This window comes from Erinaceus europaeus, chromosome 2 (genome assembly GCF_950295315.1).
Source record: "Erinaceus europaeus chromosome 2, mEriEur2.1, whole genome shotgun sequence".
Taxonomy (NCBI): domain Eukaryota; kingdom Metazoa; phylum Chordata; class Mammalia; order Eulipotyphla; family Erinaceidae; genus Erinaceus; species Erinaceus europaeus.
In genome coordinates, this window is record NC_080163.1 from 148056482 (window position 1) to 148128570 (window position 72089).

Sequence of the window (72089 nt, forward strand, 5' to 3'; positions counted from 1 at the left end):
GGGAGAAGACTCAAATTCATAGAATTGTAAACGATAGAGGAGATATCACAACTGACACCACAGAAATCCAGAAAATCATGCGAGACTTCTATGAAGAACTATACGCCACCAGGCTAGAAAATCTGGAAGAAATGGAAGAATTCCTAGATGCATATGCCCTTCCAAAACTGAACCAAGAAGAACTACAAAATATAAATGCACCAATCACAGACAAAGAAATCGAAACTTTTATTAAGAATCTGCCCAACAACAAAAGTCCTGGACCAGATGGCTTCACAAATGAATTCTACAAAACCTTCAGGAAAACAGTTAATACCCATACTCCTAAAGCTTTTCCATAAGATCAAAGAAACAGGGACACTCCCTTCCACCTTCTATGAAGCCAACATCACTCTGATACCAAAAGCAGATAGAGACACAACACAAAAGGAAAACTACATAGCAATATCTCTGATGAACATAGATGCCAAAATACTAAAGAAGATCTTGGCCAACTGGATACAATAGCATATCAAAAAGATTGTTCATTACGACCAAGTGGGATTCATCCCAGTAATGCAAGGCTGGTTCAACATATGTAAGTCTATCAATGTCATTCACCAGATCAATAAAAGTAAAGCCAAAGAACCACATGATTATCTCAATAGATGAAGAGAAAGTCTTTGACAAAATCCAACACCCATTCATGCTCAAAACTCTACAAAAAATGGGAATAGACAGGAAATTCCTCAAGTTAGTGCAATCCATATATAGCAAACCAACAGCCAATATCATACTCAATGGACAGAAGTTGAAAGCATTTTCCCTCAGATCAGGGACTAGACAGGGCTGCCCACTATCACCATTACTCTTCAACATAGTATTGGAAGTTCTTGCCATAGCAATCAGGAAAGAGAAAGAAATCAAAGGAATACAGATTGGAAAGGAAGAAGTCAAACTCTCACTATTTGCAAATGATATGATAGTATACATAGAAAAACCTAAAGAATCTATTAGAAAAATAGTGGAAGTTATTAGGCAATATAGCAAGGTGTCAGGCTACAAAATCAATGTACAAAAATCAGTGGCATTTCTCTACGCAAACACTAAAAATGAAGAAGAAGACATCCAGAAATCACTCCCATTCACTGTTGCAACCAAATCAATAAAATACCTAGGAGTAAAGCTGAACAAAGAAGTGAAAGACTTGTGTACTGAAAACTATGAGTCATTCGTCAAGGAAATAGAAACTGATACCAAGAAATGGAAAGACATCACATGCTCATTGATCAGAAGAATAAATATCATCAAAATGAATATTCTCCCCAGAGCCATATACAAATTTAATGCAATACCCATCAAAGTTCCACCAAGCTTCTTTAAGAAAATAGAACAAAAACTACATTAATTTATATGGAACCAGAAAACACCTAAAATTGTCAAAACCATCTTGAGTTAAAGAAACAGAAACGGAGGCATCACACTCCCAGATATCAAACTATATTACAATGCCATCATTATCAAAATAGCCTGGTACTGGAACAAAAATAGAGACACAGACCAGTGGAACAGAGTTGAAAGCCCAGATCTAAACCCCCACAACTATGGACATCTAATCTTTGATAAGGGGGCCAAAGCATTAAATGGAAGAAGGAGGCTCTCTTCAATAAATGGTGCTGGGATAACTGGTTGTAACATGCAGAAGAATGAAATTGAACCACCTTATCTCACCAGACACAAAAATGAACTCCAAATGGATCAAAGACCTGGATGTCACACCAGAAACTATCAAATACTTAGAGGAAAACATTGGTGAAACACTTTCCTACCTAAACCTCAAGGACATTTTTGATGAAACAAGCCCAATTGCAAGGAAGACTAAAGCAGAAACAAACCAATGGGACTACATCAAATTGAAAAGCTTCTGCACAGCCAAAGAAACTATCACACAAACAAAGAGACCCCTCACAGAATGGGAGAAGATCTTCACATGCCAAACATCAGACAAGACACTAATCACCAAAATATACTGAGAACTCAGAAAACATAGCACCAAAAAAGCAAATGACCCCATCCAAAAATGGGCAGAGGATATGAACAAGACATTCACTTCAGAGGGGATCCAAAAGGCTAACAAACATATGAAAAACTGTTCCAGGTCACTGACTGTCAGAGAGATACAAATAAAGACAACATTGAGATACCACCTCACTCCTGTGAGAATGGCATACATCAAAAAGGACAGCAGCAACAAATGTTGGAGAGGCTGCGGGGACAGAGGAACCCTTCTACACTGCTGGTGGGAATGTAAATTGGTCCTGCCTCTCTGGAGAGCAGTCTGGAGAACTCTCACAAGGCTACACATAGACCTTCCATATGACCCAGTAATTCCTCTCCTGGGGATATACCCCAAGGAATCCATAATGCCCAACCAAAAAGATGTGTGTACATCTATATTCATAGCAGCATAATTCTTAATAGATAAACCCTGGAAGGAACCCAGGTGCCCAACAGCTGATGAGTGGCTGAGAAAGCTGTGGTACATATACACAATGGAATGCTATGCAGCTATTAAGAACAATAAGTCCACCTTATCTGACCCATCTTGGACAGAGCTAGAAGGAATTATGTTAAGTCAGCTAAGTCAAAAAGATAAAGATGAGTTTGGGATGATCCCACTCATCAACAGAAGTTGAGAAGGAAGAACAGAAAGGGAAACTGAAAGCAGGATCTGATTAAATCGAGAGCAGGGCACCAATGTAAAAACACTGTGGTTAAGGGGAGGGTGGCCATCGGGCTTCCCGGCATGGCAGGGGCGGGTGGAGGGGCGGGGGTGGGTGGTGGGGATGGGACACAGTCTTTTGGTGGTGGGAGTGGTGTTTATGTACAATCCTATTAAAGTGTAAACATATAAACCACTATTTAATTAATATGAGAAGCAAAAAATTGATCATATGTCTAGAACTTCTTGAAACACAGACTGAGTCATTTTAATGCATCAGCTGTCTTTGATATGTTGTCTCTCCCATAAGCCTAGACCATGGAGAACAGATGCAACCAGTAGCAAGCTATATACAAGATGCTGGGTATTATACCCCAAATCCTAACAAGGGGACTTTCCAAAGTTAACCCTATCACCAAATAATGACAATAACAATAACTATCCATTGTCTTCTTGAACCCTAAGATAACAGGAACCTCACATTTCCACTATAGAGCCTATATTTCACCCAGTCCTGGAACCTTAGGGTGGGTCCACTTTTCTGCATGCTGCTCTCAATTCAAATCAAATAATATTGCATCTGCGGATCACAACCTAATCAATGCAATGAGTGTCACCACAGTATGCTTCACTTCAGACTGTGACCAGAGACTTCAGGTGTGTAATGACAACCCTTCAGCTTCATCACTTGGGTGAGACCTTTCCTTTCATAGTATTCTCTAATTCCATTCCAGGTGTTCCACTCTCCAATAAAGTCCCTAAACCTAGATATAGTCCAGGTCCCCTGAGATAGAGCATAGGTTCACATGTGCCCATAAACTAGGGGAAAAATATATACCTGAAAGCAGAAGTACACAAGAGCATGCAGGGAATACCCCCCCAATACTTCATCTGCACTATTCCAGTCTTTAGGTCCATGACTGTTCAACACATTGTTTGGCTTTGTATGTTAACTCTCTTTTCAGCTACCAGGTTCCAGATGCCAGCAAGATGCTGACCAGTCTTCCCTGGACAGACGACCCCATCAATGTGTACTGGAGCTCCACTTCCTCAGAGCCCCACCCTACTAGGGAAAGAGAGAGGCAGACTATGAGTATGAATTGACCAGTCAACGCCCATGTTCAGCGGGGAAGCAATTACAGAAGCCAGACCTTCCACCCTCTGCAAACCACAAAGACCCTGGATCCATACTCCCAGAGAGAGAGAGAATGGGAAGGCTATCAGGGGAGGGGATGGGATATGGAGATCGGGTTATGGGAATTGTGCAGACTTGTATCCCTCTTATTCTATGGTTTTGTTAATGTCTCCTTTCTTTAAAAAAAAAAGAAAGAAAAGGTACCTTACTGATTATTAAAAAAAAAAAAAAAAAAAAAAAAAAGCTTTCCACAAAGCAAAGGACTATAGGGAAGGAGAGGAAGATAGGGGTGAAAAGGGTGATGGAGTCCTAGTGCAAGATGGTGAATAAGACCTGAGATAGTGGAGGGATAAGTGTGAGAGGGATGGGAATTAAAGAGTAGATACCTATAATGGGAAGATGAGAAACTATAGCCATGTATGAAACTATTAACCGTCCTACAGAGGTATAAAAATAAAATTAGTCTACAAGAGGGTTTATGATGTTCTTCCTAATGGACATTGCCCTCAGTGAAAACCACACAGTGGCAGAAATTGCCCCACTCTCTGATGTGGGGCTTGGCCAACATACTCTGCCACTTGAGGAAGACTAGTCCTGAAATGAGTGTAACCTAGATACTCCTAGCCATAGCCATAGAATAGGAGATCAGATTGACAGGGATGCAGAGGTTACACAGGCTCCTGTGCTAAATATGAATAGACATAGGCCCAAGGTCAGATTGATGGAGTTTACAGGAGCCTGTGTAACTTAGGTTCCTGATTATTAAACAAATTGTACTGCTCCCCACAAAGATCTGTGTCTCATATTCCTAGAGGGATAAAGAATAAGGAAACTTCCAGTGAAAACAAGTACTGTCATGTAATTAAACAAATATATAAAAAATGAAGCCTAGGGAGTCGGGCAGTAGCACAGTGGGTTAAGCACAGGTGGCGCAAAGCACAAGGACCGGCCTGGTTTGAGCCCCCAGCTCCCTACCTGCAAGGGAGTCGCTTCACAAGCAGTGAAGCAGGTTTGCAGGTGTCTATCTTTCTCTCCCCCTCTCTGTCTTCCCCTCCTCTCTCCATTTCTTTCAGTCCTATCCAACAACAATGACATCATCAACAACAACAACTACAACAATAAAAAACAACAAGGACAACAAAAAAAGTTAATGGTATTTATATACTTTCCCCATACTTGGGAGCTCCTCTCTGTGGTGATCCAACTTCCTAGTCCTATTCTCAAGTCTGATATCACCTTCCCAGACAACACTCTTAAGTCTACCTACAAGTTGGTTGTCAGGCTCAGGTAAAATTAGTGAGGTCATGGGCCCCTTGGAATATACCTAAAATAGACTTCCTAGCTACTTCCCACATGAAGACCCCAAATTTCTTCTGCTATATTCTTACCTTTAGGCTCCTAATTATTAAACAATTTGTTCTGCTTTATATCTTAAAGCTTATTTCAACAACCAAGTTGCAGATGCTACAATTACTTCAACTTGATTTCCCTGGGCAGATGACCTGACTAATGTGTCCTGGAACCTCACCTTCCCAGAATCATACCCCACTAGGGAAAGATAGAGATCTCCCACCTTCTGTAGTCCATTATGAATTTTGGTCCATATTCACAGAAGGATAAAATCAAATAGGAAAACTTCCAATGGAGGGGAGGGGATATGGAACTCTGGTAGTGTGAATTGCATAGAAGTGTACCACACTTATCCCATAATCTTGTCAATCATTAAAAAATAAAAAGCTAATAAATAAAATCAGCCTATGCTTACATTTTACTATAGTTAATATAGCACATATATATTTTTTTGCTCTTTTTGAAATGTGAAGAATCCTTATAATGCTTCTCCTGTCTTAACAGTGTCAACCTGTTTACAATTTTTCATTATTTTTTAATTTATAAAATGGAAACACTGATAAGACCATAGGATAAGAGGGGCACAATTCCACACATTTCACACCCCCAGAGCTCCATATCCAATCCCCTCCCTTGATAGCTTCCCTATTCTTTATGCCTTTGGGACTATAGACCCAGGATCATTGTGGGGTACAGAAAGTAGAAGGTCTGTTTTCTGTAAATGCTTCTCTGCTAAACATGGTCATTGGCAGGTCAATCCATATTCCCAGCTAGTCTCTCTCTTTCCCTACTGGGGCAGGGATCTGGGAGGTGGGGCCCCAAGACACATGATATGTTCCTCTGCACAGGGAAGTCAAGTTGGCATCATGGTATCATCTGGAACCTGGTGGCTGAGATTCCCAAATTGAAAGCAGCTTCTTTGCAGAGCTCACACCAGGTGTTATCTCCAAGCTACAGTCTTGGCTCCACCAAAACCCCTGTTTACACTTGTAAGCTGGGAAGTTTAGGTGTCAATTGCTTGAGGAAAGAGTAGCAGCAACTCTAATAATAATTCCCAAATTATTCCTTACTCAACACTGGTCAATAATAAATTATTTGACTAAATAAATAACAGTAGATTTGGCATATAAAAGATACACTAATTCACTATATGAACTCATGACTATGATATCTAGTAGTGTTAAAATCTGAAATTTACAAAAATTGCTTTGAATTATATACATATATATATGTAAAACTGAAAATCTGTGGTGGCGATAATATATGTAGGTGTGAATTATTACGTACTCACACATAAGACCTTGGAACAAGTAAAGCTAGATGTTGGATTAGTAACACATTATAAGATCACTGTGTTTACAAAAATATACATCCCTTCATTAAAAGTCTATCTTATTCATATTGTACTACTACACAAGTCTGCTAGAAGAGAAAGCTATCATTTTTAATATAAAACACTAACAGTGCTAGCATGACAGTAGGTTTAGTGCTATTTATGACTTTATATTCTGAAACAAGATTATTACTTACCTTTAGTTTCTTTGACTCACAAACATTAAGTTTGATTGAACCTCATATTGAAGGACTGACAAATGAATCAACAAATAAAACATGCTGATGTGAATCAAAATTACTGTCTATAAAACAATTGTCTTTATATTTAGTTGAGAATCCAAAAGGGACTTCTGGTTTTTTTAAAATAAATTTAAAACATACAAAGTGACCCTGACAATGATTCAGGAAGGTATTAAGTCACATGATAAGCATTATTGATTATAATTACATTGCATATACATAAAGTCTATCTGACAAGTTCCACAAGACAGTAATTACTTCATGCCCATATCTGTAACAAAAGAGTAATGTTTGGAACTACTTAGCTACATGAGCAAAGTAAATTTTATGAACATATTTGCATAGAGAGTTGAAATAATGATTAAAATCCATAATGCTCAACTGAATACTTTTAGAAGTAGTATGAGTTTAAGTTGGGATATGTTATATATTTCCTAGATTCCAATAAAAATCATATCTGGGAGAATAAGATAGATCTAAGATAAGCTATATTTGGAAAAAATCAATAATATATCTATTTTTTAAAAATATTAAGCATTCCTGTTATTTATGGAAAAAAAGGAGAAATGAAGAAACATTCCTAGTTCATGAATAAGAAAGTGCCATGTTGGGGCTGGGTGGTGGCACGCCTGGTTGAGTGCACATGTTATAATGCATAAGGACCCAGGATCGATCCCCTGGTCCCCACCTGCAGGGGGAAAGCTCTGTGAGTGGTAAAGCAGGGCTACAGGTGTCTCTCTCTCTCTCTCTCCCTATCTCCCCCTTATCTCTCGATTTCTGGCTGTCTCTATCCAATTAATAAAGTTAAAAAATTCTGTAAAAAATGTTTTAAAAAGAAAGAATAATAAAGAAAATACCATATTAAAATGGTAATTTTAAAAAGTAATTTCAATATTTTTATGCCTAATAAAAACGTTTGGGGTTCTTGGTACTAAGGCATACTATATTTATGAATATATACATATATATATGAGAATAGAAAAATCTGAATAAAAAGAATCTAAAGGCTTTGGTTCATTTAGATGCCAAATAAATATATGATAAAATAATTATAAATTATATAGTATTGCTTTAAATATGAAAAACTATATCAATGAAGAATATAAATTTGTTTTTAATTTATTATTAATATTTTTACCAGAATACTCTGCTCAACTCTGGCTTATGGTGGTGTGGGTTACTTAACATGGGACTTTGGAGCCTCAGGCATTAGAATCTCTTTGCGTAACCATTATGCCATCTATCCCCACACTAATTGTCTACTTATTATTATTGTTTCATAAGCAGAGGACTTCTTAGCCCTAGTTGAGGGTGATGATAGGGATTTATACTGGGTCCTCTACTATTTCAGACATGAAGTCTGCTATAAACACCACTGTGCTATCTCCCCAGCTCCAGCATATAAATTCTTTAAACAGATACACAGAGCAGGCAGATTTAGATCTATGCTCTCATGATTAGAATAATTCTGTAAATCAACACTTCTTTAAATAGTTTTAAATATATATCCTGTAATATCTGGAGACAGAAAAAATAGCACTGTAAATCAATGAGGAGAGGGTGAGTTATTCAGTAAGTTAGAAAGGTTTTATGTAACTAAACATTTTTGGTTATTACATATTAAAATATATTTTAGAAGGTTTTAAGAATTAAAGAATAGAAATATAACTACCTTGATAAATTCTGTGTAAATAATACAGTAATCATGATTTTAGTTATGAGTTTTCTAAGAAAATAGTTAAATAATTTAAATATAATTCATATGTCCACAGAAGGAATCTAAATTTAGTTCTAGAAATAGGATAAATTCAACTGGATAAATTAGGAAAAAAAGTTACATAAATGACTCATATATGAATAACTGCTAAAGAGTCAAATATATCTGATTCTTAAAATGTCTCCTAGTAAATAATTAAACAAATAACTAAACACCTCATATTAAGTAGCATCTATTTTTTCCTTCTCTCCTTTGTCCTTGTTTTTATGCAGTCAGGGTATGTTCTGTAGTTTTTGTTTGTCTTTACTTTATTGAGAGGTTAATGGATTATAGTACAAGTGTTGACATATTGGTACAATTTCTCACCTCCTTGTGACAGGTGTCTGCAAAACACTCTTGACCCCAGCTTAAGGCCCTTTACATTATTATGTACCAGAACATCAGTGTTCCCCCCCTTCTCAACATTCCCCAGGTTCCCTTGCATTGCTTCTCTACGTTTAAGGAACTATATGATTAAAATCTTCACCAATTATATTGATTTCCTACTGTTGTAATTATAACAAACACAAATTAGGGGCCAGGTGGTTGTACAGCTGGTTAAGTGCACGCGTTACAGAGTGCAAGGAGCCATGTCCAAGCCCCTTGTCCCCACCTGCAGGGCGAATGCTCCACTAGTGGTGAAGTAGAGTTGTAGGTGTCTCTCTGTCTCCCTCTCTGTCTCTTCTTGTCCTCTCTCAATTTCTCTTTGTCTCTATTCAATAACAAATAAATAAAAAATTTTAAAAACCATAAATTTGGTGGAATTATTAACTCAAAGTTCTAATGATCAGAGTTTGCAAGGGACTTAATTAGGTGTTAGCCGATTTTCACTCCTTTTAAGGGATATAGGAGAGCATCTGCTTCCTTGCATTTTTCAGTTTCTACAGTTCATCTGCATTCTTGGTTAAATAACAGATAAAAAAAACCTCAAAGTTAAAAGTTTATTATCTTCAAATCTCCCTCTGCTTCCTTTTCTATATTCTTCCACTTAAAAAAGTTATATTCAATCTATCCTGTTAATTCAGGATAATCTCTTTACTTTGAACACATCTGCAACATCTATTTTGAAGGGGCGATTAGTGGTGCACCTGGCTGAGTGCAGGTTACAGTGGCCAGGGACCTTGGTTTGAGTCCCAGGCTCCCAGACCTGCAGAGGGAAGTCTTTGTGAGTGATGAAGCAGGGTTGCAGGTGTCTCTGTATCTCTCCCTCTCTATCATCCTCTTCCTTCATGATTCTGGATATCTCTATTAAATAAATAAAGATACTAAAAATTTAAAAAGATTATTTTGTCATGTCAAATAACATAAGCAAAGAATTAGGGTGTGGACATCTTTTAGGGAGCATGATTCTTCCTCCCATAATTTAAGTTTTATTTATTTATTTATTTATTTATTTATTTATTTATTTATTTACTGTATATGCAGGTAATTTTTATGTTTATGTGTATATTTTCCTTCTCTTTTAATTTTCTGTAAAATTACATGATTTTAAATGTATTATATAAGTAAAATGGAAAAATTTAAAAGAGATGTAAATATCCAAATGGAAACAAAATAAACTAGATGTTGTATCCAGAAATTTGCAATGTAGTGTTTTTTACTCCAGTAACTCCATGAATTTCTGTAGACAAATTGCTGCAAGATTCTAATGTTTAATTTCTTAATGTGAAATCAGAGAGTTTAAACTTTAAAAACTTACAACTTCCAGCTGAGAGCTGAAAATTTGGATTAGGACTCTGTGTCTTTATGAGATTGTTGCGACTAGAATGGCAATGTAGGCAGAAAAGGAAGTTAATGTTCTCCAGCAGAACACTAAAGGCATTTTTAAAGTTGTTGCTAAGTCTGTTGGGTGTTATTTGGAATGCTTTCTCTGTGTTTTCTATGTTCACTTGTATTGTGGATAATTAAAATCCACGTATAATACAAAATTCATTTACTCGGATGACACTTACACAGCAACTAGTTTATGTTAGACATGTTGTTAGGGGATTGCTTCTATGCCATAAGTAATTAATAAAGGGAACATATACTATTGAAAGAGTAGAACAAAGATGAGACATATTTCTGTCCCACAAGAACAAAGATGAAACATATATATCTGTCCCACAAGAAACTTTAAACAACTCCCTGAAGATGGAGTGTGCGTGCGTGCGTGTGTGTGTGTGTGTGTGTGTGTGTGTGTGTGTGTGTGTGTGTGTGTTTTTCCTTATTCTATATCCCTGGGACACAATGCCTCCATTGTCTTTGAAGGACCCTTTCTGTGTAGCTCTTAGTTAAAATGAACTTATAGGCTACTTTGACCTTGCCTTATGCTTCAGTATTATATATTCAGTGAGTAATCTATTTACCATAGCCACTTGGATATGTAAAAGAAGTCATTACTTAACATGACTTAAGTGCATTCATTCACAACTTTTCAATACTACTTTTCTTTGTAGATTTCTAATTTCAGTGAGTGACACAATGATAAATTCTCTGATGTACCCAGAAGCCTGAGTCATTCTTGAAATTAATCTTTCTCAGCCACTCTATCCTATCAGTTAAGGGACCAGCAAGAAACAAAGCACTCATAAAAACAATTCTAAAATATTTACATTAGGAGAATCTTTCTGTAGGTGGGGTTAATATAGAGGACTTCCATAAAGAATAGTGTAATATCTTTGCTATTTGTTTGTTTTTAACCATTTTTACAATTCTATAAGTCATTCAAGAGATTCCCTGCTTTGAGAAATTTGGTAATTTTGGTTGAGAATGATATAGACATACAGTGTGGCTTTGTATGATGTTAGTCAGGGATGAAGCAGCTTCACTTCATTGTTTATACATTACATTTTTTAATTGATGCTGCTTATTAGTTGGACCCAGTTAATTACCAAAGAGATCTCTGAGGTCGTCTATACAGACCAGTTTCCTTGGATATGAGAAGACAGAAGTCTATCTTACAGAGCAAACTACTTTTAATTCTGATTACCTCTCTGCCATTAAATCTTATGAATACTTCTATATAATCTGTTAGCTTCTCTTCTTACCCAACCATCACCAACCAGGTATAGCTATTATACTGTATTTTTGATTTTTTTAAGTTAGTTCCTAATCACTTACCACTTACTATTTTAATTTTTCCAATAAACATATGTATGTATATATATACATATATATATACATATATATATACACATATATATATATGCCTCCATTATTTAAAAATATTTCATTAGATTCTAAGATCAGGATCCCAAGCATACTTCCTCCTTGGAAAGCATCTTTTTTTTAATTTCCTCATTAATTACCTAACCACCTCATTTTGCTTCAGTATCTAACTCTTACTTCCTCTTCCAGATTGTGCTGCTTTATTTGTCAATTTGCCTTGGTATTCATATTCAAAAGATAGTCTACTTATACCGTACCATATACTTGCAGTAGTCTTGGTTGCTTCCATTATACTGACTGTAACTATGTCCTATTCTGCCTTATAATCTATCCTTAGTACCTTGTTACACAGCCTGACTTGTAATACAGACATAAAGAATGCATCTTGGATGGATTAATGCATAAAGTAACATTTAGGTCCTTCTCCTCATTAGCTTCAAAATTCCCACAGCATTACCCCACCTGCATGGGGAAGCTTCATGAGCCGTGAGGCAGGTCTGCAGGTGTCTCTCTCTCCCTCTCTAGTTACCTCTCCCCTCGCAATTTCTCTCTGTCCTATCACATAAAGCAAAAGAAAAAAATTCCCACAGTATTTTACGGATGCAATACAGATGTAGTTACCTGTGTGAATGTCATGAGATTTTGAGACATTTTCACTCAGTTTATTCTATACCTTCTGCTTCACAAATAAATGAACTGGGTTATAATAAGGTGAATTCATAATATGAATAATTAATGGAAACTAGATATGATGGAAAGAAATAGCCTTACAAGTGAAAACTGAGCTTGGGGAATATTTTCATTATCTATTGCTGCTCTAACAAATAATTACAGTTTTAGTGGCTTAAGACAACAAGGATTCATTAGGTTACAGCTCCAAAGTTTAAAACAGGTCTCATTTAACCAACATCAAAATACAAACTGGGTTGCATTCATTTGTGGAGTCTCTTGGGGAAACCCCATTTTGCTACCATTTTCATCTTCTAGAGTCTAACGGTATTCCTTGACTCATGCCTCTCTTCCATTTTCAAAGCTAGGAATAGTGTCATTCTGGTCTTTAGTTCTATCTACATCTCTTTCATTCAATATGAATTACTTGCCTTACTTTTTCACTTACATGGAATTTTGTAATATATTGCTCTCATCAAGAAAATGTCTTCATGTCAAGAGTCTTAATAATTCTAAAAAGATCCGATTTACATGCAAATTAATGTATCACAGGATCCTAAGATTTGGAGGTAAAAACTGTTATTGAAGCATTGCTCTCCAATATGGAGACTTTGAGGTGGTTAGAGAGATGCTAGGAGAGCACCCGTCATTTGTAAGAAATATATAAAGATTAAGTAGAGTGGCATGAACGTTGTGGCAGACACATAGCTCCCCACTCTGGGAAGAAGAACTTATTCTCCCAGCTTCAGGCAATGCTGCTGGCAGGTAGTTCTCAGCTGTAAATCCTCTTCAATAATTGCTTTGCCCTAGATTCTGTCTCCTTCCCTGGATAGTTGGAATCCAATCACTGGCCCATGTGTGGCAGTTCCAGTTTGAGACATTTCTAAAGGATTCTACTACTTTCAGAACTTATATGGGGTGAGATGCTGCACTGATGCTTTTGTTCAGGAAAAATGCATCAGTGTTCCACTTTTATCTTTTATCTACCAGTTTTTTATCTTTTATCTACCAGTTTCCTTCCTTCTCTTCTGTTTCACAGGTTGTATCCCAAGAACAATTCTTCAAAAAGTTACTTTATGCTAATACTCAACCCAGAGTTACCCACTTCACGGTAATATCCAACCCAGAAACAAACTATACGAGTAAAAAACAGAAGCACTAATTGTGATCCAACAGACTTTCATACTTGAAGAATCAGAGCTCAGGTTCCACCCCTGGCACTACAGTAATCTAGAGGTGAACAGTGTTCTAAAAAAATTTTTAAAAATAGGGCAGGAGAAGACAGGACATGAGGAAAGGCATGAGGAGGGTTGAGTCATATTTATAGGTGATTTCAGACCTTATATCTGAATATTTTCTTCCTGTCATTAGTCTAAGATTGTAGCCTGGGAGGTGATAGAGAAACTAGACTGCTAGACTTGCAAACATGAGGTTTGGTATCTGGTATTACACATGTCATAGTAATGTTTTTGGCTTTCTCTAGTAAGTATATCTTTTAAAACACAGTTCAACTATCTTTACCACAATACCCCTGATGACATAATTTGTTGCTATCATACTGTATTGTTCTATTTTCTCTGTACTAATTATACTTATCTAAAATATATGCCACTACTATCTTGCTTATATGTATCTCCCAACTGCATTTAAAATATTTTTGCTCACAACTGTATAACCAGTTGGACATATTGTGGTAGCCTAATTCTTCCTTAAGGAAAGAGAAAACCATTTCTTCCTTTCAAGGTCAATGTTTACATTTTGAGGTCTGTAAAATCTTGCACAAGTACTTTGAAGAAATCCAATAAAAATACCTCACCATCTTTCTTTGTAATGATTTCTTTTTCTCCTTCACTTGTACAGTGACAAACAGAAGAAACTTTAGTTGTGACATTTCCCATGAGGTCTCTTCTGGTAACCTGCTTGCTAAGCCCCAGGGTACTCCCAGAACTAAAATTCTCCATGGACATTTATTAGGTCTAATTTACAAATGGGGATAGATATATATGAAATGATATTTAATCATTATTCATTCCCTTTGTTCATGGTTTAAAGGTAAATGATTTAAAAGACCATTGTAGAACTTTGTGCTGGACTTTAAAACAGCATTTGTGGCTTGGGCATGAATGTCAAAGGAGAGTATATCAGAAGGCAAGGAAAAAAAAAAAGAAAGAAAGAAAAGCTGAACAAGATGTACATCCAGCAAAGAGAAGACTGACTAGGGAAAGATCTAGGTCTACTTTGTAGTTTGCAGAGACAATAGATATAAGAAGTAAAATCTTTTTGAACATTGCTTAGACAATGAAGGATTCTGAGTATCAATAGAGTTGTAATAACAGCTGTAATCACATTTGTAAATGATTATAAATGTTAAGTTACTCATAAATAATGATATATTCAAGTTGGTATAGCATAGAGGAAGGCAAAAAATAAAGACGGGTAATTTGGTAACCAATTTCCCAAAACCCAAAGGTGAATAACAGATATCGTTTTCCTTCTCCCTCACCTCTCTATCCATTAGTTTTACTGACACATATGACCCCACATTTCTGTTTCTTCACACTGTCTTAAGTACATGTATATTATCAGTCCCTCACATTGTAAATAAAAGCTTTTTTTAAAGTTTTTATTTATAAAAAGGAAACACTGACAAAAAACGGAGGATAATAGAGGCACAATTCCACACAATTCCCACCACCAGAACTCTGTATCCCTCCCCTGGTAGCTTTCCTATTCTTTATCCCTCTGGGATCCTGGACCCAGGGTCATTATGGGGTGCAGAAGGTGGAAGGTCTGACTTCTGTAATTACTTCGCTGCTGAACATGGGCATTCACAGGTCAATCCATACTTCTCTCTTTCCCGAGAAGAGAGAAGTATGGGGCGGAGTATAATATCTAATTTAATTTTTATAATGAACTTGAGACAGACTTTTACAGATAGAAGAACTGAGAATAAAGCTCCTTAAACAACTTGCAAAATGACAAACAGATAATAACTCTACAGAGGGACTTGTATAAAGTTTTACAAGAAAACACACTTTCTTACAAGGTAGTATAAAACTCTCAGAAGTATCCTTTACTTATTAGATTTTTAAAATATCAGTTACATTGTCTGTTTTCTTTTTTATCCTAGATGTTAATTGTTTTCTGCTAAAACACCTATATAGTTTGGATAATGATTTACTCTCTAGTAAAGACATGGTAGCTATCCTAAAACAACACTGTCAATAAAGTTTGACCCAATGTTCCTTTATTGATTAATGATTTTAATTATTTCACCATCATTTATTCTTTTTCAATTTATTTTTATTCCATTTTTCTCAATTTATTTCTTTTAGTTGATAAGACAAAGATAAATTGAGAGGGGGAAGAGGAGGAGATAGAAAGAGAGAAAGAGAGGCATCTGCATCACAGCTTCTCCACTCATGAAGCTCCCTTCCTACCACCAGTACGACTGGGGGTTTGAACCCAGACCCTTGTGCACAGTAAAAGTGTGCTCAAATTAGTATGCCAGCACTCATTCCTACCACTGGCTTTTATATAAATACAACACTCTCTATATTGAATCTCTTTTCTCAAGTCTGGTATTCATTTTCATACAGATATTGATTAGCTCAGTAGGCACCAAAATTAGACACCAAAGTTGCTATCTCATACAAAATGAGGAATCATAACTTATTATTGTTGACATATTATTATTATTATTATTATTATTATTATACACTACCAGCCCCCCCAGATCCCTACTTGCCCATACCTCCACAAACATGACCATAAGAAAAGAAAAATTCTGGGGAGTCAGTGGTAATGCAGCAGGTTCAGCCATGTGGTGCAAAGCACAAGGACTGGTGTGAGGATCCCTGTTCGAGCACCCGGCTCCCCACATGCAGGGGAGTCGCTAGTCACTTCACAGGTGGTGAAGCAGTTCTGCAGGTGTCTATCTTTCTTCTCCCCTCTGTCTTCCCCTCCTCTCTCCATTTCTCTCTGTCCTATCCAACAATGACAACATCAACAGCAATAATAACAACAAGGGAAACAAAAAGGAAATAAATAAATATTTAAAAAATCTTTAAAAAATTCTAAGTTCTCTGCAGATAGCTTACTGTCTTTACAATTTATAAATGCTGTGGCAGTAAATCATAATAATAATAAAGAAGAACAAAAATTCCACACAGATAATATGGTAATCAACAATTGCTGAAAGATATATCACATCTCATACCTAACAAGGAATAAAGAAAATATACTTTTAAAATCAAACAGTTAACACAAAACAATCAAGCCTATAATATGTAGACTAAATAGTTCTCAAAAGACATTCAGATAACTCATAAACATAAAGAAATACTTGATATTACACATCATTAGAGAAATGCACATTATAACCACACGTAAGTACAGCCTACATCAACAAAACAGGAAATGACAAGTGTTGGGAAGGATATGGGAGAAAAGGAAATTTGGTACACTGCTGGTAAAAATGCAAACTGGAACAGTACCTATAGAAAATAGTAGAGAGGGAGGATGGACAACATACTCTATGCTATACCTGAGGAAGATGTGTCAATATTGGGGCAGCTTGGAATGTTCCTACCCATGACCACAGAATGTGAGCTCAGATCTACAGGGATTCAGTAGTTACAAAGGCTCCTAAGCTGAATATGGGCCTCAGATCACATCAAATTGATGGGGTTTAAAGTCAATAATATTTATGCCCCTTTCCCATATTAGGGAGCTACTCTCTTCCCTGCAGCTTTCTGGTCCTTTTCCCCTTTTCCCAGCCATGACATCATCTCCCCAGACAATAACTTGGATCTACCTGCATATTAGATTTCAGGCTCAGGGAAAAAAAAAAAAAAACTGGTATATCCACAGGCCCTTTGGAATATAACTAAAATATGCTTACTAGATATCTACAAAATGGTGAACCTCCCAACTCTTCATCTGCACTTTCCAACCTTTAGGTCCATGATTGGTCAACAATTTGTTTGGCTTTGTACATTAACTTTCTTTTCAACCACCAGGTTCCAGATGCTAGCATGATGCTGACCAGACTTCCCTAAACAGACAATCCCCCAATGTGTCCTGGAGCTCCACTTCCCTGGAGACCTTCCCCACTAGTGAAAGGAGAGAGACAGGCTGGGACTATGGATCGACCTATCAACGCCCATGTTCAGCAGGGAAGCAATTACAGAAGCCAGACCTTCAACCTTCTGCATCCAACAATGACCTTGGGTCTATACTCCCAGAGGGTTAAAAAATAGGAAAGCTATCAGGGAAGGGGATAGGATACAGAGTTCTGGTGGTTGGAACTGTGTGGAGTTGTACCCCTCTTATTCTATGGTTTAGCCAATGTTCCCTTTTTATAAATGAAAAATTAAAAAAAAAAGAAAATAGTAGAGAGACTCCTTAAATAAACAAAAACCCAAGTACTTTATGTTCTGCTAATACTATTCCTAGGCATATATCTAAGGGATATGAAACACTAATTCAGAAGGATATATGCAACCTTATCTTCAAAGCTACACTGTTTATAATAATCCAAATATGGTTTTTTATGGTACAAGGATTGAACCTCACACTGCAGAGCCTTAGGAATTAAAATATTTTGCATAACCGTTATGTTCTCTCCCCAACCCTAATGAGGATTTATAATGTTGTGGAGGTACTATCATTTTAACAGATATTCTTCATAATGGTAACTATTTACTTTGATGGAATTCTAAAGCCCATAGAGAATTTAAAAGGTTTTTGATAATGTTTATGGAGATGGGTATTTTAATATATAAAAATGTTAAACAGTTTATTATAAATTTTACTGTATATGTAATCTCATTTTTATTGACATTTCTTTTTTTAAAATTTTTTATTTAAGAAAGGATTAATGAACAAAAACATAAGGTAGGAGGGGTACAACTCCACACAATTCCCACCACCCAATCTCCATAACCCACCCCCTCCCATGATAGCTTTCCCATTCTCTAGCCTTCTGGGAGCATGGACCCAGGGTCATTGAGGGTTGCAGAAGGTAGAAGGTCTGGCTTCTGTAATTGCTTCCCCGCTGAACATGGGCGTTGACTGGTCGGTCCATACTCCCAGTCTGCCTCTCTCTTTCCCTAGTAAGGTGTGTCTCTGGGAAGCTGAGCTCCAGGACACATTGGTGGGGTCTTCAATCCAGGGAAGCTTGGCCAGCATCCTGGTGGCATCTGGAACCTGGTGATTGAAAAGAGAGTTAACATACGAAGCCAAAAAAATTTGTTGAGCAATCATGGATCCCAAGCTTGGAATAGTGGAGAGGAAGTGTTAGGGAGGTACTCACTGCAAACTCTAGTGTACTTCTGCTTTCAGGTATATATTTTGCAGTAGTTTATGGATACGTGTGAACATAAGCTCTCTCTCACAGAAACTGGTGTATATCTAGGTTATGGGACTGTTAGAAAGTGAACTACCTGAGATGAAATTAGAGTGTACTATAAAAGGAAAGGTCTCACCTGAGTAATGAAGCTGAAGGGTTGTCATTCCACACGTGAAGTCTCTGGACACAGTCTGAGGTGAAGCATGTTGAGGTGGCAATCGTTGCGTTGGTTAGGTTGTGATCGGCGGATGCAATATTATTTGGTTTGGATTGGGAGACGCATACGGGAAAGTGGGCCCTATCCAAGGGTTCGGGGACTGGGGGAAGTAGGGGCTCTATAGTGGAGATGTGAGGTTCCTGCTGTCTTAGGGTTCAAAAAGACAATCGATAGTTAATGTTATCATCAAATTATTTGTTAATTGGGTTAACTTTGAAAAGTCCTTTTGTTATGGTTTGCTGTACAGTATCCAGTATCTTGTATATAGCTGTGCTATTGGATGCTTCTAATCTACTTGGTCTAGGCTTCTGAGAGAGTCCGCATATCAAATACACAGCCTATATATTAAAATGATTCAGTTTTTATTGACATTTCTATCTTTAATTAAATTGTCCTTTTACTACACCATTATTTCCTCAGGTATACTGAAGCCAACAGGCCAATTTCATCCATTTTGTTTATGTGTTTAAAGCTACCACATATATTTTGGTAAGTCAGCTCAATCTTTGTACTTTTCAAATTCAATTAGGTTGAAAGCTTTGTCTATTTTGATAAGAGACAACTGTTGAGATCTTATGCCTTACAGAAAAATGTTACAAGGACAAAATACCATTTAATAGAGAAAAAAAAAAAACATATCTTTACCTAACAAGCAAGTGAAGTTTTTCATTTACTACACCAATTATATTGAAGATGTTATTTGAAATCACATGATTTGAAATGCCATTGTTTAATACATAGTACAAAAGTGCTCTTATTTTTTATTTGACTTTTAGTTCATTGTAGAATTATTCTGATCCCATACTTCCTGATATTAGAAATCCTACCTAAAGTTCCATTTAAATCTATATTTGCAAAATATCTTATTTTATTATAAGGTACATTCATTTGACTAATATACCAAGAGGCCTGTATTTCAGGCTGTCCCATTATCACAAAATCCTGCTCTAAGTTTAAGTCTGGATATTTCAGAGACTCCTACGAACAGGCAGTACAGGGGTTGGATTGCCACAGTGATCACCCATAAATCTGAATATCTGGCTGCTTCCCTAAGGGTCTGGAGATTGTGCATGGGATAAATGGAATAAACTCAGTATCTAATGGCATCAAAATAATGTACCTGACATTATGACATTTGGAATAGTAAGTTTTAAGCACCCTTACCCTGTTGCTTTCTCCCTTATAAATGTTGTTTTATCTGAATATCTACTTCTGTATAAGTTCTACAAATAAATATTCCTTGAAGCTAAGTATGTTATATGCATGTGTTCCCACCTGACCTCTTCTGACCAACTGTATAGCAACTTGGCTGTGGTTACTTTATCTCCACCCTGGAATTCATCTAATCTCAGTGCCCTGGCAACTGGATAAGGTTCTCTCTACCTGTGATTCCCCCATAAAAGATTAAAAAGGAACATTTTCTACATAAGTGTGTTAATGTTCACTAAATCTAAAAATACTTTAACTTTCTAACTATATATAATATAGTTAATTTGTCTTCACAGGGATGATATACTCAAGTATGATTTTTTACTGATTTATATTCAAAATTAGGCCAAGGTTTTTGGTACAACACTTTCTCAGAATGTTCTATTTTCCTTATCCCTACCATGCCCTAACCACCCCTATAATGGGTAGTCTGCTTAAAACATGCTAACCTAACATTTCAAGTCAAAATATATGTACCAAACCCAATTCTATGTCCACTATTCTGAAACATCCTGCATATAGGTTTATGACCACAGTCATGGTCCCTAAGGAACTCTTACCCTGAGAACAAGAGGTCCATGATTGCCTATTATATTAGGAAGATTTAGAAAGGATATTATAAAAGTGTTATAAAGATTACTAGATCTCTATCACAAGGAGTAGTACACGTGTAAGAAAAAGTTGCAGTTGAGTTGTAACTTAACAGTTAAATTGATAAAGGTAGAGAGATATCTGAAGTTGAGGAACTGGCATCAACAAAGCATAGAAAAATATTTTGTAAAATAGACCTGGAATAGAGATAGACACGTATGTGAAAGAAGGGGGTAAGCCTGAAACAATAAGTCAGGAAGAACTTGTGTGGAATTGTATCTCTGTTATCTTACAATATTGTTAATCATTATTAAATTACCGATTAAAAAATAAAAAGGAAAAAGCCTAGAGGTTCATAGGTGTCTTTTGCGTGGCAAAATATCCTTTATATTTCTGTGGACAGTAGAGACCTGAAATTATTCCTGTAAAGTATTTTCTCAATCACCTATTGTAGGTTGTATCTTCAAAGAGTTGCAAGATATTTTGGAGAGCAGTAGTGTGATTATAAGAGTGAGGTAAAGAAAGAGCATAGCTGAGTATAGATTGAGATGTTATGTGGACAATAGAATTGACTGGACTTAGAAGTCTAACTGAATTTTTTTCTTACCATAAGCTCTGATCATTACACAGAAGATTTCAGAAGTATAGAATCTAGGATAATTTTTGCCTCTTTCTTTGAAGTGCCAATAGTTGAGCTACTTCCATTTGATAAGTTACTTCAATTATCTCTTACAATGGCTTACTGTATATGTTAAAGTTCCAAGCTTATGGTGCCTTTATAATGCTTACCTTTCAATAGTTCATGTTTTCCTTACATCAATACTGCATTTTTAAGCCTGTATTTTTAACACAAGCTACTAGTTATTTGAAAACAATTAGCAACCATTTTCTTACATGTTGGTTGCTGATAGCAATCTCTTGTTGGAATGTATCATCCTTTATAAGAACACATACATGTATATATTAAAAGTGCTGTACTTTCTTCATAAGCCGTAAATCTTTGCTGAAAAATAAGTATTTCCCTATTTAGATAAGTTACATGATACTATGTATCACTGGAAAATAAAACCTGAATAGAATACCATCTTTGTAAATTTAATGCTATTTCTTTGATGTGGATGAATTGTATTTGAACAGAAACAAATGAATGACAGGGAATTATTGTGCCTCATAATAAAGAATACTCAAATATACCAAGTTAACATTCAATTCTCCCATCCTTTGTGAATTTCAAATTTAATTATTATCTATATATTAGTCAACAAGGTTCAATTTAAGAAAGTATTTATTTTTGAAAGATAATATCTTAACAATACTGAAGATAAACATTGTTTTATTTCTTCACTTGATTTAGTTTCTAGAACTCAAGTAAAATATCTAAGTAAGTGATTTGGTGCATGCTAGTTTTACATCCCTATCTCTTAATAACTGTCAGTATAAATTGAAAAATAAAGAAAAAACTTTGAAAATAGAATTTTAATGAACTATTTTATAGTCATTCTTTTTGATTTGATACTTTGGTGGGCAGCCATAGTTATCCTCTAAATTAGTTCTCAAAGCTCAAAATGCAGTTAATTATCAACTGCTTTCCTGTTTTACTTAGTTTGAGAAAATTAAACACCAATGTTTGCAGTCTCTAAAGTATGAAAAGTTCTGAAAGGAAAGGGAGATTTATTTTTAATATTTTATTTTATTTATTTATTCCCTTTTGTTACCCTTGATGTTTTATTGTTGTAGTTATTATTGTTGTTGTTGTCGTCATTGTTGGATAGGACAGAGAGAAATGGAGAGAGGAGGGGAAGACAGAGAGGGGGAGAGAAGAGGGAGGGAGAGAGTCGCCTGTGAAGCGACTCCTCTGCAGGTGGGGAGCCGGGGTTCGAACCGGGATCCTTATACCAGTCCTTGCGCTTTGCGCCATCTGCGCTTAACCCGCTGCGCTACAGCCCGACTCCCCGGGAGATTTTTTTTTTTTTGCAACATATAATGAATTGAATTTTTCTAATTGAATACCTATATTTGTCTTGGCATCATTAGTTTCCTCACAAAGTGTTTATCCTTTTGCATCAGAATATCTGAATATTCAAGTAGATTTTTTAAGAATACCTCCAAAGGCATACATTGGTGTTTTAAAATATGTAAATCATCACAAATTTAAAAATTGCAAGTAAATAAAAACAAAATTTTAAAAAATGTTCAAGGACATGGACATTAGGCCAAAAAGTGTCAAATATATAGAAGAAAACTATGGCAGGACACTTCATGACCTATGGTTCAAAAAAGCCTTCAAGGATTCAAATCTAACAGCAAAGAAAACAAAAGCAAAAATACACCAATGTAACTACATCAAACTGAAAAGCTTCTGCACAGCAAAGGGTACCACCACCCAAACAGAAAGAAACCCAGTGGCATGGGAGAAGACCTTTATACAACACACATCAAACAAGGGCCTAATAAACAAAATACATGAAGAGTGCACACACACACACACACACACACACACACACACACAGCAACTCCTTAGAAAATGGGGCTAGGACATGGACAGACATTATACTGAGGAAGAGATCCAGAGGGCCAACAGAAATATGAAAAGTGCTCAAGTCACTGAACAGCATAGAAATGCAAATAAATGCAAATAAAAGATACCACTTTATATCTGTGAAAATGTTATACATCAGAAATGACAAATGTTGGAGAGGATGTGGAGAAAAAAGAGACACTTCTGCACTGCTGGTGGGGGTAAAAAATTGCCCAATCATTGTGGGAAGCAACCTGGAGGCTTCTTGGGACACTAGGAATGGACCTAGCCTACAACCTAGCAATTCCTCTCCTGGGGATTTACCCAAAGGAGACAGAAATACCTATCAGAAGAGATCTGTGGGAGTCGGGCTGTAGTGCAGCGGGTTAAGCGCAGGACCGCAAAGCACAAGGACCGGCATAAGGATCCCCGTTCGAACCCCGGCTCCCCACCTGCAGGGGAGTCGCTTCACAGGTGGTGAAGCAGGTCTGCAGGTGTCTATCTTTCTCTCCTCCTCTCTGTCTTCCCCTCCTCTCTCCATTTCTCTCTGTCCTATCCAACAATGACAACAACAATAATAACTACAACAATAAAAAAAAAAACAAGGGCAACAAAAGGGAATAAATAAAATAAAATTAAAAAAAGAAGAGATCTGTGTAAAACTATGTTTATAGCAGAACAGTTTGTGATTGCCAGAACCTGCAAGCTACCCAAAAGTCTAATGTGAGCTAAAAAATTGTGATATATATATATATACACATATATACATACATACATATCATATATATATATATATATATATATATATATATGTCTGAATACTGCTCAGCTGTTAAAAATGATGAGGCTGTATCCTTTGCATCCTCTTGGATTAAACTTGTGGCCATCATGTTGAGTGAGATAAGTTAAAAAGAGGACAAATATCAAATGATCTCACTTATTAGTGAGACTTAATAAAGTAGGGATGGAGAGGGAGAGCACAAAGTGAAACATAGATTGTACATGATCTATTGCACCAAAGCAAAGGACTCTGGAAAGAGAGATAGGGAAGGATAGGAAGAAAACTTTGGGGGTCTATTACATAGTGAAACTGTATGCATATGTTAATGATTGTGTTGTAAAGCATTAACCCCCTCAGAAAAAGAAATAATAATAAAGAAATTTAAGGAAATATTAGACTGAAAAACATGATGTTCCTCATATTGTTCAATTTAGTTGATAGTCTAAGTCAGATAAAGAATAGAAATGATAATCATGTTATCCATTTTAAAAAGATAGATTTTAATGCTCACAACAAATCCATAAATTATAATTACATTGATAAGATTTTAAGAGTAAAATTACTTGACCTAAGATTCAAAGTATACAGGTAGAGAAGATTAGGAATTTAAATGTATTTCTATGTCCTGATTCCAGTGCAAATAACTAGCACCAGACTACTTTCTTTTCTTTTTCTCTCTTTCCTCCTTCCTCCCTTCCTTCCTCCCTTCCTTCCTTCCTTCCTTCATTTCCTCCCTCCCTCCCTCCTTTCTTTCTTTCTTTCTTTCTTTCTTTCTTTCTTTCTTTCTTTCTTTCTTCCCTCTTGTTGCCCTTGTTTTATTGTTATAGTTATTATTGTTGTTGTTAGTGATGTCATCATTGTTAGGACAGAGAGAAATGGAGAGAAGAGGGGAAGACAAAGAGGGGGAAAGATAGATACCTGCAGACCTGCTTCACTGGTTGTGAATCAACCCCCCTCCCCCGCTGGTGGTGAGCTGGAGGCATCATTAAGCTGTCTTTGCCCTTTGTGCCACCTGAGCTTAACCCCAGATTATTTTCTTACCCCTACCTCTTTTCATTACTTGACTGAACATTGGTTCACAGCTTTTCAATTTCTGTTTCTGGAATTCTGAATACTATATTACCTCTGACACTGCTTGATTTATTACAGTCCAGTAACCACTTGTCCTTTTTGCCCTGGGAATTTAATGCTTTTAGTGGTAAAAATCTTCTATGTCGATACCACCATAGCTGCTAGGAAATTAAGATTGGTTGCCTATAACTGTCTCCATATTAAAACCTTAACTTCTGTATCCAGAGAACACCAACAATTTCAGACAGACCAATATGGTCACTATTAAAGACTTTCAACTATCATTCTTTACAAACCTAACTCCATTGTTTGATAATCTCTCATTTGCATATAAAGGCATATGTTGCCTTAAATGCTACTCTAATGAAACTGGTCCTAGATACCTATTTATTTGTAGAGCCAGCCTTAATTCTAAGAAATTATGAATACTGATTCTCTCAAACACTTGAAGCATTGTGTAATATTAATAAGTTGAGTTCTGACATTTATAGATTTTACTTACTTTCTTACCTTTATTCATAATAGGCATTTGTTGATTCAGAGAATGCCAGATTTTAAGTGCTTAATGGAGAAACGTGGGAGAAAGTTATGTTCTTAAAAAACATCTGGAGAAACAAATATTTTCTCACTGTTTATTTTCAGTCCCCCTTTCAAGTTCAATAATATTTGCTTTCTTACAGTAATAAGATGAGCAGGGGATAATGAGAATGCAAGCTAGTTTTACCTTGAGAAATGCTTCAGGGAAAACAATTCTAACACTGAAGTCAAGAACTGTGAAGTTTATTAAATAATTCTGCTCTCGATGAAACCATCAGTAGTTGAGTGTTTAAAAAACATTGCTAACCATCACTCAGTACAGAAAACAGGTCTCACATAACTCAGAGAAACAAATTTCATTTTAATGGTAATTGAGCAAATTATTTGAATTAAAGCATTTTATAAAAACTTATACACCAGTTAATTAGAACCCTATGTGATATTTACATTATATCCAAATCAAGATAAGGAACAAAGTGTAAATAAATATATCCAAAGCTTAATTTAAATAACTTTCTCACTGATAAAATGATGTAAACTTTCTAGAAAAATCTGTTAATTCCTTAAACAGAGAGTGTACTAACTAAGAAAGATTACTTTGATATTTTGTGAAAATGTTTGCAGAAGGGGTTTAATAGTATTAATCAAATACAGACACATGCTGGAAAACCTGTATCAAAATGTCAGTGACTGCTTCTTCTTGGTAATCTTAGTCAATTTCCTTTATTCCATTATTTTTATAGATATCGTATTATAGGTGATTAAAATTCATCAGTGACTATAAAATAATTTAACATAAGAGACTGTATTCATTAGTAAGGAAAACAGCAATTTATAACAGGTAATAGTGATTTTTTTTCTTGCTTTACAGTTTTGACTTGAGTTAAAAAAAATTCTGAATGTAACTTGATCCAACCCCTGTGGAAAGCAGTCTGGAAAACTCTCAGAAGACTAGAAATGGACCTACTCTATGATGAAATATTTCCTGGGGATATATCCCAAAGAAATAAACAACCAACCATGAAATATAGACTAGACAAAGTATACTGGAACAAGGCAAATGATTCTGGAGAGCAAAGAAGAGGGGAAGGAGGAAGAAAACTTTGGGTGTTTGGAACATAATGAAATCAAGCATGTGTCAATAACTGTACTATGAAGCATTAACCCCCTTAATAAAAAAAAAAGAAAGAAAGAAGGAAGGAAGGATATGTCCATCTAAAGAGATGTGTGTATACTCAAGTTCACAGCAGCACAATTTGTACTACCCCAAATTTAGAAGCAACTAAGGTTTCTAACAACAGATGAATGGCTAAGAAAGTTGTGTTATATATACACAATGGAATACTACTCCGCTATTAAGAATGATAACTTTCTTCATCTCATCTTGGATGGAACTCGCTGGAATCATGTTAAGTGAAATATCCCAGAAAGAGAAGGATACATATGGGGTGATCTCACTCACAGGCAGAATTTTAAAAATAAGAAGAGAAAGTGGAAATGCAAAGTAAAACTTGGACTGGTTTGGTGTATTGCATCAAAGCAAAGGACTCCAAGGAAGGACAGAAAGAGGGGTGAAGGAGGGAAGAAGGAGGTTCTGGTCCTGGTATATGAAGATGGACCTAATTTGGGGGTGACAGTGTTTTGCAGACATCTATCTTGATGAAATGAGAAAATGTACCCATGTGCCAACAACTATACTGTAAATCCATTAATCTTTCAACAAAAAAAAGAAAAATCTGAATTATCTATAGTAATTATTTGCTAATGGTTTAGTGTTTTTTTTAAACATTCTTTTACTTATTTACTTATGTATTTAGTTTGATAGGCTTTCTACTGGGAATTTTATGTCTGCATGATTCTACCACTCCATAATTTTGCATAATGCCACTGGTGTACTTTTTTTTTTCTTGATATAGGATGAATGACAGAGCACACATTGCTCCATGGCTTGTGAAGCTTCTCCTTGCAACCTGTCATTTTGTAAAGGATAGGGGTTCAAATCCAGATCCTTTCACATAGTAAAGTGTGTGTTCCACTAGATAAGCCATTTCCAGATCCCTATAATATTTTGAAGTTCCTCTGTTTTTATTATATTTATCCATGTGATTAGTGGTACCTAATTTCTGTTGGGTCCTTGGTATCAAATGCAAAAAAGATAACTCAGACCTGTAAAGAAGACCCTGATTTTCTACTTTACAGATACATATTGATACAAGTTAAAAAAAAAAGACAGAAATAAGCAATGAGTCTCCTTTGCTAACCAGAGAAACATTATATTGTCACCCAGAATAAAACAACAGCTGCTTGATTACAAATAGCACAATTTGGTATATTTCTATGAACATTAAATAATCCCTTTGATTTCTTTATATTTCTCAATAAATTTTGAATTTCTGCCATAAGCTGTATTTTATGCCAATAAACTGAGGGTATCCTTTAATAAAAGACACTGCAATTTTATGATATCCTGAGTACCTCTCTTCAGTTTGACAAAAAATAATATGTTGTTTTAGTAAATTGTGATGTCCCCTGACATTTAATCTAGTGCATTCTCTAAAATTTCATGATACTTCTGGAATATTAATAGTTTTAAAATCAGTTTGAGAATCAAATGACAAAAAATAAGTCTTTCATAAACTTGAAATGTGGGTAATGATTACATTTGATTTTTTAACAAAGTATTTTCAATAAAAGTTCTAGGAATGCAAAATATCCTTCCCTGCACAAGTTCTCTCAGCATTATTGGGATTTACTCATGTGCATCGAGCAAAGACTGCACTGGAATGGAAGCCAAGTGACAGCTGGAGTGCAATTTTTATAGTTATTGTCAAATCTAAATCCCTCTAAATAAAATGTAAAATTCAATTACAATTAGACACATATATTCTCTCATAAGAACTCAGATATATTAACTCTGGAAGGGGGTAGAAGAGTGGCTATCCTACAGATATATCTTGCTTGAAATGTTTATATATTTCTTTATAAATTATTTTCTTATTTGGTAGCCACAACCTGACTTCTTTGGAAATATTTGTTTACTATCTTTTCTCATGATGGTTATTTCCTTTCATTGTGAGTTCTAAGTGAAGATAAAATAATTCATTCACATCTAAAGTAACTGCTGCTTTCAATCTTCTATATGTGCTGTAGCATAACTGTTCAATATTAAGCTTGGCATTTAAAGTATTTAGGATTGACTGAAAGTGTTCAGAAAGGATAAAAGCTTAGTGAACTAATTCAGGAAAAAATCATATTTATCAGAGCCAATTTCTGTAGCTTGACATTTTATGATTTACTTCTAAGCTGCTCAGATAGCTTTAAGAAACCTTTTCCTCTTGGTCTGCCTAATTTTTTTTTTGTATGTGTGTGTGTTCTGCCTAATCCAGTATAAAATTTGTGCAATTAATATCAAAGTAGACATCAAATCCATTGACAATGATCACCCAAGAGTTATACCTGATTAAGAAGAGTTTTACACTTAACATGTCTGTTAGCTTAATGATAACTGTACAAGCAAGATTATGGAAATTAGAGATACTAGTAAAAATTTTGGATACAATCTAACTTATATAGGAGATGACTTTTTCTCCACCAGATAGAATCAAGAGGGATTTCATTCCCAAAAATACTTGAACAATTAACTTAATCTTCACTGAAGTCTCATATAAGAAAGAATGAAGGTGGGTTTTCCAGAATAATGTCAGTAATGGTTGGAGTATTTAGGTAAAATTATAAAATTACTTCAAACATCATTTTATCACCAAAGAGCCACATGACAGGTTTTCACAGAAACAACAAATGTCAAATCATTTAATAAATTTGGCAGTTTCTGTTGACTCCTTTAAGAATAAACCTATTTCTGTGAAAATATTTATTTTAATATTTATTTTTATATTTATTTTATGATGAAGAATCTACTTTAAAGTGGATAAAGGATGCAGGCTTTTTAATCCTCTCAGAGCGATATTTATATCTAAATCTATTCTCTAAATGATTTATATATCTGTCTTACATATATTTATAGACATAGCTATGTCAGCTCAGATTTCATAACTTTTTATTTCATCTACCTACTGGGACAAACTAAGAAAGAAGGTTGTAGTTAATTTTTTACAAAATCTCAACAGAAGGTGACTATGCCGTCATTTTATGCCAATTATTTTTCAAAAATTATGAGTGCTTAAAATAATTCAATTTTTTGGAAGCTTCAAAATAGTTATTTTTCTGTTTATATAAAGGCAGAAAGTACATCTCAGAGATAGGGGAATTGGGTACTGTCACAAAACTAGTTAATGGCAGAGCAGGAATTCAAAGCAAATCTAGCAGATTTCAAATCTAATCTATTATGTCTCAGATATCTTCTTCATTTTAAACCAAATCCCAATAGATCTAAACCATCAGTGTTGTGTGAAACTGTACTGCATGTGTGTTTGAAGCTTGACTATGCAAGGCTTGCAAACTTCCTATTCATAGTAACTATGGAAAACAGGATAAACAATGCCTCATCACTTGCTGTGAACATTACAGGAAACAATGAATATGAATGTAACATGCTTAACACAGTGCCTGACATGAAAATCCCTCACTAAGTGCCAGATGATAGATACTGTTTTCTTCAGCTTTACTGAGGTCTAATTCACACATGGCTTTTAATATTTACAATTTACAAGTTGATGCTTTGATATCTGTATATACTGTGAAAATGAACCTTATAACTGGTATCATTAATAAATAAATGATATCATTCATAAAACCAATGTTAAATTTTTAATGGTGATGAAAATAGTATTTTGATTTCAAGGGCATTTTTTGTTCTTAATAGTTGCTTTCACAGGTTGTGATTTGTTGTTGTTGTTGTTACTGCTGTTGTTGTTGTTGGATAGGATATAGAGAAATGGAGAAAGGAGGGGAAGACAGAGAGGGACAGAAAGACACCTGCAGACCTACTTCACCACCTGTGAAGCGAACCCCCTGTAGGTGGGGAGCCAGGGGCTCAAACTGGGATCCTTATTCTGGTCCTTGTGCTTTGTGCCATGTGTGCTTAACCTGTTGTGCTATTGCCTGTCCCCCATTGTTATTTTTAATGTTGCCAATGCGATTGTTGCTGGATAGGACAGAGAGAAATCAAGAGAGAAGGGAAAGACAGAGAGGGGGTGGGAAAGACAGCTGCAGACCTGCTTCACAGCCTGGAACCAGGGGCTCAAACCGGGTTTCTAATGTAGGTCCTCACGTTTTCTGCCATGTGTGCTTAATCCTCTGCTCCACCACACAGCTCCCACTTTCACTGGTTGTACTTTAAAATAATTTCATATTAAAAAGAAGAAAAAAAAAGGCTTTTAAAAGGACAGATCAAAAATTAGTCCATGCCTTTCACCTATAATCAATATTTTAAAACATCCCTTATCTGTTGCTTTAAAAAATGTTGTATTCCTTTTCGTTGCTTTAAAAAATGTTGTATTCCTTTTCTTTCTTTAGTGTGTGTGTGTGTGTGTGTGTGTGTGTGTGTGTGTGTGTGTGTGTGTGTGCGCGCAGATGTAGAGGGAGAGAACAGAGATACCATAGTACTGCTCATCTCTATGATGATGCTGAGGATTAAATGTGGAAACTTTGGTGCCTCAGGCATGAAGGATTTTTTTATTTTAGTATTATTAAAACTTTTTAATTTAATAGGACAGGCAGAAGTAGAGAAGGAAAGGGGACAGAGAAAGAGAGAATGGGGCCAGGTGGTGGCATATCTGTTTGAGTGCATGTTACAATATGCAAGGACCTAGGTTCAAGCTCCAAGTCCCCACCTACATGGGGAATGATTTGTGAGTGGCAAAGAAGTGTTGTAGATGTTTCTTGATCTCTTTCCCTCTCTATCACCCCTTCACCTCTCAATTTATGGCTGTCTCTATTCAGTCCTCTCGCAGAAGAGTCAGGAACAAAGGAAATACATAGGATTGGGGGCGGGGAGAAGGAAGAAGCAGGAACTAGCAAGGACTAAACCAAAGTCTCCCGGAGGCAGGGGGAGTGAGACCAAACCAATGTAATAGAATGACCATGTAAATAGACCACAAAGTCAAGCAATGTAACAGAAGGGATCCCAGAAGCAGAACTAGAAGCATACCAACACGAGATAACAGTCCATGCATTTATTTTCAAAGCTGGAAAATACCAATTTTAAAGTTAAATAGTCTCTGGAAGTTAAAATCCAAACACTGTAATCTTTCTGATTCCTCTGTTCCCAGAAACTGGTTTAACTTGTAGCAAAGCTGCAAATGACCCATAGTACTTCACACTCACAGTAAATGAAAAGGATACTCTAGAGGCCTGGTGGCTGTGCACCTGGTTGAGTGCACATGTTGTACAATGAACAAGGACCAGGGTTCGAGCCTCTAGTCCCCACTTGCAGAGGGAAAGCTTTAGGAGTGATGAAGCAGTGTCGTAGGTGTCTATCTCTCTCCCTCTCTAACACCCCATTCCCGCTCAATTACTGGCTGTCTCTATCTAATAAATAAATACAGATCATTATCAATTTTTTTGTGTGTGTGGCTTGCAGGGTTATTGCTGGGGCTTGGTGCCTACATTATGAATCTACTGCTCCTGGAGGCTACTTTTTCCTTTTTATTTCCCTTGTTGTTTATTGTTGTTGTTATTGATGGAATTGTTGTTGGATAGGACAGAGAGAAATCAAGAGAGGACGAGAAGACAGAGAGGAATAAAGAAAAATAGACACTATCAGACCTGCTTTACCACTTGTGAAGCGACCCCCCTGAAGGTGGGTAACTGGGTCTCAAACCAGGATCCTTACGCTGTCCTTTTGCTTTGCACCCACTGCACTACCGCCCGGCTCCCTCAAATAACATTTTTAAAAAGTATATTATACCATTTCCTATGGAGTAACAATTCCTAATATCCTGAATACCCCAACTACTTTACGCCTATACCTTTATTATAGGAAGATAAAAGATTAACAAAAACTAAAGATCTAATCCAAATTCCATTACCTGACAATCCAAAAATATTAGAACATTCCCTCATGTTTCTGAAATACTTTAATAAATATTTCAATAGTGCATATAAACTTCCTGTCAAAAGTTTTTAGTCAAACAAAACACAGATGTTCATAACTAGTTATTAAAACTTTCTCTAAATGTAGCACTCTAGTTATTTTTAGAATCAAATCAAGAAGTTCTCCCATAAAGTTGTGAATACTAATCCAATCTTTACCAGTTACATTATTTACAAATGTTCAACAACATCCTTGGAGTTGCTGAAATCAATTAAATCAATAATATGCATTTTAAACAATCTCTTATTATGTATTTATATATGAATCATAAGTTAACAAAATACTTTAGTATATTTTAGGTCAATACTATCTCTTCTTACAAGCCAAAATATTTTAAAGCAATTTATATATTTAAGCATTCACAGCTACTTCTCTCCAAAATCAATCATAATACCATCTCAGATTCTGTTTTCTGTTAACTCTGAGGCACTTTCTATTTTATACCTATAACACATTTCTAATATAGTATTCTCAGCATCTATTGATAATAGATGTTTACTGAGACTGGCAAAAACCTAACTGGATTCCCATTAGCTTGAGTGGTCAAGGTTTATCCCAGAAAGACATCTCTCCTATTTGTTACAGTAAGCTGGATAGGAGTGCCAAGATTTTATTCATCAGCCACTTGATTATAGGAAGCTTTGATATGCAATGTGGACCACTAAAATGCTAATGCATTGAATTATACAGCCTCTCAAAAGGCTTAAATGGAAACTTTGAAAACATACTCTTTGGGCTTCTAGTTTCCAAATGTCACTAGTTTGCATTTGAAAATTAATATAAATTGAAAATGAATTAAAGTAAATTTCATAGTGGTACCAGATCCCAAGCCAAGGAATTTAATTGAATTAACTTGTGAGTGTATCAGTTAAAGCAGGAAACATCACATCTGGGTACTACAGTGAGTTGGTTGGTAGTCAATAACGGAGCTAAACTGTGCTGGCATAGCAAAGTTGAAAAGGGAAGCTATTAATAGTCATGGCCACAGGTATCTCAATTCTTTTGATAGAGTCTTTAAAAGTGAGTGTATTCATTCTAAGTGCACAAGAATATGCTTGAGAGAAGAAAAATATAATAGAAAATATCAAAACACTGTTGTGTATTTAAAAGAAATATATAGTTTAGTAGAAAATTCCTATGCACATAGATTATTTCTTAGTTCAAGAACTTGTATTCTTTCCTTGGAGACTTTCTCTACTCACAAGGGCATATTGTACCTATAAACTGAAAAAATAACAAGTGATAGAGAGTTAAGGATTCCAACAAACATCTAAACCAATGAGGAGACAAAAGAAATTATTATCTTGAAGTTATTCTAAAGTCCATTTGCACACTCTGTCAGAATGTAATCTTTTTGTTGTTGTTGTTGGGCAGCCCTTCCTGCTCCATCCTCCATTGCTGACATTATGGCCTATTTACATAATCATTGTTTTGCCTGAAAGATACTCACCTTTGACCTATCTTCTTTCTACCTCGAGACCCACCCTGCCTGCACAGTACATTAATCCTGACAGTTAAAACCCTAGTAGCCTTTGCTACAAAAGCTTTCTACCTTCCCGCTCTTTCCTTTTCTCCGCCCTCTTTCCTAGCCATTTCCTTTTCCAACTTGCCACTTCCAGTTCTAAATATATAAAAGTGTTGTCTCTGATCAATAAAGACACATTACTTCCCACTTGCCACAAGTTCCTGGTTTCTTTCTATGCCCAGGTTGGCTCCAGTGGAGTTCTCTCCAACCCAGAGAGCATGTGCCTGGGAAGAAACACCCTTATCACACTAGCCCAGGAAATCACTTTATTTTATTTATTTATTTATTTATTTATTTATTTATTTATTTATTTGCCTCCAGGGTTATTGCTGGGGCTCGGTGCCTGCACTATGAATCCACTGCTCCTGGAGGTTATTTTTCCCATTTTTTTGTCCTTGTTGTTGTTATTGTTGTCATAGCTGTTGTTGCTGTTGGATTGGACAGAGAGAAATGGAGAGAGGAGGGGAAGACAGGAGGAGAGAAAGATAAACACCTGCAGACCTGCTTCACTGCTTGCGAAGCAACCTCCTGCAGGTGGGGAGCCAGGGGCTCGAACCTAGATCTTTACGCAGGTCTTTGCACTTAGCACCATGTGTGCTTAACTCGCTGCGCTATTGCCAGACTCCCCAGAATGTAATCTTAAGAAGCAAATCCAGTTATCAATTATGTTATCCTGCTGACTAATTTAATGCTCTTTCATATTTCCTCACTTTTCTGTTTAATTTCTCCACTTTTTTACTATGCTCTGGGAAAATCAAGCATATAAACTACTTATAGCCAAATCCTTATAAGATATTTCTAAAATAGTGTACATATTAGTTATATCTCTGATTAGTATATTTATAAGTCAAATTTTAATTAACCACCAAGCATAATAGATATGCGCATATATAAATAAACACATAGTATCTATAGTAACTAATTAAAATATTTTCCTGAGGAAATATGCCATCATATACCCTAGTTTAGTCTTTGATCAAAATCTGTTACATGTCAAGGCAGAAAGAGTGAATAAACACTTTTCTATGGATTACTTTCCTAAAGATTTGGGATTTGGGTAGAATAAATAAGAGAAATTCTATTTCAGTGGTTAGTTTTCATTTTTCATGTCTGCCCCATGTTGATAAAACTCAGCCAGATTTTCTATCTTTGAAAGAAAGAGGAGTCAGGATGGTAGTAATACTTTAGTAGTGAAATCTTGGACTTAGACTCAGGCATGAAACTCCATTTCAGATCATGGAATTATGAAGTAGATGACCAAAAAGTAAACTGGAAATAAACTAGATAAAAAGTATGAAATATCTATAAAAATTAGTTCACAATCAATTTAAAGGAACTATCAAGAGGGATAACTCAATATGAAATGAAGTTGAAAAGATATCTTCAGAATTGAGATTAAAGCTGGGTAATCTATACAGGTAATACCTTCAAATCTGTGCAAAAAATTATGACTTCCCTGAGTCCACTATGTTGGGAAATATCTAAACAAAGACACCTATGAAGGATGCAACAACATGAAAATAGATTGAATAAAAGCACAAAACAGAAATATTAGATGTCAGAAATTCAGCCCTAGTCCAGAGTAGCTTTCATCTGAATATGCTTCAGTGCCCAGTTAGTCAAAGAACTACCTATCCCATTTGTTCCTAAATTCCAGACTCACAAAATAATAAGACAAAATGCAGTGGATGCTTTAATATATTATTATATGAGGTAATTTGTTATAAAGGTATAGACAACAAAACCACTTTTCTTCCTGAAATTGGGCTGTTGAGATTCTGGAGCATGAAAGTAAGTTTTCTATAGCAATTAAGTGTGACAAGTATCAATGTATAATTACTTAAAACTTAACCATATTGCAAAGGTATATAATGACTATGGGATATCTTTTTAATTATTCCCTTGTTTTATTGTTATAGTATTATTGTTGTTGTTATTGATGTCGTCCTTGGATAGAAAATGGAGAGAGGAAGGGATGACAGAGAGGGGAGAGAAAGATAGACACCTGCAGGCCTGCTTCACCACCTGTGAAGCGAATCCCCTGCAGGTGGGGATCCTGGGTTGGAACCTGGATCCTTACGCCAGTCCTTGCGCTTTGCACCACCTGCGCTTAACCTCGCTGCGCTACCGCTGGACTCCCCACTATAGGATATCTTAACCAAAAAGTGTGACCTAGAAGTTGTTTGTGTTGCAGAAGTTTTCTGATTCCAGGGTTCCTGACAATTATTATTGGAAAACCTATTAATTGTTACCTTTGCAACTATGCTTGCAAGATGTTTTCCTTGATATTTGCTTACTAGGTAGTTGTTTTGTTTTTTTTTCGTTTTGTTTTTCTGAGTAGTTTGAACCATGAGTCTTATATTTCAGGCTATGTCCTATTATCACAAAATCCTGCTCTAAGGTGAAATCTAAATATTCTGGAGACTCCGGCCCACAGGTGGTAGAGGGGGATTGGCTGCTTCCCTAAGGGTCTGGATATTGTGCATGGGTTAACTGGAATAAACTCCATATATTATGGCATCAAAAAAATGATATAATGACATTTGGATAATTATATTTTTAAATACCCTTACCTTGATGTTTTCTCCCTTAGAAATATATTCTGATTTTTTTAATGTAATATATAACCACCATTAATTTTACCTGGACATCTACTTCTGCATAAGTTTTACAAATACAACATACTCTTTGAAGCTTGAGATGAGGGGCACACACTTGACACTGTCCTAGCTAGGGATGTCATATGTGTGTTTCTACCTGACCTCTTCTGATCAACTGTATGGCGACTGGCTGTCATTACTTTCTCTCCATCCTGGAAGCATCTAATCTCAGGGCCCCAGCAGAGGGCTAAGGTTCTCCAGGCACATATGCATAATAGTTTGTATTTGAAAAGATCCAGGTTACCTGTCATTTTCCTCTGTCTACTCAATCTATTCATTTCCTATACCAGTCCTAACAAATTGATACAAATTTTACGGTTTAGAAGCCAGGTGGTGGTGCACCTGGTTAAGCACACACATCACAAATTTTATAGTTTAAATAGTTTATTTTCCCCTGGTTCTGAAAGTCAAAATCTAAAGCCAAAGTGTTCCATTCTTTCCAACTTTTAGAGGAAAATCCTTTCTTGTCTCCTCCAGTTTTTTCTGACTCTTGTTTGTTCTTTGGCTTGTGGCTGCATCATTCCACTGCAATGGAATGTGGAAATATCACTCTAACAAGATTTGCTTTCCATACTCGGGCAGTAGTGCAGCAAGTTAAGCACACGTGGTACAAAGCGCAAGGACCTGCCTAAGGTTGTTGGTTAGAGCCTACAGCTCCCCACCTGCAGGGAAGTCACTTCACAAGTGGTGAAACAGGTCTGCAGGTGTCTATCTTTCTCTCCCCCTCTCTGCCTTCCCCTCTTCTCTCTATTTCTCTCTGTCCTATCCAACAATGACAACATCATTAACAATAATAACTACAACAATAAAAAAATAACAAGGGCAACAAAAGGGAATAAATAAATAAATATTTTTAAAAAACCATTTGCCTTCATCTTTCTTATCTCTAGATACCTTACCTCTTAGGTTTTTTATGTTCTCTAACCAACTATCCCTCTACTTCTCTCCTAAAAGAACACTGGTGAGTGATTTCAGGCCAATCTTTGTAATCTAGGATGAATTTACCTCACGATCTTTACTAGTGACATTTTTCAAAATAAAGTAACATTCAATATTGTACTATACAAGAAATAAATGGTTCACAGGTTCCAGGTTAGAAAATATGAATGGGAGGGGGGCTTAATGATAGTACAACTGACATAGCACACGTTACCATGCTCAAGGACTGAGCTTCAAATCATCTAGTCCCCACCTTCAGGAATAAATTTTATAAGCAGTGAAGCAGTGCAGTGGGTCTCTCTCTATATCTATCTCTCTTTCTGTCTCTCTCTCTCTCCATCATCCTCCCCTCTTAGTTTTTCTGTCTCTATAAAAAAAAAGGGGCAGCTGCTAGGAGTGGTGTACCCATAGTTTAGTCAATGAGCCCTAGCAATAGCCCAGTCAGTAATTAAAAAAATATATTATGACCAGCATTCAGCCTACCATAATATATAAATATTGTAAAGATTAAATAAGGCATAGAATGTTCATGGCACATAGTAGGAATAAAATGCACATTGACAATTTTCAACTCTATTATCAATAGAAGTCAACATTACTAACAAGTCTACTCAAGGACATGTTTCATAAACAATTATTAATGAACTTGAAAATAAATTGTCCAATTTATTATGGAAATGTTCCAAAGTAAAAAAAAGAAAGAAAGAAAAAGCATCTGTATCTCAAACTTTAAGAATGAACTTGTTTGTTTATGTGTGTTAAACTCTAGGCATACATAAAATATTTATTTCTACTGTGTTGGACAGAATTTAACTTCTATATACTAAAACAAAACTGGTGACTAACACGTCTTCCCAACAAATATCCAGGCATACTTTTTATCAGCAATCAAGAAGTCTCTACATGTTTGACAAGAACATTTTCCAATGTATTTTCAACTCATTTCCACTTGCATCCTTCCTGCAGCAAACAGAACACGTTTTCTCTCTCACACAATATGCTAAGGAAAATAAACAATTCTCATGCTGACCTTTTGTTATTCATTTCAAATATATAAAGCTATTTTGGCATATTCACACACTATAAAAATACACTTCTATTTTTATCAAAACAGGCTTATAGCTTTCAGAGGCTTTTGAATTTCAAATCATTTTCATAGAATGTGGCAAATTAGTATTTTTAGTGTAAATAGAAAAAGTTGGTGTTGTATCGATTTATATCAGAAATTAAAATATAAGGAAGAGGGGGCTGGGTGGTAGTGCAGTGGGTTAAGAGCAAATGGCACAAAGCGCAAGGGCTGGAGTAAGAATCCTGGTTGGAATCCCCAGCTCCCCACATGCAGGGTGTGGCTACATAAGCGGTGAAGCAGGTCTGCAGGTGTCTTTCTCTCCTCCTCTCTGTCTTCCCCTTCTCTCTTGATTTCTCTCTGTCTTACCCAATAAAAACAATAATAATAACAACTACAAGAAGTGCAACAACAAGGGCAACAAAATGGGAAAAATGGCCTCCAGGAGTAATGGAGTTGTAGTGCAAGCACCGAGTCGGAGCAATAACCTGGAGGCAATATATATATGGAAGAGTATGAGTTGTAGATGAAAGTATTCAATATGGCAAACACACTACTAATAGCATCAAAATAACTAATGAAACTTGGACCAGCAAGATAGCTCACCTAGATAGTGAGCCTTCTTTGTCAAGGTTCTGCGTTACCTTCAGGTCCTCAGGCTATTATTTTTTTAAATTTATTTATTTATTCCCTTTTGTTGACCTTGTGCTTTATTGTTGTAATTATTATTATTGTTGTTGTTATTGATGTTAGATAGGACAGAGAGAAACGGAGAGAGGAGGGGAAGACAGAGAGGGGGAGAGAAAGATAGATACCTCCCCTACAGGTGGGGAGCCTGGGGCTCTAACCACCATCCTTATGCTGGTCCTTGAGCATTGCTCTAAGTGCACTTAATCCTCTGTTACAGCCTGACTCCCAGGTGCTCAGGCTTTGAAGGAAACTTCCTGCTGTGTGTCTTTTCTCTACCTCCTCTGTCTCACTCTATTTAACTGAAAAAATCAACCTGAAAATGCCAGTAGAACAGAAGAAAAACAACAACATATATATATATATCAAAAGGTGGGGTTGCCAGAAACACATATTACTTTAGAAAATAATAGTTCATAAATTTAGGTATTAAAATTTGTTGAACATGGGGATGGTTGGTAGCACAGCTGGTTGAGTACACATATTACAATGCACCATCCCTTGGTCCCCACCTGTTTTGGGGAGGGGGGCTTCAATAGCTGGTGGAACTACAGGTGTCTGGTGTCTTTCTGTCACTCTCCCTCTGTATCTCCTTCTCCTTCTCTCTCAGTTTCTCACTGTCTCTATCTAAAATAAATACATAATAAAATAAAATAGTTTAAATATAAAATTTATTTGACAATAGCTTAATAAATTCTTCAAGTTTTAGTAAATTTTCATCTTGAGAACATCTTATTCTCTATTCTGAAATACGAAGTATGTTGCCTCTATGACTGTATTTTAATCTCCTTGCAAGTAGCTTATACAAGTTAGCAGATAGGTTCAATATATTTTCAATAGGGTAATTTATTTCAAAATATTTGTCAGTCTTAAAAATAATAAAGTATATGTATATAATAAAGAATAGGAAATCTATCAGGGGAGGGGATGGGATATGGAGATCTGGTGGTGGGAATTGTGTGGAGTTGTACTCCTCTTATCCTATGGTTTTGTTAATGTCTCCTTTTTTAAATAAATAAAAAATAATAAAATAATAAAGTAAATTTACATGCTTTTTAAATTATTCCTTGACAAAATGGAAGATTAGTTAAATTAGATTGTTGGCTATTACTGGCTTTGCAAACCAGAAATGTCTAAAACTTTGAATACTTTAATATTGCAGGGTGTATCATGTTCTGAATTATGCAACCTGGATTTTTACGGACTATTCTGTATAATAAGAACGTTAACAAAATGAGATATAATGTATGAAGAAATGTCAGCCCTGTTTTTTCCTGACCTATCATAATTAGTGTTGATTAAGAAAAAGGAAAAATTAGGGGGAAAGTTAGGCAGGAATAGCAAGAAGTGAATTTTTTTTCTTCCCATTCAGCCTTGAAAATAATAAGGGGTACTGTGTCAAAGTCACACCCTGAAACTTTGAATTGAATTTCTTAGGAGGTCTGCAGGAGATGGAAGAAAGTACAATCTAGTGTTATGCAGAGCTGAATAAGTTAAAAAGCCATTCCCAAATCTCTCCTTTCAAGCATTCTGACTTAGTTACTTACAATAGGATCTGGAAATAGGATTTTAGTATATGAATGCATTTCAAACCTGCCACATTCCTACCATTACAACGATATGGATAGAAGTTTAACATGTAAATTGGTCAGTCATTTTCCCCTATAAGTCAGCCCAAGATTTCATTTGTTTACTTGTCCATTTGTTTACCCATTGAAACCTTGTTTAAACATTGAAATCTTGTTTACTCATTGAAACCTTGGCAGAAAACATACTCTTAATTTTAAAGTCTTCAATGAGAAAATAGGGTCCCAAGAGCAGTTAGTGAATCTTGTTCCTCTCAATTAAGAACCCAAGTGCTATTTGACATCCAGGATATTAAAAACATCATAGCTTTATGTTCTTCTCCCTCATTTATCATTTTTCTTCTATTAATGTCTTGCTGAATTTATTATTTGATTCTTCTGAGAGTGTATTATCTACTTTGGAGACAATTGGTGTGGAGGGTAAACTTGAAACTAAATAATAAGTAATGTTTGATTTTGTCAGTAAGCATATCAGATTCATAGAACTTGCCAGAGATATAGGTTATATTTTATTAAGGACAGCATTTACTTGGATATGAGTAAAGTGAATGTGAAGTGTTGGTAACTTATTGGGACTAATAGCAACAGGTTTAAAGTATTTAATTGTCTACATTATTGCCGTTTTTTGTTAACGATTTATAAATACATATTTATCAATGGATCAACTAACTAAAAAACACAAGATTCAACTTCTCCTATGTTAAGCATCATGGTTTGACATATTACCAGCATTGCAAACAACTTTTATTTTGAATATCTCTCTTAACTAAGGGAACACTGAGGAGAAGGTAGAGAAAGACAAGATATCAATTCTCTTGATTATAATTTTTTTTACATGTAACAGTAAAGTTGCTGTATAGCAACCTACATTTAAAATTTAAAAGAATTGTTTTAGGATGAAAACAAAGGTAACTAGGAGAATGTGTAATATATTTTTGAGAAAAATTCATAACATATGGGAGCAGTTTTACATTTATAAATAAAGAAGTTATCACAAAGTAACATACTAACAAAAAGCTATACAAAGTCTACTTCAAAACAAAGCTGCCAAAAGGACTTCTAGCAAATGTGACAAGCTGACAAAGACTTTGTTAATATGGAAAAATCATACAAATCAATAATAAAGATGCCCATAATTCAAGAAGTAAAATAGAAAATGACCTAAGCAGATTATTTGCAAAGAGCAAATACTAAGAAATTATCAAGTATATGTAAGTTATCTCCACTTCAATGGTAACAAATTTGATCAAACACATTCTTACGTTAGAAATTTATTTCCATTAAACTGGTCAATATTCTGCTTATGATAAAAATATATACATAAATATGGACTATGTATCATATATAAGATCATTTATATTTGGTTTTCAGGAATGTTTTGATGCATTTTTATATAGAAAAACATAAAAACACACATCATGACTCTTCTGACAACCCAGCAAAATTAATCCACTTTAATAATGTTTATATTTTTATATATGCTATCTCTTTATATAAGGATGTGCATTATTATAATGTAATATAATACTGATTATTGTAAAGTATAAGAGAAAATAAAGATATATTCACCTAATTATTTCAAATAAACCATATTCTAGATACTCAAATGGAAATTAAAAATACTACACATTAATTTTTGAGTATTAATAATGATAAAATAGTAAACAATATATTAAGTTATAGGTGATATAGATGAATATAGAAGATACAGATGAATGTTTAAATTAAAATATATGTTATGTTGATAATTTTAAATACTAAATAACAAGAAGGAAAATAATACATACAAATGTCATGAAAACATAGCTATGCTTTAGGAGATGAAAAGCAACTGATGAATTACTTCTCCACTATGTGGATTATATAGAGATTGGAAACACATGAACTTGCACACACACACACACACACACACACACACACACACACACACACACACACACACACAGAGGAAACCAGACTGTCTTTATGACTTTGAGAGAACTGTGGTGGTTGTCATTGTATAGAATATTGGTTAGATGATTGGTTATATCCTGATACAAACATACATTTTGCTATATAGAATTCTACCATGTCTTTAAGCAAGGCTTATTTAGGGGACAGCGTTTCAGTACACATAGAAAATTCATGAAAATTTGGGTAGTTCAGATAACTCAATAAATCAACATGGCTATTCTTTTCCTAAATCTTGTGGCCCGGTTATTTTCAATCAGGATTTTAACATAGAAACAGGAGGCATGTTGGTGTTAAAAATTCAATATTATTTAGGAATTCTTACCTTACTAAAATTAATTTTTAATTTTTCTACACTTAGGTTTTTTTGAGCTGAGACTCTAGGATAAGAGAATTTCTTTTACATGCTGCTACAGAGGAATTTTGGCTTTTAAATTTAGCTTTTAATTTTGAAATTAGCTTTTAATTGATGAAGTAGTTGTTAATTTCTCACATAATTTAAAAACTCTTTCCAAAATACTAGTAACGTTTAGCAAGAGGTAATTGATTGCATAATACTTTTAACTGCCTGACATATTACACCTGAAAGACTATTTTATCCCACAATACTATCTCAGTTCACTGTAGGTAAAAGTTTCCACATTTGTACCTCTACTGTATCTAACTACATGCTAGGTGTCAGAATGGCATCATGATATGATCTACACTGCCAGTGGAAGAGCAGGTAATCAAGTTCTAAAATCTTATTTTAATTCTAAATACATAAAAAGATTTTATAACTCCCCAACTAGGAAACAAATAATTCAGTTGCAAATGGGTAAAGGACTAAACATAGTAAATAATCACATGAAAAGTTACTTCTCATCAAGTTGTAAGAGATATCCATATCCAAACCACAACTAAATATTTCTCATATACTATGATAGTATTAAATAAAAACAATATGAATGGGTGAAAAAAGAAATGGAACTATTCATATTACTTTTGGAAATATAAAATGAAGTGAACTCACTGTGTTTCCTCAAAACAGTACCTCACTCATAAGTGAAACTTAACAAGGCCAGAAAAGAAAAACACAAATACTTTGATTGGGTTGGTGTATTATACCAAAACATGAGACTCTGAAGGAAGGGAAGGTAAGAGACTGGTGGGTAGGGGTTGAAATCCTGATGTAAGATGATGGCTTAAGTTTGGGGTGGGAATTTTTTTTTTAAATTTTTTATATTTATTTACTCTCTTTTGTTGCCCTTGTTTTATTGTTGTAGATATTATTGTTGTTAGTGAGGTCATCATTGTTGGATAGGACAGAGAGAAATGGAGAGAGGAGGGGAAGACAGAGAGGGGGAGAGAAAGACAGACACCTGCAGACCTGCTTCACCACCTGTGAAGCGACTCCCCTGCAGGTGGTAGCCAGGGGTTCGAACCTGGATCCTTAAGCCGGTCCTTGTGCTTTGCGCCAACTGCGCTTACTGCCTGACTCCCGGAGTGGGAATGTTTTGCAAGCACCTATTGAGAAATAATACTGACTATATAACTGAGAAATTCTACTCTTAGACATACATAAAAGAGTTGAAAACAGGTTTTCAAAGGAAAACTTGTATATGGATATTCATACAAAAACTATGCTTAACAACTTAAAGGTAAAAATAATATAAATGCTCATTAGTGGATTAACGGGTAAACAAATGACATACATCCACACAGAAGCCTACAAGTCAGTAATTAATGAAAAACAGAGTATTAGCCCATGGTGCAATATAAATGAATCCTAGAAAATAATGCTCAAGCTAGGAGAAAGGATAATGGTTATGCAAAAAAGATTTTTATGCTCAAGGCATCAAATGTCCCAAGTTCAATCTACCATAAACCTGAACTATGCCATGCTCTGTAAAGCAAACAAGAAAACCCCAAAATAAATTCAGTAAAAGAAGTTCAATACAATAAGTTACATATTTTACCATTCAAGTTACATGAAAAATGAAAATAGGCAAATCTATAGACAGAAGACAAAGTAGTAATTATTTAAGATATAAGAGAAAGAGGATGAGGAGTCATTGCTTGACAAGCACAGACTGTCTGTTTAGACTGATGAACATTTTTGAACTATATGAAGAAGATTTTGTCATAACACTGTGAATATACTTAATACAACTAAAGTATACCCTTAAATATTGCATTGTGATTTTTATTTTATTTTTTATTGGGGGATTAATGGTTTATAATAAACAGTTCTTGGTACACATGCAAAATTTCTCAGTGTTCTGCAAAACACTCTCACTCTCTGCCTAGGTTCTTGTCGACTACCATGCATCAGGACCTGAGAGCCGCCACTCCCACCAGGTTCCTTTACTTTGGTGTAATACACCAAATCCAGTCAAAGTTTTGCTTTGTGATTCCCTTTCTGTTCTGACTTCTCAGCTTATGTCCATGAGTTATTTAAACCTATATCCATCCTTCTGTTTCTGGTTTATCTCACCTAACATTATTCCTTCAAGCTCCATCCAAGATGAGATGAAGAAGTTGAATTCATCATTTTTCATAACTCAGTAGTATTCCATTATGTATATATACCACAAATTTCTCAGCCTCTGATCTGTTATTGGACACCATGGCAGCTTCCAGGTTTTGGCTACTACAAATTGTGCTAGTATGAACATAGGCATGCACAGACCAAGACATAGGCACAGGCCAAGATTTATCCCAGAGATGTAAGGCTGGTTCTATATATGTAAAACAATCAATTTGACCCACCATGTCAATAAAAGAAAAAAAAAAAAAACATGATTATCTCAGCAGATGCAAAGAAAGCCTTTGCCAAAATCCAACATCCTTTCATGATTAAAACACTACACAAATGGGAATAGATGGAAAATTCCTTAGCCAATTGGCATCAATATATAGTAAACCTACAACCAACGTGATACTCAATGGTGAGAAAGCATTGCCACTTAGATCAAGAACTAGACAGGGATGTCCACTATCACCATTACTATTCAACATAATGCTGGAAGTGGGATACAGACTGGAAAAGAAGAAGACAAACTATTACTATTTTCAAATAATGTGATTGTATACATAGAAAAACCTAAATCCAGCAGAGATGAAAATTATATTTTTATGTATATTTCATCATAGTAAAAAATAAATCTCTATTCTATATTATACCTTGCTAGGGCAAAAATGTTATCAACACTCTTATATCATAGTCCTCAGAAAGTAAGATTCTTGGAGAGAGCTGTTGTATACATATGTACAGAAGTAAGAGACACAGGATTGAATAGGGAGATAGTTGAACAATAATGTGATTGCAAAGGAAGACTTAGCTAATCCTACAAGTAGTTCTGATAAGAATCTGAAAATTAAATTAAAGCAAGGTATAAGATATTCATACTTGATTCTTTTTGAGAAAGGGCCTACTACCTGGTAAAACTGTGTATTTCAACCAAGACCAATTTTATCAGGAGCATTCATCTGTGAAGCAATGGTACCCAATATCAAATGTTCTGGAAATAAGTGTCTCAGTGTTAAGAGACTGCCTGGCATAACACAATATCCATGGCAACATAAATGCCATAATTCTCTTTAGCAACCATATATCCCATTTCAATGGAATTGCAACATTTGTAGAGTAGACTTTCACTCTGATAATTACTTCAATGAGTTATGAGAATCTACCACTACCTCTAGGTAGTGAAAACATTTTTACTCAAAACAAATTCATGTTTAACACTATATATATTTTTTGATATTTTATTTAATCAGATGTTATGAAAGAGTGATGACTTTCTAAAATGGTCCACCTGCAGGGGAAGAATTCACGAGTGGTGAAATAGTACTGCAGTATCTCTCATTTTCTCTCTCCTGCTCTATGTTACACCCACCTCCTTTCAATTTCTCTTATTTTCTATCTGGATTTTTTTAAATTAAAAGAATGAAGACAAAGAAAATATTTTTTAAGGTTCAGAATGGCCCCCTTTACAAATTATCTTTCCCTAGGGGTCCACTACTTCTCATCAAAGCTTTTTTATATTTATTTATTTATCTATTATTTTCCCCTTTTGTTGCCCTTGTTTTATTGTTGTAGTTATTATTATTGTTGTTATTGATGTCATCATTGTTGGATAGGACAGAGAAATGGAGAGAGGAGGGGAAGGCAGAGAGGGGGAGAGAAAGATAGACACCTGCAGACCTGCTTCACCACCTGTGAAGCAACTCCCCTGCAGGTGGGGAGCTGGGGACTCGAACTGGGATCCTTATGCCAGTCCTTGCATTTGCGACACCTGCGCTTAATCCACTGTGCCACCACTGGACTCCCCTTTTTTTTCTTTCCTTAGTATATTTTCTGAGATCTGTCTATCAGAGAGAGGAAAAGAAAACCACAGCATTAACTCTGACATATTAATACTGAGGATCAAACTCAAAATTATATGCTTGCAAATGAAGCATTCTTCTTTCTTAGTTTTCTTTAATTTTTCCCCCTTAGTTTTTCTCTAATTCATCTTTGATACTCCGAATTCTGCATTCTGCTCTCACTTCCCTTCCCTTAACTGTTTTCTTTAGTTCAACCATTTTTTTTAACCCTTTTCAGTTATTGTGTTAGCTTCTTTGGATAATTGAACTCAGCTATTTCATATTTTAGCTCTCTAATTACCTGGAGATAGTTTGTGTTTTCATGCAGTCTCACTTGATGTTTCCTAACTTCTGATACTATTTCCCTCAAAAGCTTTTCTCACTCCTGTGATTATTGCATCAATTAGTGTCTAGATGTTTTACTAATTCTTTTTAATTACATTTTTTAGAAAAATTATTATTTAATATTGGATAGAGATAGAGAAATAGAGAGGGAGAGACACATATACAGCCCTGCCTCACCACTTATGAAACTTTCCCCTGTAGGTGGGGACAAGGGGCTTGAACCTGAATTGCACATTGTAATGTAAGCACTTACCCAGGTGCATTACCACCAGGCCCCACATTTTCTTAATTCTTATTTGCTTTTGGCTTGTTGGAATTTTTAACTTGAGCTTCTGAACTTGTTCATTTCTACAATGTCTCTTTTTGGTCTAACAATTAAATTTGGTATCTTTTGAAATTTGTGTCCTCGGTGTTACCATTCAGATATAGATTGAGATGGCCTCTGGCCTGTTGGTTCCTGCATCCCTGAAGCCAATCACTTTTGGTGAGTTTCAGGAGGGGGTGGACCTGTTAATCTAATGGTGACACCACAGTGTTTGGAAGATGAGAGGAAGGATCTCCTGTGTTCAAACTGAAGAGAGAAACCAATGACTGGAAAGGCAAGATAGCACCTGCTTACACTGGGCATAGCTTTGTAAGTCTTGGGGTGTCCATACCTCACATGTTTCTAACCCTTCATTCAGTCAGGCTTGCTTAGATCCACTTGTGGCTATGGGAGTTACTTAAGAGGTCACAGTTGTAAAATTTAACAGTAATTTTTGCTTTAACTAAATCCCTGAGGTCAAGCAAGGAACTGCTTTACTGCAGGTAAGTTGGCTAGGAGTTGTTTTACTTTTTTTCTTTTTAAGATTTTATTTATTAGAAAGATAGGAGGAGCGAGAGAAAGAACCATGTATCACTCTGATACATGTGCTTCTGGGGATTGAACTCAGGACCTCATGCTTGAGAGCCCAGTGCTTTATCCACTATGCCACCTCCTGGACCAAAACTGGGAGTTGTTTTTTCTAGCTGACCTTTTGGGCTTCAAAAATATTTAGATTTTTTTTATTAACCTTCAACTAGTGGTTAAGAGAGATAATAGAGATAAATAAGAGAAAAAATAGACTTAGAAAGGGATTTTTTTTTTTTTTTTGGTCACACAGAAGGCATGCGACTGATTTGGGCTAGGCTCCAAATTCTCTTCCCTATTGTCCAGTGGCTATATCTATATTCTACCTACCATTGGATTGGTAGCCAGTGGTCTCAGAGATGGGGTCTGATGAGAAACCTAAACTAAAATGCTTTTTTTTTTTTTTTTTGGTCTTCTCCCACCACTAGTACTGTGCTCTGCTGCGCTACTGCTGGTTCAGAGTCAGCCATTTCCAAGCACAACCTCTTGAGTTCCAGGGACCTCCTCCTTACCCTTTTTCCCACCCACGGGTCACATATATCTGTATTCATCTGTGGCTTAGTGAGTTTCTTAAGAAATTCTGGTTGTATTTTGTTTGAGGTGTTTAATGTGTTGTTTTTCCTAGTTTCACAGTAGAGTGGTCTAAAATGGCTTCTACTCCCTAGCCATGCCAATGAAAGTCCACAAGTTCAACATTCTGTCTTATCTCCCAGGCCATCAAGTCCTTATGTGACCATATTCAGTTAAATCACATAGACATAGCTAAACATTTTCTCTGTCACAGTCAGGTGCCTTTGCACACATTAATTTGCTAATTTAACATTTCTATGCACTCAGCTTCATGGTACATTTTCTTTATTTTTTCTTTCTTTCTTTCTTTCTTCCTTTCTTTCTTTCTTTCTTTCTTTCTTTCTTTCTATCTTAGCTAGAGACAGAGAGAAATTGAGAGGGGAGAGGGAAGACAGAGAGGGAGACAGAAAGATGCCTGCAGCACTGCTTCATCATGTGTGAAGCTTTCCCCCTGCAGGCTGGGACCAGGGGCTTGAACCTTCCACCTTGTGCACCATAATGTGAGTGCTTAACTAGGTGAGCCACTGCCTCCCCCCCCCCCCCCCGGTGTATTTTCTTTAAAAAAATGTGTTATGCATGGTTCTCATCAGAGGACTTTTCACAGGTAACTGTAGTCAGCATGCCAAAAGTCAGAAAAAAAAAAAGTTAGACTGAATGTTCTCTGAGGTTCCTATAAAGCAATTATTGATGGGTATTGGTCGGTGACTGCCTCAGTACCTTCAGCTTAAGTCAAGACCTATTGAATGCAACTTAATCTGTACAAACCTCACATTGTGAGATCAGAAGTTGGCCTCTTGGGATTGTCAATACAGAGGGAAGCAGGACAAAAAAAAATACTAACATACTGTAGTTTTCCCAGAAGTGTTTTCTTAATGAAACAATTGTTCCTGGCTCTTATTTCAGGTTCTGTAGGTGGAAAAGTACCTTTATGACTCTTAAGTGTGGATAATTGTACTATATCTACAATTAACAACTGACTTATCTTTTGTGAGTATTTTAACATGAGTATGTTTCTCATTAATGGACTTCTATACCTGAAGCTACATAAGAAACATTATTCAGGTCAGTTATAAACTCGTTGAGACTTGGTTAAAAGCAGTCTGATGAATGCCCACCTGGATAACCATAGTTAGTATTCCTAATTTCTTTATAAACACAGGAAGCATTTGCAGTAGCTTAATATGGACACACACACACAAATAAATAAAATAAAAATAGAAAGTGATTTTATATTTTCTATTTGTTTTGGAAGGACAAATACTTTATTTGGATCAATGACTTCCTTCTCAAAACAACAACATGCTTTATTTCAAGGGCTACAGTAATGACTTTGTGTGTTTCCCACACTGTCCTCAAGAGCACTTTCACCCAGTATTCTGAAAGCAAGGTCCCCACAGATAATAGCAGAGTGGGGGCTGGGAGGTGTATTAAATAGGAAACACCCTAAAAGTCATCTGTGGTCTTGTTCAGCTTCCAGAAATTAAAAATTAAGGATATTGGGTGGATAATATGCAGAGCAGTAAGTGCTTCATCAGTTTCTTTTGCCAAAGCCTGAACTGTGAAAATTCAAGTTCTGGCTGTGTAAGGAAAATAAACAGAGACAATGGCATTTTTACTCTCCTAAGCAGTTTATCCAGATCAATATGGGAAAGATTGCTGTTTTGCTGTGGGTGATCTGATCCTTAATTAAGGACATTGCTCTCTAAGGTTGGTATGCCAGCCACCTTCAGGAGTATTAGGGTATTGAGTTTCTCTTTTAAAAACTTAAAATTAATATCAATATCAGCAGGGCAAAAACAACAGAACTTTTTTTAAAAAAAACTTATAGATTAGTGTATGCTTCAATTTTTCTAAAGTAGGTTTGAGATGTGAGCTAAAATGTCCCTGTCATTTTGACTTGCATTATGAATATGATCACATTATCATAATACAGCAAAGAAAATTCTTTTAAATCATTATTAATTTATCCTTCTGCACACTGTAAAAAAAAAAAAAAACATATGCTGGAATTTAGCTCTATCAAGCTGCTATTTTTCCATAACTCAGCAAGTATTTTTCACTTTGTGTTTTTTAGACATGCTATTTCTTCTAGTGATACTCTTCTCTGCTTCTATAACTCTGACCTCAGCTGAGCTCAAATGTCAACTCTCTCAATAAGCTCTATTTCACTTTGGTCTGTTTTTTTAAAACTGATGTGTGTTTAACATTATTTGTTCATGAAAAACAATAGTAGTAGTCTATGAATTGCTTCATTAATTACACTAATATATGGTTGAAGAACATTTACTTCCTTTGAATCTCTCACTCTTAAAAAGACCTCTTAAGTGAGCACTAAATAAGAGTTTATGGATGTAGTAATATATACAATTGATAATTCAAAAATTCTATCATGAGTTGATGGTGTATATTTTAAAATAAAATGGTCATTTTAAAGACATATTACATACCACATATATTAGTGTCCCCCGCAAATACATTAATTGTGAAATGTGGCTCTCTAGGGGTTCAATTATGTCGCCTATCTGAGGAAGGTATTCTTAGAAATATTCTCTTGGCGCAAGTTTTTGGAAATGAATATATAAATCCTGTTTTTTTTTTTCATAGAGCAACATCCTTAGGAATAAGAGAAACCAGTATTTCTAGAATCCTCTTGTAGCATTTTCATAATTATCAGTACTTGGAATTTTATCTCAGCCTTTACAAAGATTGCATTAGCATAAAATTTTGTGTTCTTTTGATTTAATATATTCTTTAAAGGGGAAAATATTCACCAGAACTAAAAGTTGCGATAGGAAATTATTACCTGCCAGGTGACAAATAGTACTTTACACTGATGAGGAATGCATTTTTAAAAAAATGCAAATTACTGAATTTGAGTTGACACTTAGCCCTTTTGGAAAAAATTGCAAAATTCAAATTGAATATCTACTATTAAAGTAATAGAGCTATTTGAATTGTAAAAAATTGAAAATCCAACATGAACCTGTTCTTTTCTTGAACATTACTTTCATTATAACATTGTGTCAAACCACATCTGTACCATGATTCAGCATGATGAGGGTTCCTTAAACTAGGAAAAAGTGATTACACTTAATACTTATGATAATTATTTTAGAACAATGAGCTGGAGATCTACTTGGTAAAGATTTTTGTTTTGCATGATTATAGTGAAGCATTTTGTAATATATAATTTACAGAATTTTGTCTTGAAAGAGTCTTTATAAATCTACACTCCTCAAGAAAAATTATTTTATTATATGTTTCTTTGTTTTTATTATACTATAGAACACTGGTTACATACCAACCCCAAAGTTGCTTATGCAGAGGATATTAAATTCTCTAAAAAATAGATAATAACAGATTTATGTACTGTGGACTATTTCCAATGTTTCTTTCTTTCTTTTTACATTTTATTTATCTCATGGCTCTCCAGTGAATGAACGCATTCAAAACAATTAGAAATATTGATTATTTATCAAAAATTAATAATAATAAAGACAAGGTAGGATCCCTGCCTCAGGACTGGAAATACTCTACAGAACCTGTCTTTGTTGTGAAGTGTTCTTGTGCATTCCAGTAAGTGTATTTAATGTTAGATGGATTTAATATTAGCCATTAAATAAATTGTGTAGTCTACTCAGTATCCTTCAGTGAAATGCCAATGAATATACTAACTTCTTACTTTACCCTATAAAATCTTGTAAAATCTAGCATCTAACATTCTTGTGAATAATTTTCCTCATTTAGTTTGCTCCTACAACTTTTGTCCTTCCTTTAAATATGCTAAATTCTATACCAGTCCAGGAACTTTACACACACTGGTTCATATTCTTCTCTAGAGCTGAATGAGCTAGCATCTTTATGGCCTTACTATGTATTCCAAGTTAAATGGTATCTCCTCAGAGACTACTGAGAACAATTTTTTTTTTCCCTAGAATGTCTTCCCTCAATTAGTCTGATTTTCCTCATTTAAACCCCTATTCTTTTCATGGAGATGCCTTACTTTATAATCATTGTGCCTCTAATTATTTAAAATTTAAATTCATTCAAAATACTGAAAAAGGCAACCAGTCTGTCAGCCCATGAAACTGCTCACTTGGATAGTGTGCTGCTTTGCAATATGCAGAACTCAAGTTGGAGCCCGACCCTTACCTTCATATTGCAGGCATCTTTAAAAACAGAAACCACATAAGTGTGCAAAGACCTGGATTCCAGCCCCAGACCCCACCTGCAGAGGGGGGGGAGCTTCATAAGTGGTGGAGCAGTGCTGCAAATATATCTCTCTCTCCCCTTTCCCTATCTCCTACTTTCCTTTTAGCTTTTTTCTATCTCTATCCAAAGTAAATAAATAAAGAATATAAATTCTCTAAATCTCAACTACACTAAATAATTTAATGTTTTCCATTAAAACATCCACATACCTGGCTCTTAATATATTTGTTATCTGAATGGATAAGTATACTTTGTTCCTTTTTTTTCTATTTTATTTTTAGCAGTGAAACAAACCATTAGCACCTTTTAAAAAAAAGCAACTATAAGTGCATATCATGGTGTCTGTGGGTAAGAAATTTGAAAATGAGACTGGATGATTTTCTTGGAATCTCCACTCCCCCTCCCCTCTCCTCCCCTCTCCTCCCCTCTCCTCCCCTCCCCTCTCCTCCCCTCTCCTCCCCTCTCCTCCCCTCTCCTCCCCTCTCCTCCCCCCTCCTCCCCTCTCCTCCCCTCTCCTCCCCTCCCCTCTCCTCCCCTCTCCTCCCCTCTCCTCCCCTCTCCTCCCCTCTCCTCTCCTCTCCTCTCCTCTCCTTCCCTCCCTTCTCATCCCCTCCCCTCCCCTCCCCTCACTTCCCCTCCTCTCCTCTCCTCTCCTCTCCTCTCCTCTCCTCTCCCCTCCCCTCCCTTCCCCTCTCCTCCCCTCTCCTCTCCTCTCCTCCCCTCTCCTCCCCTCTCCTCCCCTCTCCTCCCCTCTCCTCCCCTCTCCTCCCCTCTCCTCTCCTCTCCTCTCCTCTCCTCTCCTTCCCTCCCTTCTCATCCCCTCCCCTCCCCTCCCCTCCCTTCCCCTCCTCTCCTCTCCTCTCCTCTCCTCTCCCCTCCCCTACCCTCCCCTCTCCCCTCCCCTCTCCTCTCCTCTATTTCCTCCTCCTTTTTTTCTTTTCATGCAGTGCCAGAGATCATACCCACAGTTTGACACAAGCTCTACTGTTATGCTACAGTTTTATGTTTTTTTAAAAAAAATAAAGTATAAGGTGGACTGCAAGAAATAAAACAAGCAAGCAAAATACCAACCCACCATCCAGGGAGTTCTACTTGTTTTTACTGTTCTTATATTGGTTCTGGCATCAAAAATCCAAGGGTCGTGTATTCAAGATAGATAATCATAGCAAAGTCCCCTCCCAGAATCTTTCCTAAAGTGTTGATCAGATAACTACTGGTACTTAAGTCATTTGATGGTTTCATTGAGGCTACACGTCTAATTCTTAGCTGACCCACACAACTGAAAAGAGTTTAGTGGTTTATGATGGCAAGTTTAATTCCTTTCCATATGGAGCTTCTTATGAGTTCTTATTTTTGTAGGAACTCAATTCCTTCAGAAGAATGAATTCAAGATACTGGGGTAGAAGCAGAAATCAATTTGATGATATAGTCTCAGAAATTGTACACCATTAAATCCTGTCTTATTTTATTTCTTGGTCACTTAGTTGATTTTCACTGTGTGTGGATTCCATGGAAGATTCTTTTGGATGCTATATAGCACACAGATTCTAATTTATTTCTGATTATCAAAGTTCAGGCTTTGTCTTTATACTTTTTTAAAATACCTAATTCAGCCCTTTTCCCCCATTTTTCACTACTTATAAAAGACAATTCTGATTTATTTTACACATCCAGCTAGATATTGATTTTGCCACTATATTATCAAGTCATGAATCTATCAGTGATTTCCCATACTAGCCATGAAAACAGAGAATCCCCACATTTCTGACATTCCTACATCTTTGTCTTTCCTTCTTCTTTCTGATATACATACACTACACACATAAGGCTAACTAATAATCAACTGACTTATGTGAGGGTTATTTTAGAGGTAAATTTTAAAATAAGTTATAAAAACTGTGTGTCAAAATGATTAAATTTCTTAAATTAAAATTTTCAGAATTTATTTATATGTGCATGGTATAATTGGTATGATACAAAGTTTTATTTTAACAAACTTATTCCTTTCCATCTACCTTTTCTTGATCTCAGGTTAGTAATTAATCATTCATAAACTTCTTAATGAAAAACTTTCTTCTTCTTTTTTTAATCTTTCATCTTCTCTCCCTAAACGAAGGGCACTGTACTTTTTTCTTTTAATATATTTTTAATTTTTTAAATTTCTTTATTGGGGAATTAATGTTTTCCATTCAACAGTAAATACAATAGTTTGTACATGTATAACATTTCCCAGTTAATGGAAAACTTCCTTACTTGTTGTCATTTATTTCAAAAAATAAGGCAGCTTATTTTAGCAAGGTTTAAAATGAATTTAAGATTCATGTATTCTGAGTTCTAGACAAAACACTAACCTTTTGGTGTTTGGTCTTAACTTTGTCAAACATAACTTCCTGACTTAAAAAAAAAGTTTTAAATGTTAATTAAAAACACTCAAGTGTCTTAGTCAAAAAATAGTCCTGAACTTAGACCTGTTCTTGCCTACAAAATGATGAGTTATAGTAAGAAGCATATGGATTAAATGTCTCTGCAAATTTAATGTGAATTTAAAAATTACTCAGTATTTGTAAAACATATCTGCATTTTGATGAAATAGTAAAATGTTTGAGCATAATCTAAATACAAAATACAGTCAGATCAAAATGGTGAGCAAGTGACTAGATTATACTGATAAATTTTCAGATCTTTCACTAGGAGTTCAAAAGTTTAATGGGGCGAGTTGTGCAGTATTGCAACGGGTTAAGCGCACATGGCACAAAGCATAAGGACCAGAGTAAGGATCCTGGTTCGAGCCTCTGGCTCTCCACTTGCAGGGGAGTGGCCTCACAGGCGGTGAAGCAGGTCTGCAGGTGTCTATCTTTCTCTCCCCCCTCTGTCTTCCCCTCCTCTCTCCATTTCCCTCTGTCCTATCCAACAACAAAGACAACAATAATAACTACAACAAGGGCAACAAAACGGAATAAATAAATAAATAAATAAATAAATAAAAATTTTAAAAAAGAAGTTTAATGGGAACCAAAGGAGATTACAGGAGAAAACAATTAGTATTAGTGGAAATGACCTCAGTGCTATTTTTCAATCTGAACTTGAATACTGAATGCAAACAAAAGCATCAGATTATTAGTCTGGGGGGACAGCAGAGATCATTGAAAATACAGAACATTTATTCTTCTGAGAACATGAATATACAAATCACTATAATTTTCATTTATGATATCTACTCTGTCTTCTCCATAAAGAATTTGAATTGTTTCACAATAAAAGATATTTGTTGTTGTTAAAATTTCTGAGGCTCTTGCCGGGCCGGCTAGCTTCACGGTGGTGAACAGAGACGCGGAGACAACGGCTGGGCAGGGCAGCTGTATTTCTTTATTCAGGAACAACGATTCACAAACTAAGACAAACTAATCACCAAACAGAACTCTGCTGTCTCTTTGCGGCGGCGCAAGCACTCTCTCTTTTTTTCTGGAACTCAGGAACCCAGGAACTCTGTCTCTCTGGCACTCTCTCTTACTCTGTAACCCTGAAACTCTCGAACTCAGGAACTCTCTTTTCTCTTGAACTCAGGAACTCAGGAACTCTGTCTCTCTGGCACTCTCTCTTACTCTGTAACCCTGAAACTCTCGAACTCAGGAACTCAGGAACTCTGGCACTCTCGAACTCAGGAACCCTCTCTCTTACTCTCGAACTCTGAAACTCTCGCACTCTCGCACTCTCGAACTCCGGAACTCAGGAACTCTGTCTAACTCAGGAACTCAGAAACTCTGGCTAACTCTGGCACCCTCGAACTCAGGAACCCTCTCCCTTACTCTCGAACTCAGGAACTCTCGAACTCTCGTACTCCGGAACTCCGGAACTCAGGAACTCTGTCTAACTCAGGAACTCGGGAACTCTGCCTAACTCTGGCACTCTCGAACTCAGGAACCCTCTCCCTTACTCTCGAACTCAGAAACTCCGGAACTCAGGAACTCTGTCTAACTCAGGAACTCAGAAACTCTGGCTAACTCTGGCACCCTCGAACTCAGGAACCCTCTCCCTTACTCTCGAACTCAGGAACTCTCGAACTCTCGTACTCGGGAACTCCGGAACTCAGGAACTCTGTCTAACTCAGGAACTCAGGAACTCTGCCTAACTCTGGCACTCTCGAACTCAGGCAGAGTTTTGTTTGGTGATTAGTTTGTGAATCGTTGTTCCTGAATAAAGAAATACAGCTGTCCTGCCCAGCCGTTGTCTCCGCGTCTCTGTTCACCACCGTGAAGCTAGCCGGCCCGGCAAGAGCCTCAGAAATTTTAACAACAATTTGTACTTGAACTCAAATTAGTGCAAGACCACCTGTCTTCCTGGCATTTCAACAAGCCATTCTGAAGTGTTCATTAAACAAACATCGATTGTTATCTTACTGTGTACATAGTATCATGCTATGCACTCCACACAAATATATAAATAATTAAATTACAACCTCTTTAAAAATGTAAAATTGAGTGGGAGAAACAGTAGCAATACAAATTGTGTTTTTACTGCATACAACTATATAATACAATGACAGGGGTTTTATCTAAATATGAAATATAATTGAGTTTTAAATAACAGTATCACCCTGGCTGAAAAAGAAGAGAAAACAAACACATTGCCTTGAAGCTTAGTATAATTTGATGTCATGCTCATTTTTCATCTGAAACAAATCATTAGAGTTCTGCAGTCATTGGTAGCTCCTTTGTGAATAAATATAATTTCTTCAAAAGATACTCAAGAGAGATTAAAGATCAATATGGAATCACTTGTCTTAAAATGGGAAATGCTGATCTTACACAGCTATGAGATGCCAGGAAAGAATCAAGAGGTCAGGACCCTGTCTTCCCACCTACCATCCTTGCTCATTTATGTACATGTACATTTCAGATCTTCTTCATTCATCTGACAGGTGCACCAAAGACACCTGAATTATTTACAATGTTGCTAACGTGAAATGCTTAGTTGCATTTAGCAACTAAGCCAAAATCTTTTTGCAAAGAAACCTAGCTTTAAAATACCAGAGCAGTACAGGATTAGTGAATCTCAGCAGAGGGCTAAGAATTAATCTCACTCAAGGTATTATTACTAGCATATGCAGAAGAGGGATAAGAAATGAATTCATGATAGCTAATTCTTCCATGACTATCTTAAACTTTTCTCATACTAATCTTCCAGCCTTGCTTTCCTTCCTCCTTTTAACTACTTTGTTCTTTGTCCTTTAAATGGTTGCAATTTTGTTCTTTGTCCTTTAAATGGTTGCAATCTGTGTAGTACAAGGAAACTTCTATAAGCCACTGGTTTGACTCAACCACATCCACTGGGCATGTTAATAAGTCCTTCAGTAGAGAGTTCATTCTTAACCTTTATCATTCCTCACTTAACCCTCTCTTTCTCTCAATCCCCCTTAGTTCCACTTTATTTCTTCCTGTCTAGTTTTCATTCTAGTCTTGAAAATGACACCAAAGATAACTTTCCTGATTTAAGAGATGCAAATTTCATTTCTTTAGAAGTACTCTAAACAAAATTCCATTTCTTTCCTACCTCTGAGTTATTGTTTTTCTGCTTTGATCCAATATTAAGAACTTTATATTCTAGCAAAATTATTATATTATAATAGTCAAAAGTTTGTACTACTGGAGAAAAATGTGAAAGTTCAAAGGGATATGTGTGGAGAAAAATTTGGTGAGAAATGTCAGCTCATTTATAATTTTCCTCTGAGAAAAAATTAACCACTTTAAATTATAAATCAAGTTGTGAATAGGAAAAGCAGTGTCTCCTGATTTGGGCTGTAGTTGTGATTCTTATAAATGATTCTTCATCTATTAAAAACTGATTCTGCCTTGAATTTATATAATATCAGCAAAGGATATTTTTGCCCATTTTGTGTCTATTTTAATTTTACTCAAGATATTTCATATTTCTAGAGAAGTAAAGGCAACTTTCACACAGAAAAATACTATGGATATTTTTTTTATAAAAGAAAATAAAATCTCGTTTATGGAAATGTAGAATTTGCCTTTAAAATGACAACTGTAGGACACTAAAGATTTTTGTTATGTTTTTACACTTTTTGTGGTGCTTATATTAGATTTTTAATTTTTGTTTGTTTTTGAATAGAGACATAGCAGAGAGAAATTTGGAGGGAAAAGGGGGCAGAGAAAGAAGGAAAGAGAGAAACCTGAAGCACTGCTTCACTACTCATGAAGCTTCCCCCATTCAGGTAGGGAGTAGGGGCTTGAACCTTGATCCTTGTGCATTGTAATGTATTTACTCAGCCACCACTCAATCCCAGATTTATTTTGTCTGTTTCTGCCTAATTAAGTGGAGGTTTTCATGCTATTACACTTTGAAACTGACATTATACTATATAATTGTAATTGTGTTTTTTTCAACATGAGAATGTATTATTTTCATGTAAATAATTTTAAAATTATAAAAATATAGAGGCAGAGGAGCAGAGAGGGAGGGAGGGAGAGGGAGTGAGGGAGAGAGTGGGAGGAGGAAGAGAAAGAGATCACAACACTAAAACTTCCTTCAATGTGGTGGGGGCCAATCTCAAAACTGGGTTGAGTGAATGATGAATCAGTATACTATTCTAGTAAGTTTTTTTTTTTTTAATTTAGCAGCTGAAACAAGTAGTGATGCATATCACAGAAATATTAACTTTTATGAACACTATGGCACACTGAATTAAATGAGGTAGATTATTTCCCATCTCAGTTCATTAGGTACAAACAAGCTTCCCACTCTCCATGCTGGGTGTACCATATTAACTTTAGGCATATAGACTAAATAAACTAGGGGTAATTGAGAATTATGGAAAAGAATTAGCAATAAAGTGATAATCAAAAGTTCATTGAAAATAACTAAAATTAATGAGGACTATTGATAAATAAGATAATTAATTATATGAATTATTTATATGAATACAATTGAATGCAGCACTAGACAATGGAGAGATTAGTGGCTAAATTAAGATTTATATGGAAAATATTCAATGCTTAAAATAAGATATAATCCCACAGAGGTATCTTCAATACTTTCTAGACTCAAATAACCATATATTTCTTATAAATACATTTGCATGAGGGAAAGGTAACTTTAAATTGGTGGAAAGTTTAAATTGGATTAAATCAATTTAAACATTTTATGAGTTACACAGGGTTGGGTGGTGGTACACCTAGTTGATTACACATGTTACAATGCACAAGGACCCATGTTCAAGCCCTCAATCTCCATCTGCAGGGGGAATGCTTCACTAGTGGTGAAGCAGAGCTGTAGGTATCTCTCTGTTTCTCTCATTTTCTAGCTCCCACTTCCTTTCAGTTTATGGCTATCTCTATCCAAAAATAAAGATAATAACTTTTTAATAAAACAAACAAAAATACCATATATATATTCTGAAATTCTTTTTTGAATTATCTAAGTCTTCTTCCTCTATTAGTTTAATTAATAAATATCGAGATCCAGTGAAGTCGCTCACATGGGTAGTGAGCTACTTTGTCATGGGCATGACCCTGATTAGAACTGGGTCTTCATTGGGAAACCAGTTCTGTATTCTCTTTCACTCTACCTCTTTGCTTATCTATCTATCTATCTATCTATCTATCTATCTATCTATCATAAAGGAATAAACTAATATATAATCTATTAATTAACTGAAATAAAAAGAGAAGACAAAGAATAATTAATCTCATAGAATCCACTGTTTATTGAACTTAAAAGAGTGAGGCTAAGATGTGAGTCATATTGCTTTATATTTGGGGTCTATTGTAAAATAGGTACTTCTTTATTGTTTATGCTCTAAACCTGATTATTCCCACAAGGTGTGTATGTATTCCAACACACAGCTGCATTAACAAGAAATCTCTGTTTCATTATAATCTCCCACCTCTGTCCCATGTGAGTACATCCTGGTGACTTTTTCATATATATCCAGAAATTAAACACTTCACATCCCCATTACTATTAATACTTTGGTTCTAATAGTTGCTGTGTTTTCTACTTGCCTCCTCCCAATCTCATCAGAGTCTATTCTTTTGAAAACAGCTGCAGTAATAGTGACTTACTGAAATCTCAACTCATACCATGCTACTCTTCACGTCAATAGTTTTTCATCTTTTACAGAGTAAACACCAAAATTCATTACAATCATATAAAAATCCCATTGTTATATTTTTAATTTCAGCTATAACTTGGTTTCTCTACTCATATTCCACAAGGTTTTTATATTTCATACTGTTACCAAACACCTTTCATGCAAATGAATTTCTGAGGCATTAAAGTTGATGACTTTACCAGCAATGTTCTCCCTGTTTAATCTGCTAACATTGTGAACCCACACTTTCTTTCCATGTCACCTGAAATGATTCCATTACAGAGAGAAAAATACATCAAGATAGCCTGTAAAAATTTAAACAGCCATTTACTTTTGTAATAATAAATGTGCTAAAATGGAAACTCTCTGCCCATCTCTGTGCTCATATAGCCTTTTTTTAAAAAAAGACTTTATTTATTTATTTATGAGAAAGGAGAAGATAACCAGATATCACTCTGGTACATGTGCTCTCAGGGATTGAACTCAGGGCCTCATCCTTGAGAGTCCAATGCTTTATCCACTACACTACCTCCCAGACCAGACATATAGCTTTTTTCAATAGCTCATATTGACACCTGATATTTATGTACCACTATCTTTTTAATTACTTTACTTTTACTTAAGTATAAATTACAGAGAACTGGGGCTTTTTTTTTTTTTTCAATTATTCTATTAAGGATGTAATGACTTAAAAGTCAGTTTTCACTTGGGTACAATTTCTCATCTTTCCCTGATAGACATTTGCATACCACTCCCACTACCAGCTGGGGCCTTCCATCCGTCATGCAATGGATCACCTATACCCTACCGGCCCTTTCCCCCTATGTCCTTGGTGTAGCTAGACCAGATAATGTTTAGTAACAAAAACCAATATAGATGATCTATTCATTAAGATATTGAATAAAATCTGGGGGAAAACTTTTATATTAAATAAGTATTAATATATTCTCTTACATTACTATAATGTCCTATCCCTTGAAAGTTTTCTACTATGAGAACATGACTTATTTTCACACAGGATACTGTAATAACTTAATCACAGATAAGAATGTAAAGGCAATTACTTGGGTTTGGGGTTATACCAAGACCTGCCCCTCTCTCACCAGATTCCTTAGTTTGCTAGGAAGTCTCACAAGATTCATCATATTTTATAACTACTGTATGTATTAATATATATTAACATGCTGCCTATCAAAGGAGATATCTGATACATAGATATTGAATGAATATGTCATCACCCTAAAAGGTAGGCACATTTACTGCCATGGTTTACAAATAGGGATAATGACATGTAAACTCGGTAGAGACTTTGTCTTACCTAATCAAAGGCATACATCTAGTAAGTAGAAAGATGCATCAGCAGATAATTAGAGGTCAAGTTCTATATTAATTTATTATAGACCCTAGTCATCCCTCAGTGCTCTTTTATAGTACCTTCTTGACCCTTGCTGCACTTGAGTCTGTAATCTAAAGCAGAGAATCTAGGGGATATAGTGGTCTATGGACTCTATCATATAAAAAATAAAAATAAAACAAACACTCTTTTTAAAACACTGTAACTTAAATATATATATCCACATATATATATATATATATATATGATTAAATTAACATTGGTTTACAATAGTGTAAAATTTAGGGAGGTGTAGTTTTATACCTTTTTATTTGTGTGAGAAACATACCAGGAAGATAGCTCTACACCAGCCTCCTTTCCCCAACCTATCCTTTAATAAGCACAAATTTTTCTATATCTAAGAGTAAGTTTTGTATTTTGTGCTTGTGATTTATTCACACTCACGTATTGTTGTTACTCCAGTTATTTCACCTGTGAGTAAAGCTATCTGGTGGCTGACTTTCAGTTCCTTATTTAATTCACATATCATAATCACCTAGAGCTTCATCCATTTTATCAAAAAAGGGGCACACTTTTATCTTTTTTGATGCCATCGTATGCTCCACTTCTTCTTCTAGCGTTTGCCCTTCTTCCGTAGCCATTCAACAGCATCAGGTTGAGGTTGAGCATGTATGACACAGTTTCCATAGGTGATTCCATTCCTTCAACCAGTGGCTATTGTGAATAATGTTGTTATAAATATGACGTTATTCAACTTCAGTTCTGAGATATATTCCTTTAGTCTAAGCACTTAAGGTTTCAACTGAGTAAATTGACTGAATTTTAGTATTGAGCTTAAAATGTTTTTGCGCTTCTAATAATAACTTTTTTTGAAATATTAAGTCACCTATAATCTTAGTCCAAGGAGACCTTAAGTAACTGGTCTTGTCAGTATATAAGATATAGTTATTTGTAAATAGCATGAAATGACACAAATCATGGTAAGGACTTATATAGTACAGTAAGTCTTAACCACAGGATTTTCAAAGTAAATCAAATAATTCCCAAATAATTTGGTTATCTTCTTCTTCTTCTAGCGTTAGCCCTTCTTCCGTAGCCAGTCAACAGCGTCAGGTTGAGCCTGATGTAAAGTTTCGAGACCTCCTTTGAATCTGGAGAGGTGGCAGTCATTGACTATGTGGGTCATAGTCTGTAGCTGCAGGGGCAGTTCGGGTCAACTCTGGCTCCCCAGCAATGGAACATAGCAGCGCACCGGCCATGGCCTGTTCGATAGCGATTGAGGAGGGCCCAATCAGCAAGGAACCTACTTCATTCTCTATAAACCTGTATTCCTCCCAGTCCTGGAACCTCTGTGGTTTTTCTTATTTTCCTTCATGCTTCTCTTGATCCATACCATTTCATACTGCATCTGCTGACCTCAACCAAATTAATGCAACCAGTGCCAGCTCTACATGTTCTACTCAGACTGTGTCTAGAGATGCCAGGCCTGAGATGTCAGTCCTCCAGCTCCAATACTCTAGTGAGAACTTTCCTAACTCATATGACTCTTTAGTTCCATTTCAGGTAGTATACTTCCTAACAAAGTTACAGAACCTAGATATAGACCAGGGCCCATGCGATAGGTCTACAGTGATTCAATAAGTACAGCAAGCAAGTAGAAAGACCTTAAAAGGACACCATAAGGTACTTAATAAAATATTTTCTGCTTAGAACTAGATACCCTTCTCACCTACTACCTATTTCACTTCCCTCAATTACTCTAAGTACAACTGTTTCAAATAAAGTAAGGACTATAAAAGCTGGATAATGGCAAAATACTGGCACACTTTAATGATGGCCCTTTTGGTCACTACCAAACCACCTCATTATCCAGGGCCCTAGTCAGTGAATGCTTGGATTTACATATGAGGGGTCTAGACCTCTAACAGATCCCTTTCTCCACCAACACTGGTCCTCTCTATCAGGAATAACATCATTAAACCCCCTTGTGGGCCTTTACAGGTCATTGTCCTCAATATAGAACACTGGTAGAAATTGCCCCATACTCTCAAGGGAAGCTGGATCAACATATTCTGTCACTCCAGAAAGGAAATGAATGCAGCCTAGAATGTTCCTAGCTATGACCATGAAATGTGAGTTCAGACTGACAGGGATGCAGAGGTTACACAGGTTCCTGTGCTGAATAGGAATAGACATGGACCCAAGATCAGATTTATAGGGCTTACAGTTAAGGGTATTTATATACTTTTCCCATATTTGGGAGCTTCTCTCTGCCCTTACCAAGCTTTCTAGTCCTATCCTCAACTCTGAAACTATCTTCCCAGACGATACTCCTAGCCCACCTGCATGTTAGCTGTTGGGCTCAGGCAAAAATTAGTAAAGTCATAGGCCACTTGAAATATATCTAAAATATACTCCTTCCAACGTGAAGAGCCCAAATATCATCTGCTATACTTTTCCTTTAGGTTCCCTATTATTAAGCAAATTGTTCTGCTTTCTATCAATGATTTTCAGCCACCAAGTTGCAGATTCTTCCATGATGCCAACCTGACTTCCCTCATCAATGAGCAGATGACCTCATCAATGTGTCCTGGAACCATACCTTCCCCCTTGCCCCCTGTCTAGAGAAAGACAGAAATAGGCTTGGGGTATAGATAGACCTGTCAATGCCCAAGTACACTGGAAAAGCAATTACAGAAGCCAGACCTTCCACCTTTTGCACACTATAAAGATCTTTGGTCCATACTCCCAGAGGGATAAAGAATAAGGAAAGTTCTAAAGGAAGGGAAGGAGATATGGAACTCTGGTGATGAGAATTATATGGAACTGTACCCCTCTTATACCACAATCTTGTCAATAATTATTCAATCACTAATAAAAATTATTAAAAAGTAAATAGGGTGTTAGATATATTTTCATTCACAATTGCCTTAAGAGTAGTAGATTTTAAGATAGAAATATGCGTGTATGAATATACACATATATATTCATACACACACATATATTAGTGGTTCTAGGGCTTTGTACATGCAATTTCTGTGTACCTGAGCCAATTTTTCATCCTTTTAAACATTTCATATATAGACAGAGGAGGTGGTTGGGGAGACAGCATAATGATTGTGCAAAAGACTCAGAACTAAAGCTCTGAGGAATCAGGTTTAATCCTTAGCACCACCATAAGACAAGGCTATGCAGTACCCTGACCTTTCTCTTCTTTTTCTGTATATTTATCTCATTAAAATAAAAAATAAATTAATCATATGAGAGAGAAAGAGGGTGAGAGAAAAGAGAGAGAGATGAGAGAGATGGAGGGATTGGAGGTTCTCCTTGTGCTACGGTACCCATGTCGGTGTTGGGGTTCTAGCCTAGGCTGCATATATGGGAAGTTATTACCAGCTATCATCCAGCTGACACAGGACATATCTTGACACTTAGAATGATTATAAAACAATGTTAAACAATATCATTAAAATCAAATCACAAATAAATTGTGTTTAAACAGTATAAGCATCTAGGACAGATGACACTCTTTCTTCCTGTTGATTTAAAACTTTCTGTGATCTGTAAAATGTAAATGATGATTGTTGTAACAAAATATAGTTTAACATTTCTCCAACTTACCGTAGTATGATAGCTAAAATCTATACTTCAGTTACCACATAGTCTGTAATCTGTGGCTTTGTATTTGCCATCACACAATGTTTTCCATTACAGGAGTTTAGAGAATTATAGAGTATCTTTAAGGACAAGCAAGACAGATATCAGAAAATCCATATTGGAATGGAAGACACTAACACTTTTTGGCTAACATGACAATACATACAGAGATTCCACATGAACCTTCTAGATATTATCAAAAAATTCAGCAAAGTAACAGGATACAAAATCAATACAAATAAATCTGTGTAATTTCTATAAAATATGATGAGACAGGAAAAGGAAGTGAAGAAAGATATCCCATTTACCATAAAATATAGAAAGATAAAATAGCTAGAAGTGAATCTAACAAAGGAGGTGAAAGACCTTAGTAATGAAAACTATTGGGTTGTTGGAGAAGTCATGTATTTTTCTATGAAAAAAAAATGCATCATGACTTTTCCACAACCCAATATAAGTCACTGTTAAAAGAAATAGAAGGAGACATAAAAAATGTAATTGCAGTGCCAGGTGGTGGCGCACCTGGTTGAGCGCACGTTACAGTGCGCAAGGACCCAGGTTTGATTCCCTGGTCCCCACCTGCAGGGGGAAAGCTTCACCACTTGTGAAGCAGGGCTGCAGGTGTCTCTCTGTTTCTCTCCCTCTCTATCACCTCCTTCCCTCTCGACTGCTACCTGTCTCTTATCCAATAAATAAATAAAATAATTAAATATATATAAAAAGAAAAAGGTTATTAAAAATGTAATTGCATCCCTTGCTCATGTGAATTGGAAGAATAAATAATATTAAAATATCATCTAGCAATTGGCAGAATGTATTTGCACATTATAAATATGATGAACTATTGTTGTTAGATAGCTATAAAGAACTTATATAGTTCAACAACAAGTGACAAATAATCCAATAATTAGCGGCCAAAAGAATTGAATAGATGGTTTTCTAAATAATATATACATCTGGCCCACAGACACATGAATAATGATTCACTTATTACTAGAGTAATGCAAATTTAAATTAAATTGACTGGTCAGGAAGTAGAGCACCCAGAACAGCCACATGTTATCATGCAAGAGGATTCTTGTATAAGCTCCTGGTCCCCACCTGTCGGAGGAGAAGCTTCAAGAGCAGCGAAGTTGTGCTGCAAGTTGGTCTTCTCTCTCTCCCCCTGCCTTCTTCCTTCTTTTCTCCTTTCTATCTCTCTCTGTCACTATCAAAAAGGAAACAACAACAACAACACAGTCAAATGTGGTGAATTCTTCAAGCGGGCACCAAGCTTCAGCCATAATCCTAGGGGCAATACAAACAGAAAGAAAAACGGCAATGAGATTATCATTTCACACTTACCAGAGTGGCTCACATCAACAAATCAAGAGATGACAAGTGTTGGAGAGAATGTGGACAAAAAGGAACTCTGTTATGCTGCTACTGCGAATGCAAGCTGGTACAGTGCCTGTGGAAAGCAGAATGGAGATTTTTCAAACAAATAAAGATGCAAATACCTTATTAAACAGAAATACTACTCCCAAGTATACATCAAAAGAACATAAAATCACAAAGGGATATATGCAGTCCAAAGTTCAGAGATGCATTATTTATAATAGCCAAGAAATGGAAACAGTGTAAGTGTCCACTAGCTGATGACTGGATACAGAAGCTATGGTACATATATTCAATAGAATACCTCCCTATAATTTTACAAAGATGATATTATGTCTTTTGGGACCATATGGTTGGAACTTGAGGTGATTATGCTTAGTAGAGTAAGGAGGTGAAAGACAACTTCAGGAAAATTTTTCACACATATGGAATATACAGTAATAATATACAATAATAATATTGTTATAAACTTAATATTATAAGTTATAAACTTATAATATACAATAATAATATTGTTATAAACTTAACAAAAAATAGCCTAATTGCAAATAGTATCTAATATTCTGTGAGAACTATGGTAGTTGCCATGGGGGTTGGGGGACAGGAAGAAGCACTTTGGTGGTGGGAATGGTGTGAAACTATATTTTATAATCTTATAAACACATATATTAAAACAAAAGTTTATAAGAAAGAAATTGTATGCTTTGTATGCTTGTGTAAACTGTCCTATATACAATCATTTCCAAAATAAAACAATAAAAATGAAAACCACTTGGAAACTAAGCCACTTGGAAAACAAGAAAAAAAAATCTGGTAGAATCAATTAAACAAATATCTCTAGAAGCAGGACAGTGGTTGAAAAAGTAATATTGGGGAGTGGGGCTGTAGCGCAGCGGGTTAAGCGCAGGTGGCGCAAAGCACAAGGACCGGCATAAGGATCTTGGTTCGAACCCTGGCTCCCCACCTGCAGGGGAGTCGCTTCACAGGCGGTGAAACAGGTCTGCAGGTGTCTATCTTTCTCTCCTCCTCTCTTTCTTCCCCTCCTCTCTCCATTTCTCTCTGTCCTATCCAACAACGACGACAACAACAATAATAACTACAACAATAAAACAACAAGGGCAACAAAAGGGAATAAATAAATAAAATAAAATATTAAAAGAAAAAGTAATATTGTTCCTTCTTTTCCCCACCAACAAACAAATCCAGAACTTTTAGATATGACTTTTTAAAAAAATTTTGGTAAGACACAGAGAAATTGAGAAACAAGGGGGAGATAGGAAGAGAGAGAGAGAAAGAAAGAGAGACACCTGTGACACTGCTTCACTATGAAGCTTCCCTCCTGCAGTGGGAATCAGGGACTTCAACTCAAGTCCTTCTTATGTATTTATGTGTTTGTAGGTGTGTTTGTTGTAGTTTTTGAGGGGTATTTCCTCTAACTCCTACAGCCTACTCAGCCCAGCTGTAAGGCAGGGGGGAAGTGGTAGAGATGAAATCTTAAATCACAGAGGAAGATAGTAAATGAATAACCACTTTTCCTGCATGTGTTAATAGTTTATCTTTTAAAATTTTTAAAAATATTTATTTATTTATTTTCCCTTTTGTTGCCCTTTTTTTATTGTTGTTGTAGTTATTGATGTCATTGTCATTAGGACAGAGAGATGGAGAGAGGAGGGGAAGACAGAGAGGAGGAGAGAAAGACAGACACCTGTAGACCTGCTTCACCACCTGTGAAGCGGCTCCCCTGCAAGTGGGGAGCCAGGGGCTTGAACCAGGATCCTTAGGCCAGTCCTTGCACTTTGTGCTATGTGTGCTTAACCCACTATGCTACTGCCCGACTCCCAATAGTCAGTTTATATTAAGTGTCCGATATGCCAACATCAATGTACAAATATTAAAGTCCTGAATTTTAAATTCTCATCTCATTTCTCCTTGCTCTCATAGATACTTCCTGCTATTGTCTCCCAACTAACTGCATTCAACTCTTGTCTAATCCTCACTTTCTAATGGAACCTAATCACAATCCCTCTTTATAATTTCTACCCAATTGGACAAATCCAATGTACATCCTCCCATTTGATTAGTTCCATGATTCCCAGGTCCTCTGCAGATTGATCCTTCACAGGAAGGTAATGAGCCAAATATAGAGCAACCTTCTCTTTTGGTATATTTATTTATTTATTTATTTATTTATTTATTTATTTATACAACAAAGATAGCTAGCAATATATCCAGTCTCTGGCCTCTCCTACTACTTTTGCATTTAGATAAAATGCCACATCATGAAGTATTGGATCTGATATTCCCAAGAACTACTGGAAAGGCAATTAGATGTAAATTACAATGTAGGGAGACAAACTTGGACAAAGAAATAGGAGACCAGGTTGAGTCAGGCAGATAGATGTGCAGTTATGAAATAATGCAAATAAATTTACAAAGGCTTGAGGATATTATTTCTAAGAAGCTGACATTCTATCCTTTCGGCTACTTAAGAACCAAGCAACTGAAAAAGATTGTTGGTATCTATTACATGCTCACCATAGTATGAAGCACTGAATAGAGTATGATAGAAATTGTGAACCAGGGATTAAATATTACACAACTGATGTTAGATAACTTAAAAATTGTAAGTGAAGGGCCAAGTGGTGGCTTAACTGGTTAATTACACATTTTACAGTGCACAAGGACCCATGTTCAATACCCTGGTCCCCACCTGCAGGGGGAAAGATTTATGAGTGTTGAAGCAGTACTGCAGGAGTCTCTCAGTCTCTCTCCCTTTCTATCTCCCTTCACTTCTCTATTTATTTCTGTCCATATTAAATAATAAAAATAAATAAATAAAATTTAAAAAATTATAGGTGCAACATAAAAACAAAGAACAATAAGGGAAAACATAAGGTGAAACTTGATGATATTGCACCAAAACAAAGGACTGTGGGAAGAACGGATTGAGATAGGATAAGGAGACACTGGTGTCCCTCTAAGACACCTGTCAAGGAGTAGTGTATGGCTATGTCATTCTGTTAAAGATTATATTGTAGGGGATCAGGTGATAGCACAGTGGGTTAAGTGTATGTGGTCGAAGCACAAGAACCCATGTAAGGTTCCAGGTTCAAGGCCCTGGCTCGCCACATGCAGGGGCGTCGATTCACAGTGAAGCAGGTCTGCAGGTGTCTATCTTTCTTTCTCCTTCTCTGTCTTCCCCTCCTCTTTTGATTTCTCTCTGTCCTATCAAACAACAACAACAGCAATGGCAACAATAACAACAACAAGGGCAACAAGGGCAACAAAAACAAATGGGGGAAATGGCCTCCAGGAGCAGTGGATTCACAGTGCTGGCACTGAGTACCAGCTATAACCCTGGAGGCAAAAATAAATATATAAATATGGAACCTTTTAACCCCCCTAGTAAAATGTATATAGTGTATACATATAAAGAGTCATGATATTAAAGCCTGTACATTCTTCAGAGGCTACTTTTTGCTATTATTTTAAATGCAATTAAAATTCTTATTGCAGAAAAAACTCTACAAGGAAATGAATAAAGAACAATATAAATTGTGTAGCAATAACTTCTCCTAGTTCTCTGGTATGATTATAACTCCACTAATTGTTCGGTATGTTTTCAGATAAAGATGGATTTTATAATTTCATATTTGCCTTTTGATTTTACTTATTGTTTCCTAAAGCAATTACATAATCTTTCAAACATACTACTTAATGTCTGCATACTATTCCTTCTATTGAATATGTATTAATTTGTTAAAATAATCAGATATTATTGAACACTTAAGATTGTTCCCAATTTTTCATTAACAGAAAATGCATGATGATAAATACTCTTGTAAAATACATAGATTTACACAGCTATGATTAGTTTTTCCAAAGAGCTTTTCTTTCTTTTGTGGGCTGACTCTGACAGTAGCTTTTAATTTTGAATTATGAAAGCAATATACCATAATAATGATGTTAAGAAAACAGCGATCATTCTATCAGAGCTATTATTAACTTTGCACATTATCTTCTAGACTTTGTAAGTACTTTCTCCACATACTTATGCTTATGAGAAAAAGCTAATTTAAGTTGACTTTTCACTTAATCTTTTTCTTCTGTAGTTCCAATGTTTCAGATCCTTTTTTGTTTGTTTGTTTT